At 32.9% G+C, this 72089-nt stretch overlaps 1 protein-coding gene and 3 long non-coding RNA genes across 4 annotated transcripts in view; all 4 read right to left on the reverse strand.

The window, feature by feature from the left end:
• LOC114393215 overlaps nt 1–2305 on the reverse strand; it is a 3278-nt gene extending 973 nt beyond the window's left edge. Inside the window, exons 1-2 of the long non-coding RNA XR_003662490.1 lie at nt 2187–2305; nt 2022–2089 (exon numbers count right to left, since the gene is read on the reverse strand). This is a non-coding gene — a long non-coding RNA (uncharacterized LOC114393215). The remainder of the gene's footprint in view (nt 1–2021; nt 2090–2186) is intronic.
• A 10487-nt stretch (nt 2306–12792) lies between these two features.
• Nucleotides 12793–32214, reverse strand: LOC114393169. The gene is made up of 3 exons (XR_003662476.1): nt 32106–32214; nt 31946–32007; nt 12793–13302 (listed from the first exon to the last, which is right to left on the reverse strand). It is a non-coding gene; the product is annotated as an uncharacterized LOC114393169 (long non-coding RNA).
• A 19151-nt stretch (nt 32215–51365) lies between these two features.
• On the reverse strand, nt 51366–52079 carry LOC114391534 (uncharacterized mitochondrial protein AtMg00810-like). Its single transcript, XM_028352531.1, has one exon. The coding sequence runs from the start codon at nt 52077–52079 to the stop codon at nt 51366–51368; it is 714 nt and encodes a 237-aa protein (XP_028208332.1).
• A 10030-nt stretch (nt 52080–62109) lies between these two features.
• On the reverse strand, nt 62110–66834 carry LOC114392077. The gene is made up of 2 exons (XR_003662244.1): nt 66718–66834; nt 62110–62886 (listed from the first exon to the last, which is right to left on the reverse strand). It is a non-coding gene; the product is annotated as an uncharacterized LOC114392077 (long non-coding RNA).
• Between the last annotated feature and the right edge of the window lie 5255 nt (nt 66835–72089).

Genomic DNA, 72089 nt, shown 5'->3' on the forward strand with positions numbered 1-72089 from the left:
CAACACCAACTAGGATCTTTTCGAATGACATTGACCAATACTATTTTTTAGCCAATGTCGACCTAAAAAATCCTAGCAGACATTGACAAAAAAATCTACCCAATATTAACTAAAAAATAGCTTGGTCAAGGCCGACCAATAGAACCTACCCGATGTCGGCCGAAAAAAATCATTGGTCAACGTTGGCCGAAAAATCCCTAGTCGAAGTTGGCTAAAAAATAGCCTTGACCAATGTTTGACAAACAACGTTACCCAATATCGACTATAAAATAGCCTTGGCTGATGTTGGCTAAAAAAACGCTCTGACTGATATCGACCGAAAAAACTCTAGTGAATGTCGACTGTAAGAACCTAGTCAATTTCGACTTAAAATAGTCATGTCTGATGTCGGTCAAAAATACCTAGTTGGTGTTAACAGAAAAAACCCTAGTCAACATCAACCAAAATACCTAGTTAATGTGGTTAAAAAATAGCTCTAGCTGATGTTAGCCAGAAAACCCTAGTTGATGTCAACAAAAAAATCCTAATCGATGTCGGCTAAGAAAATCTAGTTGACATCAGCCAAAATACTCTAGCTAACATCGGCCGAAAAAATAACCCTAGTCGATATTGGCTAGAAAAACTTAACTAACATCGACTGAAAAACCCTAACATGTGTTTACTCAAAAGTTAGCCATGATCGATGTCAATAGAAAAAAATCTAGCTAATGTCGACCAAAAAAATCATTGATCAACATCAACTGAAAAAACCTAGATGACAACGGCAAAAAAAAAATCCTTGGTTGACGTCGACAAAAAGTTTTCATGAATGACGTCAGTGAGAAAATAACCCTAACCAATATCATATAAAAAAAATCTTAGTCGATATCGGCAAAAAATGGTTTGGTTGATATCATACAAAAAAGATCTGACCGAAAAAACATTGGTTAACGTCAGTGAAAAACAACTTATGTCAATACCGGTCGTAAAAACTTTGGTCACCCGTAGTTGCGAGTATTGAACGAGAATGAGTCACGAGCAAGAACTTGAGTTAGAATGAGTCGCGAACAATTATATTAATTTATTTCCTATATTTCTCATATGCTCATAATTCTTTTATAACAATATCTAACATGTCAAATGAACTCAAACTCATGAAATTTTACAGAGATATATACTCCTCAACATGCAGATTGTATCACAAAAATTAAGCACATCAAAATTCAACATAAAATGTTTATTTTAAATTAAACGCAGTTTATAGGACATACTTTGAATGTGTTTTTGGAATTTTAAAAATTTTAAACCTGTGTGTTTTTATCAAAATTCACACAGAGCATGCTAAACATGTAAGATAATCACATATTGTTTTTCCAAATTTAATATTTGAAAAGAACACCTTGTTTATAAGTAAATGTCTTTGCTGTCCAAAAAACAGAGTTTCCACGAGAAAACAAATAAATAAAAAAACATTTAAAAACTTTGAGAAAATAACAAGGCACTCAAAAAGATCAAACTTGCGTCGTATAATTTTTTGAATTCCTAAATCTTAAGAAAATATTATTTCCATATTTATTTTCTCAACTGGACAGAATGTGTGGTTTTTCAGAAAATAAATATTTAAAAATATTTCCCAAGTTGGTTAGGGTTAAACGAAAATCATGTTTAGTCCCCTTCATTTATCAAACAATTTTATGGTTCCAGTTTTCAAAATTTGTGCTCCACAATTTTTATAGAGAGAAAAACAACGCACTATACAAATTCGACAATTCCATTAAAAGAATATAGTGCTCAAAACAATTAGTAAAAATTCCTAGTGACTGCAAAATCCTGAAACACTAGGGAGTTGTCTCACCAACCAGAAATCGTGAACAAAATTATTTATAAAAATACAAACCATGTGCAGCCCTAAGATAACAAATAAGTAATTTTCAAGATTTATAGCATTTTCAAGATACCCTTGACCCAAACAATTGCCCAACATCGCTAGAATAAGAACAAAACACCATGGCATAGATAAAAAGAGGAAAACCCCTCCATACCTAGGAGCTTCAAGTTCAAAAATAGAAGTCGAAGTGAGAAAGAGCACTTGGGTGGTCACAGACAAAACCTAGGAGCCAATGTTATAAAAAAAATAAAGGAGTGAGTTTCTTGAGCTTTGAAGATGAAGAGCAAAGGAAGAAGATGAGGATAATGAATTTACTTACCAAAAGTTAAGCAAGAATTGGCATCTAAGTTTCATCACTCCGAGACCCAACCTCTCCAACACACAAATGCAGTGAAAGAATTCAATTTCCCTCTCTTCCTCAAAACCAGCAGGGGTAAAAGGCACGAAGCTAGTCTCTAGATGTTGGTTTTATAATGCTGACCAAAACCCTAATTGTGTATAATTAATGGGTCTTTGGACCCATTTGGGTTGATTTCATATAGGTCTTTGGGCCCAAACTATAATCATTTCATTAGGTCTTTAAGCACATCATTTTAAAGTCATTACAAACTTATTTGTAACCTATTTGGGTCATTAAAAATATAAGTTTTCATTTTAGTCAAAAGTTCTACATATTTGTAACCTATTTGACCAAAATATTGAAAAAGATGATGAAACTCACAAATAAGAGAGGGTGAATTGGTTTTTAAATAAAAGCAAACTTAAAAATAGTGTTTTGAAAAACATTTGCTTCCAAGGATTGTATCACCAAGTTATGTTAAAACCAATTTCTAATCAATCACCCGTAAACAATATCCTTTTGTTAACGTTTTTTTTTTTTAAAAGAAATTTTCTTTAAAATTAGCAAATTGATCAAGAATACTATGTGAAGCTAGTAAAAAAGGAAAGCAAGTTAAAAACTCCTTTCAAAACAAAAACATTGTTTCTACTTCAAAACTCCTTGAACTACTTCACATTGATTTATTTGAACACATCCCTTCATATATTTTATTTTCTAATTCATATTCCAATTATTAAATATATTTATTTTAAAATATTTTACTACAGTGAAATAAATTTGATTTTAAAATAGTTTACTAAAAAATAGTAATATTTAGTATTCCATTACTTTTACATTTTTAAAATAAAAAACGATTGGACAACATCTCACCCCAACATACATTTAATCTACTATAACTATATATCTAATTTTGTTTGTGATATGTCATTATTTTCTCCTATTTCTTAACCCTTTTGTCACCATTTTAATTATTGTTTAGCCTTAATTGTCAAATTAATTATGCAATTTTATCATTTGGGCCTACTTGACTAATTTTGTGTTCTTAATTTAATTTTAGGAGAATTATAAGCAATTGGGCTTGAACTTGAAGAGAGCAGACAATTTTATTTTATCAAATCTTATCTTATCCAGATTTTATTTCATATAGATTCTATTTCATCCAATCTTATCTTATCTTGTCCAGATTTTATTTTATTTTGTTTATGGGCTTGGACTTAAAACAAATTTGTAAGCTTTGGGGCTGAGGACCTATACAACAGCACCCTGTTCACATACACTGCTCACTAAAAGCAAATTAGTTTAGAGAGAGTTTTTCGGAGAGGAAAATAATTGTAGAGTTTTGCAATTCCAGTTTTTACTGTTCACGTAGTAATAAAATTCGTTTTCTGCAATTCCGTTTCGGCTTCAATCTACAATTTCGTTTTCTAGTGATTTATGGAAGGCTAAGGCTCCAGTGTTGTTTTCTCTTGAGGATCAAGCACAACTCTCTTTGAGGTTTTGTTATTACTATTGAATTTTGATCAGTTTTTCCTCTTCACCAATTGCTCTGTATTTGTTTCTATTAATCCATGCATGTTTAGTGCTTGATTAATTGTCTTTGCGCTTAATTTATGTTCATGCTTAATGATCAGTTTCATTAATGATCAATTGGTGTATGTGTTACTTAATCACATAATGACAACCTTATGTTAATTTTCACTCAGTAATTTAATTTAGGGTTGGATTAAGTGGTTGAACTGATTAAGGATAAATTCTCGTAACCTAGGATAAGAGACTTGCTTGTGAATCAAGGGGAAACTACATGTTTTAATTATGTTATTTTCTAATTCAAATTTGCTTGTTGTTTAATTTACAAAAACAAACAACCCCCCCCCCGATTCGTTACTATTTTCTTACTATCTATTATGAACGTTTGGTTGGCCATTGCTTGATGGGAGATGACCTAGGATCACTTCCTAGATACTGCATTTTTAATGTTTATTTGATTCGGGTACGGCCTCGATCAGTTTGTTTTCTAAATATTGTCTATTTCTATTTCTTAGTTTAGAAGTTCTTTTGGTGCAATAATAGATTGATTGACCATGACTCCGTGAGTCGTGTAGTGTACTCTTATTACCCACATACAAACTATAGAAAATTTCGATACTGAAACTAAAAAAATATAGAGTTTTTATTGATTTGCATTTTCTTTTTATTTGATCATTAAAGTACATATTTGAAATTAAAAAAAATATGTAACCAGCAAGTTGAATTGAACTAAAATATTTAAATTACAAAAAATATATAAAATTACCAACAATAGAACAAAATATTTTAAATTTGAAACAATAAACAATTTTTTTAAATGCAAAGAATATCACATAAGTTTAATGTTGGCTTGAGCCTATACGGTAGGGGAAATATTTCTTTCAATGGCCTGGGATGCGACACATGGAACATTGCTTTGGTTGACCTGGTTCTTGGATATCCAATTCTATGCGTGTGCAAGAGGAGACAAGACCACCCTTAGAATTTCTTTTCTTTTTTGGGTCGAGGCAGATTATTGGCTCGTTACACAATGATCAATACGCTTTGTTGCGGAATTCTCCAAATAGTCCTTTGTATGCATTGGAGACACTTTCCAATGTATACTTGGGATGTATTTAGTTCTTGTACTCATGGTGACCATGCTTACAAGAAGCAACAACATGAGAAGAAGGCATGTGCTAATTTTTGAATTTGTTTTGAAATACAACCGGCCAAACCTCTCTTGGGTTTATTGTCTCTTGGACCAAGAACTATGTGTGGCATCGATCGAACTGAAGAACAATGTGAGCATTTGCCTTTCTCTGTGTGTCTTCAATGACCTTGTTTAGTACTTGCGCATACACTTGGTCAAATGTAAGGATTGTTGCGACTTGTCTCCCTCTTTTGTTGAACAATGCCTTACACCTTATATATGTTGATTTAACTAGCGCACTTATTGGAAGATTTCTTTATTTCTTTAGTACTGAATTAATTTACTCAACAAGATTGGTGGTCACGTATCCCCATCATTGACCACCATCTGATGCGAGAGTCCATTTTTCTTGTGGAATCACATTGAGCCAATTAATTGCTTATTGAACATAGACTTTGTCCTTGCATATGTTGAGTAGTTATATACATACAATTTTAATATTGTGAATAATACAAAATGAAGTGATATTTAATATGAAGAGAAAGAAATTTAGCACTCACCCATATTGATAATGAGTTTTTTGATGTCATTGTTCTTGAACCTCCTCATGTAATTTTGTGTCATGTGTCTAATGTAGAACACATTCACAAAATTTTGTGTCGTCCACCCACTATCACGTCTTGAGTAAGCACTTTTTACTGACTCGTGCCTGTCTGAATCAAACGTTGACCATGTTGTAGAGTGACATTCCTTTTTAAATTTGGGAGGAAGAAGAGCCATGTGTCAATTATTTCACCTTTGACAATGGCAAAGGCTATTGGAAGGATTTTATTGTTATCATCTTCTAAAACTGCCAGAAGGAGGGTCCCTTATACTTACCATACAATCATGTTCCATCGACCTGAATCATGGGCTTGCAATATTGAAACCCATTGATACACAGTCTAAAACTCCAAAAAAGACGATGGAATTTCACAAAACCCTCTACTGTTTGACCTCCTTGTGGCGGCATTGGCAATGTTTTCTTCTCCATGACCATACCATGAAAAAATTGATATATAGCTTGCAACAATCTTGGTAAATCGTGGAATGATCTTTCCCAGTTGTCATAGATATTTTCAATGACCTTTTTCTTTTCCAACCATGCTTTTCGATACATGGTAGTGTATCCTTCGGTGCTTTTGGATAGTGATATCAAGGCTGGCACTGAAGTTGATGAATCATTTTCAATCAACGTGTGGATGCTTTTATTGGTGAGCAGATACGGTAGCTTTGGATGATCTTATGAAATTGATGGATTTGAACATGTATGGGGTTCATAGAGCTTTCTTATTTCCCATTGCTTACTTACAAGGATGTATGCTACCCTGCATCTCTAAGCACAACTATCATCATCACAAATGACAATTAGCATCATTGGGTTTGATAGTTGTGTCTTGTAGTTAGCTCCTTTGCTCACGTGACACTATTTCGAAGTATGTTGTACTTCTTATTTTTTTTAGAAAATGCATCCCTTCAAAGAGAGTCTTCACCAGATGTTGGACTTCATCAAGATCCAAGTTATGATCATACGCATCCCTTCAAAATTATGCATGTGTGGTGGTGTGTAGTAGGGTGGTACGGTTATTATTGGACAAACATGCTTAGCTTCTTCCTCATCATCTTCTTGGCATTGATTGCATAGAACTTCATCTTCATCCTCACTAAAGGGACCAACTTCTTCATTAGGTAAGCTAGGCTCTGCTGTAAACTCAGGCCTGTTTGGTTGGGTTAGGGTACTCAAGTATGGGTGATGTTTATCCTTAGTAACACCAAATATTTGTGAGTCTAACAAATTGGTGGAAAATGGTGCGAAAAGAAGTTGAGTAAAAGAAGATGTTTTTGGTTCAAATAAATTTTTTATGGTTGTGTTGAAGCAAAAGCGTCTTGGGTTGCATCAGATGTATGTGAATGATGAAACCGAGGATAATATTGAGGTTCATGAGATATTTGTTAAAGTTTGTGGTGGGAGTTAGCTGGATGTTTGCATACAATTCAATGCAGGTAATAACTTCATGTTGGCGAACAACAAAAATCATACCTTTGATGTCTTCATCATAAACAATTTGTATTGCTATAAACTTGAGCATTTTGTGCCCTACTACTTGTGGGTATTGAAATGAAAGATAGCATACTTGGTCCAATGGTTGAAGTTGGAGCCTTTAGTGGATTTTTCTTTTCAAGGATTCAAGTGCATGGCCTTGCTTTCTTTGAAAGAACATCAGGTGGGGGAATTGAAAAAGATCCCATTCATCTGTTTTGATTATTTGACCATTGCAGTGCACTAACCAATTGATAGATGAGGAAGACATGTTGTGTAATAGAGAAAGAAATATGACAAAGGGTTTATGTTTACAAAGTTGGAAGAAAGTAACGGAGAAAAAAATGTTGTGTGGATGTGTAAAATGAAGGTGAATATGGCCTCTATATATAAGGGTTAGGGTTAAGGGTTTGCAACCTAGGGTTAGTGTTAGGGTTTCAAGCATTGACATACTGGCTGAAAGGAAAAGTCTCTCTAACGCACTTGCGTAAAGCAAAAGTGGCTCTGACACACTAGCTTAAAGCAAAAGTCTCTCTAATGCACTGGCGTAAAGCAAAAGTTGCTCTAATGCATTGACTTAAAACAAAAGTGTCTTTGAGGAACTAGCATAAAGCATTGGATTTCCTTACCCAAGGTTAAGGTTAAGGTTAAGGTTATGGTTTAGGATTTAGGGTTTAATTATTATATTAGGGTTAGGTTTTTCAGTTTATGGTTAAGGGTTCGAGGTCAAGAATTAGGGTTTATGACCTAAGGTTAGGGTTTGAAGCATTGGATTCCCTTAGGGGGAATCGATTTCTCACTTGCTACTCTAAAGTGTATCAATAGGGTAAATATTTTTTGGGTTGTAGTATTTGGATAAATATTTATCTATTTTTTTTGTTTTGTATGTAAAAAAAAAACTCACTTATTAGTAAGCTATTTGGGTCATTAAAAATCTAATTTTTCATTTTAGTCAAAAGTTCTACATATTTAATGTGTTGACCAAAATATTTCTCATTGACTTTGACCAAAGTCAGCGTTTCTCTGACTTTTTAAATTTTGAACTTCCCTCCACAAATTTTTAATGTCTCTATTTACTTAACTATTATTATATAAGACTTATTTTAATTATTTTTCATGTGTTTTTCATAATTTCTCAATTAATCACCAATTATGTTCAATTACTCAAAGCACATACTTTCGTTATTCAAAATGATAAATCCCAACTAATTCATAATTAAATCGCACAAGCATATACTTCTTGATTTGTCATTTTTAAGGCGTTGCAAATTAAGAGTCAAATAGAAATCCAAAGCTAAACAACCACAGAAAATAAGCTAGAATTCAAAAAATAGGAAAGAATCCATATTGTAACGGACAAAATAATCAAGTTGTTTTTCTGAGACACTACATTAGCTTATTGCAAAGAGTTGATGAACAATTGACCATTACACACAAACCCACTTATTAATAAACCAAATCCCTTGAAAAATATTTTTATTCCTCTGCAACCACCTATACACATAACACCATGGCTTGAAAGAGAAGCTGCACTAGAATCATGAGAGCATAAAGCACACCCACTGTTTCGTAAGATCACCCCTTGATGAGTCAAAGCCTGTCGAGTTGGAACCCATTTGTTTTGCAATTTCCAAGAGAAGACTAAAACTTTAGAAGGAACACTATCTTAAGATAAAAAAATATGAATACAAAGAAGCTGAAAAAAAAAATTAAGTTGTCCAATCTTTACCAAAGTAGTTGCATCCTCTAAAACAAGAGAAGATATTCCCTTAAAAATTAAAAATTATGTTGAAATCATACAACGAATATGTGTCCAAATCATAAATTTTTAGCACATATTAAAAACCACAAAAAACATAAATTCATTAGCAGAAAAAAAAACAAAATACCTATATTGTCCTATCAATAAAAGTCTAATTAACATGAAGCATAGGATTTGTGTATCCCTATGAAAATTCTTAAAAATATATAAATATAACCAAACACGGATTAAAATAGGATTATTTATAGAGAACATTAATCTATAATTAAAATGGAAATTTTAATGTGCACATTCAAATAACGTCATGCAAGAATTAAAGCCTAAGAAGAATTTAGTGTTGCAAATGTCTATCTATATATGTTCCTAGAACTATGGACCACATGATGGCAAGAAAAATCACAAGAGTGATGAGACAACTTGTTTATTGTAATTCTAAAATTCAAGTATACAAAAATATACAATATGATATTAAAGGCGGTTGGTTGGATGTCTAACCCTAATATCATGTTTGCTTGCCAATTTTGCTTAAAAAATTAAATGAAGTTGAGCATTTTTAAATTCGAATCGTCTCCATCAATATTAGATAAACATCTTAGATTAAATTAAATTGATAACAACTAAATATAGTTAATATTAAATTGAGAACAAGCAAAACGATAGGCATATAGTGATCTATAGAATCTGTCTATGAAGTTTTAGGAATCAACACTACCACATTTGAATTTAAATTTGGTAGAATCCACCCTGACTTGAAAAATTGTAGCCCTGACTGATAGACAGTATCTCCAACCACATCCCATTAATGCTGGATGAAACATCTGCTTAAACCAATGGGCCCGGGAACACCCTCGCTATTCATATTAAATACTACATATTTAACCTCTTACCAAGCTTGAAAAGGTACGATCTACAAGGTTATTAGGGATACAGGAGTTGCTGCACGCATAAATATTGGAAAAGAAATCCCACACCTCTGCTCAATCTGAGACTCTAGTATTTGATCCCCTTTATCTAACTAAGATTTTGTTTTAATAGGTCATTGCAATTTGTTATGTTTGTTTTGATACCTGTAAGTTGATTTCCAATGGTTGTATTTTAGTTGTTGCATAAGGAGGTCTATGCCTATATATATCTCTTTCCTCCTCTCTAGAAAAGAAAAGCAGAACAACAATTTGATTTCTTACTCCCTAAAATTTTCTCTTCCATCTCTTATAAAAACTTATTTTTGAGAGCAAGAGCATTGGTGTTCAGAAGGTTCGGGATCCTTTCGTTGCACACGACCAAAACCAACAGGTTGTTGTATCTTGGAAGAGTAGCACAATAAGATTTTTCTACCAGTGCAGTGGGGGCATTTTCTCTCTAAGGATAGTGTTTGCGTGTTTCAATCCAGACTAATTATTTCTCTTCCTAATTTATTTTTTCTTTGTGTTTATTGTAAGATATAGTGGATTGTTGATTCATGTTTTGCCAATTAAATTTATTTTGCTACTGTTATTTTGTTATTTAATTCAAGGCTTTACATTTTCTTTTTTATTTATTTATTTTATTTTAATTTAATTTTCTAAAAAATAATCGCCATTCTCAATTCTAGAGTTGAGTTCTCTTCATTCTCTAGTAACTTAAAATTTTCATTTTTACTCATGAAGGGAAACCTTTGAAAGCTGAACATCCTTCATTCTTCCTTCTATATTTCATGAGTTTCATTAGGAGGTAAGGGGGGGGGGGGGGGGGGTCTTTCCAACTCTTGAATCCTATTGCTTGTTGTTTAACTTCCTTGAACATGTTGTCTAGAAATTTTCGTTCTTGTTGCCCTGTTATGGATCTGTGTGATGAACTGTTTTTCTTTAGTTTTTCATGCCAAAATTAAGTTCTTTGAGTGTTAGAACATAGGATTAGCCTTAAATTTCACTTAAAACAAGTTTAAGGATCATTTGTAGAATGAAAACATGTCAAAAAATTCAACCGAGTGCTATAGTAGTATGAATTGTTTTTCTTAGAGTTTTGACCTCAAAATTGAGTTTATTAGGTATGAAAATGTAGGATAGCATATAAGATTTGTGAAAAACCGATGCACGGAGCACAAAGAGCACTGAGATTAAGTTAGGAACGAAACTTTGTAAAGCTGAGCGGTAGGATGATTCTCTGACAAACTTATTTTCTCTTGAAAATAAGAGTATTTTCTGATAAAATCCAAGAAAATGCATCAAACTCTTGATCTGGTAAAAAAAAACAATAAAATCAGGCTTGAAGCAAAAATCTAGTCGTTTAAATCACAAAATTTTCTTATTAGCAAAACTTGTAAATCAAGGAACAAATAAATAAATCAAACAGCCCCTGACATGCATGTTCCAGAAAACTTGAAAAATATTACTTGAAGAAAATGATGTAATGATAAGAACCTTGAAAATGACAAAAAGTTTCTCTGTCATTTCATCATTCTTGCAATTTAAAGCGATGTCATGTTTCTTGCGTAGAGACTCTAATGTCTTCCCTCTCATTCCATGAATTTCCATCTCCACTCCTCTATCTATTTTGAAGAAAAACTAATAACAAAATTAGTCTCTTAAAAATATAAAATTTTCTGAACTGAAATAAAATCTACCTTGCGTCCGGTTGCATCCATGCAATTGTTTCCCTATTTCATTATGATGATTGTGATGTCCTAATCAATTAGAGATGATTAAGAATGTTAATTCAACATCAATCAATGTAACTCACAAAAAAGAATCAATCGCTGTCAAATTTCACTCTTTTATCTATTATATAGTTGAACATTGTTATAACATCCAAGAATGGTTTATTGCTTGCAATGTGATGCAACAATATTTTACAATCTTCTAATTAAAAAAAAATCTGAAACTACAATTGAATCAAACATGAGAAAGGAACTCTTGTTTTAGCATATCATCATTGCAACACTATTTGGTGTGGCATGATATACTTTCCCATATGCATCCTCACCAACGTAAGTTGAGTCAAATTATTTGTCAAAGAATTCAGTTCAAACAACAATAGGTTGAAGCAATTAAGTTGTGTGTGTACCATTGTAACTAGTGTTCACTGTTAATGTATTAACATAATTAAAGCCAAACAAAAGTGAAGCAAAAATGCAAACGAAGTTAGGTGGTTACATGGCATAGAGAAAATAATAAAAACAAAATATCAATGACAACAAGTTCAAATTGTTGTTGTGTGAGAATTTGTTCAATTTGTAGACACAAAAGCATGAACCTTGTGTTTCAAATAATGACAATGATTTGTACAAAATTAAATGTAAGGAAGAATTATAAATATAAAATTTCAAAGAAGGAAAAAGAATGGAAATAGTGAATTACCAGTAAGATACTTTGTGTGAAGGGGTTCCTATAGTTGTGTCAAGATATGAAAAGGCTGAGAAGATTCAATTATAGAACAGGAGGCCTCATGTTGAGGTCCTCTACAATATAGTTGAACATTGTTTTAACATCCAAGAATGGTTTATTGCTTAGAATGTGATAAGACAATGTTTTACAATCTTCTACTTAAAAAAATCTAAAAATACAATTGAACCAAACATGGGAAAGAAATTCTTGTTCTAACTTATTACCATTGCACAACTATTTTTCAGTGTGGCATGATATACTTTTCGATATGCACCCTCACCAACGTCAGAGTTTGAGCCAAATTATCTGTCAAAGACTTCAGTTCGAACAACAATATGTTGAAGCTGTTAGGTTGTGTGCCTTGTCATAGATGATCATACAAATTATATATTGTTATAGATTTTGCTAACTAAATTTAAATTGAAAACCTTGTAAGTGAAAACTAGAATATAAATCTTGAAGCATGATTTGAAGAGAGCATGCAATTACTTTGTATTGCTTCAATTTTTCGTGTTGATATTTTTTTCCCATTTTATCATATTGTACTTGAAAAAAAGGGAGTTGCATTAGAAGTGACAGACAAATATATCCAAAGAAATGTGTACATGAAAACATGGTACTATGCACTTTATTTATTGTTATAGATATTATTTGTTGATAAAAAAAACTTTATCTGACAACCTTGACTGTTTTTTAAAGAAAAATCAATAGAGTCATGTCTCTCCATCAAAATAAGAACTATGTTCCCAAATAGGTTGATCCTCTACTACATGCACTGTATTACTGAAAAAGAATAAAACAGATTACAAAAGATTGAAGACATAAGAGGGCTACACCTCAAAGTTAAAAGTGACTGAATCTAAAACTAGGGAGACCGATCCTACCTGTATAGAAAGAACATCTAACAAAACACCAAACAAAATCCCACCATCTAAAGTCCTGAATAGTGAGACCATGATTGGCCAATCCATCAATGCAACTATTCCCTTCACAATAGATGTGTGATACAGTGAACCTCGTACAATGAGTAGGACGCATAGAGTTTCCCCATGTAGTTTGTAGCTTCCATGGAACAAGTTTTGGCAAATTAAATGCTGCAATTGAATTACAATGAGCCAGGTGAATCTCTCGCCGCTCCATCCGAATTACACTTTCTCTAACCGCAAAGAGGAGGGGACCACAGTATTGGCTTGGGCAGCAAGGGATTTGAAGGATGAACCGATACTTTAAACCTTTAAAGAACATTAAAATATGAGATTGAGCTATGCATTGTACCAGATGATAAATTTCCAGAAAAGGAGACAGTTGCTATGGCAGAATTATGAATATAATTCACTAAATACGGGCCTGTTTGGAATCACGAACAGTTACAACCTTTCCAAATAAACCACACAGCAAAGACAATTGCAGATATAAATACATTTCTAAGTTCAGAGCTCCCAGATTTATCACAACAAGAGATTAGGTTCGATGGGGAGGAAATGTCCAACTGACGACCCAACAAGAAGCTCAACCAATTCCGTATCTCCATGGCTCTAGAGCAATCAAAAAAAAAATGTTGCGGAGACTCAAAATATTATTTGAGTGTGTATGTGTGTTAAGATACTTCCATTCTTTTTTTAGTTGGCATACATTAGCAACCTACACAAAAAAATTTAGACATAAAACAATCATGTTTCTTTTTGTTACCTTTTACTAGGGACATCACAGTAATTTAGGATTTAACTTTTAAAAAAAATCTCCTCCCTCCTATTGCCCTTGTTTCTATTCCCCATCTTTACTAGCAATCGCTAGTGATCCCACCCAATTTTGCTTATATGGACACAATGTTTTCTAGTGATTGTGTAGGAAAGTTAGACTATATTTTTGCTTATAAGAAGTTGGACTATATGTTTGCTTCTGAAAGTATAGTGGTAGAGGCTATTGTTTTCAATTAGGATGGTTTAATAGGGGTTGGTGGACTACATGAAAGAGATGGAAGGAAGACTAAAGTGGAAGGAAAATAAGAAAATTGTGATGGGGATGTAGTCACTATTGCTTCCTATAGTAGAGGAGTAGAAGTTGTTGGTTTGGGTGTGGATGATTAGGTAGCTAGGGGTTGGTAGGAAAGATGGAAAAGATTGGGAGGAAAGTAAAAGATGAAGACTCTGATTGGAATGCTTTGACTATTAATTTTGAGAGTAAACTAGCAGAAGCTGTTGTGTTGAATGTGGGTGGTCAAATAAGTGTTGGTGGCGTATACAAAAGACTCAAGGATATAACTATTGACTACTATGTTTTACCCACCAAATCTTTACTGAACCATCAAAAGTAATAGTCAAAACATTCCCATCTCTGTCTTCATCTTTTCCTTCCTCGTCATTTTCCTTCCCATCGCTTCCATCTTTCCTGCCAACCCCTAGCTACCAAACCATGAAAACCCAAACAAAATGTTTATGCTACCCTACTATTAGAAACAATAACAACAACATCCCCATTACAATCTTCCTATTTTCCTTTCTCTTTACTCTTTCTTGCATCTCTCCTGTGTTATCCACCAACCCCTATCAAACCATCCTCACTCAAAATAAGAGCCTCTACGACTATACTTTCAGAATGAAACATACAGTCCAACACCTCAATAGCCTAAACTTAGTCCAACACCTCAATACAATCACTCGAATACACTGTGCCCATATAAGCATAATTGAGAGGGTAGTTTGTGAATGTGGTAGCGCTTCTTGTTAGTGAGGATGAATCGAAGAAGAAAATAGAATATGGAAAGAGAACTAGTGGGAAAGGAGAGAGGGATAATTTTTTATTTTTTAAAAATTTATATCCTACATTACTATTATATTTGTAGTAACTACAAGCATCACTGACTTTTTTGTCTTAGTTTTTTTTACTGTAGGTTGTCAGTGTATTCCAATTAAAAAATAATGGAATTTTGTTACCAAACACTATATATATGCACAAATAGAAAGAGAGAGGTTGCACCAACCTCTACACTAAGCACTAAGTCCATTACCTTCTCCGACTACCATCCACTAGAGAATGGATCTCCAATGCTGATGAATGTGACATTGGGTGGTGCTTCTTTAACAAGTGTGAGAAATCGAGTGTCCAACTTTGGTAAGAGTTACGACGATTACATTTTGGCATGGGTCGCAAAATTAAAACGGGTGGGATCTTTTATTGATCCACATGGGATCAATATTTTTTTTTTTTTTATAAAATATGTGATAATAGACTCCACTAGGAGGTTACCTTAACAAATCCTTGCCACTCAGTCCAAAATCAATAAATCTCAATGGTTCTTATGTGTTTTCCATGGTGGGAGAAATCATCTCTAGGTCTCTCACGATATCTTGAATCCCAAAAAAGCAGTCCATCATCATCTCAAAGCACTACACAACTCTATGAACTCCTTATTGGAGTACTGTTTAGGAAGGTTTTAGATATGCACCACCTTTTATGGCACACTGAACTTCTATGTCAATGAGAGACCAGTCCATCATCATTTATGAGGGCCATGAGAGATTGATTGAGCATAGTTTTTGAAAGGAAAAAAATTGTGTGGTGGATTCTTCGAAAAGTTTGAGTGTGATTTGTGATTCTAAAGTGTTTGTGAGGGGTATATTCAGAGATGTGTAAAAGAGCTAAATACAATTGATTGATAGTTACACGGTAAGCAATGATGTCTCTTGAGTTAATTTAATTTAATATATTATTTAAATTGATCGAACTTAGTCTTAACAGTAAAGAAAAATTGTACATGCTTATTCATTTATTTATTTTATCTTATTAATGGTTTTGGGAAATGATTTAATACATGATAAATAAAACTTTTAAGAATTAATTGAAAAGATATTTATTTCTATACATTGTCAATGTAAATTTTTTAATAAAAAGTCATAATAGCTAGATTAGTTTTTAATGACTTTATAGTTTTATGAAATAAAAGAAGTATTCTGGTCTCCTTGAGCATGCCATTTGATTCTCAATTTTTCTCACCAGAAGCATTCTGGAAAATGCAAAGTTGTTTGTAGCTTTTGTTATGCCAGAACTTCTTGATTAAATAATGCATCCGAGTGCCCCTTATTCACAATCTGTTGTTGGATACTGTCCACCTCATTGGTAGCTTAAACCACAAGCTGGTCGACATTCCCATGTGGAAGCAATGCCTTCCAAGGTTATTTTGATGATGCCAAAGAATCAAGAGTTAAGCAAAATTTCAAGCAAAGATTCAAGAATCAAGTTTCAAGATTCAAGAATCAAGTTTCAAGAATCATGAAGAATCAAGATCAAGATTCAAGACTCAAGATTCAAGAATCAAGAGAAGACTCAATCAAGATAAGTATTAAAAAGTTTTTTCAAAAACTGAGTAACACATGAATTTTTCACAAAACCTTTTACCAAAGAGTTTTTACTCTCTGGTAATCGATTACCAGATTATTGTAATCGATTACTAGTAGCAAAATGGTTTTCAAAAAGTTTTCAACTGAATTTACAACGTTCCAATTGATTTCAAAATGTTGTAATTGATTACAATGATTTGGTAATCGATTACCAATGTGTTTGAACATTGAAATTCAAATTCAAATGTGAAGAGTCACATCCTTTCACAAAAAAAGCTTTGTGTAATCGATTACACTGATTTGGTAATTGATTACCAGTGATAGTTTCTGAACAAAATCAAAAGATGTAACTCTTCCAATAGTTTTCAAGTTTTTCTAAAAGTTGTAACTTTTCCAAATGGTTTTTAAGTTTTTCTAAAGTTTATAACTCTTCTAATGGCTCTCTTGACCAGACATGAAGAGTCTATAAAAGAAACATTTTGATTTGCATTTCAATGATGATTCATTTCAATAATTCTTTTGACAACAACTTTTCCACTTTGATTTCTGAATCTCTTTGAACTTCTTCTTCTTCCTTTTGTCAAAAGCTTTCCAAAGTTTTCTGGTTTTCCAAACCTTGAAAACTATGCTATTCATTTTTTTCATTCCCTTCTCCCTTTGCCAAAAAGAATTCGCCAAGGACTAACCGCCTGAATTCTTTTTGTGTCTCTCTTCTCCCTTTTCCAAAAGAACAAAGGACTAACCGCCTGAATTCTTTTGTGTCTCCCTTCTCCCTTGTCAAAGAATTCAAAACGACACAGTCTGAGAATTCTTTTGATTCTTCCCTTCCCATATACAAAAGATTTCAAAGGACTAACCGCCTGAGAATTCTTTTGTATCCCCATTCACAAAGTTTCAAAGGTTTAATCGCCTGAGAACTTTGTCTTAACACATTGGAGGGTACATCCTTTGTGGTACAAGTAGAGGGTACATCTACTTGGGTTATTGACTGAGAATAAGAGAGGGTACATCTCTTGTGGATCAGTTCTAGTGGAGGGTACATCCACTAGGTTGTTCAAAGAGAATAAGGGAGGGTACATCTCTTGTGGATCTTTGCTTGTAAAGGAATTTTACAAGGTTGAAAAGAAATCTTAAGGACCACAGGTCGCTTGGGGACTGGATGTAGGCATGGGTTGTTGCTGAACCAGTATAAAAACTCTTATGTGTTTGTCTCCTTCTTCCCTACTCTTTTAATTTCCGCTGTGCACTTTAATTCTTGCTTTTACTTTTGGTTAAGTTTATTTTCTATTCTTTATTTTCTTAACAACATAGTAAAAGCCTTAGAAGAGTAAATCTTTAATTAGTATAGGTTTAGGAATAATTAATTCAACCCCCCTTCTTAATTATTCTGAGACCACTTCATCCGACATCCCAAACACATTTTTAAACTAGGTTTTTAATTTACACTTTAACATTTTAAGCTTTTGTTGCAAAACAACCATAGGACAACCAAGGACTTGACATGACCAAACTTCCTCAACCAATCTTCTACAATCCACATTTTCTTGAAGCAAAAATGAGAGGCATGTGACATAGAACAATACTTAAAATTTATCTAAAAAGGATTGTGATTCGACTGCGATTGTGTTATTATAGAGTAGGAAAGGGCATCCCAGAAAGAGAGGAAATCCTCATTACATATGTTCTTTTCTTAACAAACTTCAATACGAACTCTTCCCTGATGACAATTGGTCCAAGTAAACACACTTCCTTTTATAGGTAGAAGGGTTAACAAACAATTATTAGACCAAGTCTGAAAATCACTGTTAGAAATGTGTAGGGGAAGCTTGCCCCCTCTCTTCTCATGTGTTCCTAGCATGGCATTAATGTCACCAAGAAAGCACTGTGGCCCTAGGTGCCTTTGCTGGAGATCAGTTAATTCCACCCTGAGTTGGCTTCTGAGTTTGTAGGTGGTACAAGCATAAATAGCAGCAAAAAATAATGTATTGTTACTCTCTCTCTCTTCAGGTATATAAGTGTGTGTGTGTGTGTGTGTGTGTGTTTTAGTTACTTTTACTAGGTACAAAAATGTAACTTAGGATTTAATTTTTAAAAATATCTCTCATCTCTCCTCTTGCACTTGTTTCTATTCAAAGACTCTCGGTTCTGCTTCTTTGTATCCCCGCTGCCAACTCTCTTTTACCACATTTTCTAATGATCCCACCCAATTTTTATGTTACAAACACGGTATTTTCTAGTGATGGTGTAATAAAGTTGGACTATATATGTTTCTGCTTCTAAAAAGTTGGACTATATCTTTTCTTCTGAATGTATAGTGGTAGGGGCTATTGTTTTCGGTTAGGATGGTTCAATAGGGGATGGTGGACAACATGAGAGATATGGAAGGAAGAGTGAAGAGGAAGGAAAATAAGAATATTGTGATGGGGATGTAATCACTATTGCTTCTAATAGTAGAGGAGTAGAAATTGTTGGTTTAGGTGTGGATGGTTAGGTAGCTACACGTTGACAGGTAAAATGGCAAAGATGGGAAGGAAAGTAAAGAAGTAAAAGATGAAGACTTTGATGGGAATGCTTTGACTATTAATTATGAGAGTAAAGTAGCAGAAGTTGTTGTGTTGAGTGTGGGTTGTTCGGTAAGTCTTGGGGGAGAAGACAAAGCAATTAAGAAGATAACTATTGACTGGTCTATTTTACCCACCAAATCCCTATCGAACCATCGACTCAACATAACAACATTTGATACTCTACTCTCAAAAGTAATGGTCAAAACATTCCCATCGCCGTCTTTATCTTTTCCTTCCCACCTTTTCCATCTTTCCCGCCAACCCCTTGCTACCAAACCATGCAAACCCAAACAAACATTTCCTGCTACTTACTATTAGAAGTAATAGTGACAACATCCCCATCACATTCTTCCTATTTTCCTTCCTCTTCACACTTCCTTCCATCTCTCCTCTTTTGTCCACCAACCCCTATAGAACCATCCCCACTCAAAACAACAGCCTCTACCACTATACTTTCAAAAGCAAACATATAGTCCAAAACATCAATAGCCTAAACATAATCCAACTCCTCAATACAATCACTTGAATAAACCGTTCCCATATAAGCAAAATTGAGAGGGTTGCCGGCAAATGTGGTACTGCTTCTTGGTGGTGAGGATGAATACAAGAAGAAAAGAGAATATGGAAATAGAACTGGTGGGAAAGGAGAGACAAATAGTTTTCTATTCTTAAAAAAAACTGATATCCTTTATTACTATTATATTTGTAGTAACTAGTAAGAATTAACTAAAACAAAAAATTCCATTGAATTCTTTATCTAAATTTTTTTATTGTAGGTTGTCAATATATTCCAACTAAAAAATAATGAGAGTTTGTTAGCAAACACTATATATATACAGAGAGAGAGAGAGAGAGAGGTTGCTCCAACCTCTACGCTAAGCACTAAGTCCATCACCTTGTTTGACTACCATCAATTGGAGAATGGAGCATAAAAATCAATCACATCAAAATTCAACAAAAAACATATATTTTAAATTAAACAAAGTTGTTGGACACACTCTGATTTCACTATTTTCGAATTTTTAAAATTTTAAACCTACATTTGTTATTAAAATTTACACAACATGCTTAACATGTCAATATCACATATAGTTTTTCCAAAATTAATAAATTAGAAAAGAAGACCTTGTTTTCAATTAAATGCCTTTGCTGTCCAAAAATAGTGTTTCTCCAAGCTGGTTAGGGTTAACTGAAAATCACGTTTAGTTCCCTTGATTTATCAAACAATTTTATGGTCCCGGTTTTTAAAATTCGTGCTGCATGATTTTTATAGAAAGAAAAACAACAGACTCGACAGATTCAACAATTCCATTAAAAGAATATAGTGCTCAAAACAATTATTAAAAATTCCTAGTGAGTGCAAAGGCCTCGAAACACTTGGGAGTGGTCTCACCAACCAAAATTTGTGCACAAGAATATTTATAAAAATACAAACCATGTTGAGCCCTAATATAATAAATATGTATTTTTCAAGATTTATAGCATTTTGAAGACACCCATCGCTAGAATAAGAAGAAAACACCATGACATAGATAAAAAGAGGAAAATCCATCTATACCTAAGAGCTTCAAGTTAAAAAGCAGAGTTCGAAGTGAGAAAGAGCCCTTGGGTGATCACAAACAAAACCTAGGAGCCATTGTTATAAAAAAATTAAAGAAGTAAGTTTCTTGAGTTTTGAAGATGAAAAGCAAAGGAAGAAGATGACGACAATGAATTTACTTACCCAAAGTTAAGCAAGAATTGGCATCCAAGTTTCAAAACTCCAAGACCCAAGCTCTCCAACACACAAAGGCAGCAAACGAAATTTACTTTCCTTCTCCTCAAAACCAACAGCAGTAAGGGGCAAGAAGCTAGCCTTAGGTTTGTTTTATAATAGTGACCAAAACCCTAATTGCGTATGATTAATGGGCCTTTGAGCCCATTTGGGGTTATTTCCTGTAGGTCTAACCATTTTAATTTTCTTTAAATTTTTTGAATCATTTCATTAGGTGAAATTAATCACATCATTTTAAAGTTATTACAAACTTATTTGTAAGCTAGTTGGGTCATTAAAAATAGAAGTTTTCATTTTAGTCAAAAGTTCTACATATTTATCACAATATTATTAATGAGTTGACCAAAATATTTCCCATTCACTTTAACCAAAATGAGTGTATCTTTGACTTTTCAACTTTTGAACTTTCCTCCACAAATTTTTAATGTCTCTGCGTATTTAACAATTATTAAGAAAAACTTATTTAATTATTTTTCATGTTTCTCCTAATTTCTCAATTACTCACTAATTATGTTTAATGACTCAACATATATTTTCCTTATTTAAAATGAACAAATCCCAATTAATATAAAATAAAAAATTAGAATACAAAGAAGCTGCAAAAAAAGAACTAAAATTAAGTTGTCCAATCCTCAACAAACTAGTTGGTTTCTCTAAAACAAGAGAAAATATCCCCTCACAAATTAAAAATTGTGTTGAGATCATACATCGAGTTTGCGACTAAATCCTAAATTTTTTGTACATATTAAAAAAACAAAAACATAAATTTATTAGAAGAAAAATAAAAAATACCTATATTGCCCTATCCATAAAAGTCTTATTAATAGGAAGCACACACAAAATACCTATATGATTTGTGCATCCTTACAAATTCATTAAAATATATAAATATAACCAAGCACCCAGTAAAATATGACTATTTATAGAGAACATTAATTTATAATCAAAATTAAAATTTTAATGTGCACATTCAAATAACACCATGTAAGAATTAAAGCCTTAAAGAAATTTATTCCTGCAAATGTATATCTATATATGTTCCTAGAACCTATGGCCCAAATATTATTATGCAACTCATTTGTTGTAATTTTTAAATTCAAGTACAAAACAAATTAAATGATTCAGTTAGAAAGCCATATACACATGGACTTCAAAATTAGGGGAATCATCTTATATAGTGCTTTTATAGATGGTATTGTATTTATCATTTTATATAGTGTTTTATTTAGAGAAGAAAGAATTTATCCAAGGAAAAACCCTACTTTCAATATTGTACCAACATATCGTTGGCCTTAGTGGGACAACACTTGAATCTCATAAGCAAGGTTTCAAACTTGAATCTTGTTAATAAAAAAAAAAGCTGATGGAAAGGATAAATCCGACTAAAGACAGCAAACAAAGTTCTCTGATAGTGATTACTCATTAGCAAAAGTAGATTTATACTTCACACTAAAGACATTTTTTTTTTAATTTTTTTGTGACGATAATTGAATGCATCTAAATATTTAAGTTATACTAATGTTTTTTTTATTTATGAATTTAAATAGTCATTATACAATTCTTCTTCTTCATCTCCCAACAACCTATACACATATTGCCATCGCTTCAAAGAGAAGTTGCACAGAAACAGAGTTGATTCAAATCTTTAGAACTATGAGAGCATAAAAATATATAAATATAACCAAATACGCACTAAAATAGGACTATTTATAGGGAACATTAATTTATAACTAAAATGGAAATTTTAATGTGCACCTTCAAATAATGTCATGCAAGATTTAAAGCCTAAAAAGAATGTAGTGTTGCAAATGTGTATCTATATATGTTCGTAGAACCTATGGACCAAATTGTTGAACATGTGGCCTCAATAACTTAAGAGGGGGGTGAATTAAGTTGCAATATTTCCCACTAACAAACTTTTAACCCCCTTCTAAATGATAGGCTCAGAATGCAGAAGAAGAAGCAACAATCAATTTAATAGTGTTCTTTAAACATGAAAGACAAAATTGATTACAATAGCATAAATGAGATAAGGGAAGGGAGAAATGCAAACTCGATTTATACTGGTTCGGTCACTTCCCGTGCCTACGTCCAATGCTCAAGCAACCCACTTGAGATTTTCCTCTATCTTTGTAAAAATCCTTTTTACAACTTCTAAACACCCAAGGAATCCCTTTCCCTTGTGTTCAAGAAACTCGCAATTCAAGAGACAACCAATCTCTTGATTACAATTGACTTTCTGAGAAGAACAAAAAGATTTTTCTCCTTTAGAATGGATAATACAATTTGAAGTTCCTGGATGAACTCTCAATAGATTTGCAAATGTTTGCTCAAGAGTTGTTGAGAGAGCATTTGACAATGAAGTTCTCTTGGAATATCTCTCTCTTTCGTTTTGAAGTTAGACATACATATATATAGGTCATTCGTGCCTTTTCAAAATGGTTTGAAGAAATGTGTCTTTTCAAAAAACGTTTTCTAAAATTTTTCACTGGTAATCGGTTACAGGTTTTTGGTAATCGGTTAAACAATTATATTTTGAAAGGTCATGACTTTTGAATTTCAATTTCAAGAATTCCGTTACTGGTAATCGATTACAAACATCTGGTAATCGATTACTGGTTCAACATTCAAATTCAAAACCCTTTTTAATAACTATTTTTCAAAATTGTCTTCTGGTAATCGATTACACTATCTGGTAATCGATTACCAAAGCCTTGGATGTCTTGGAAACACTTTGTTTTGAGGCAAGGCTTGATCTTGAGTTAATCTTGAAGCAAGGCTTTGTTTGTTGAAGCAACCTTATATTAATCTTGAAACAATGCTTATCCTTTGAAGCAACCTTGTTTGATTCTTCTTTGGCATCATCAAAATCATGTATTCATACATTCACATTCTCCCCTTTTTTTAATGATGACAATCATTATCAAGTGATTTCTTTTTAGCATCATCAAAACATGCATGATTCACATTCTCTCCCTTTTTGATGATGACACTCATTATCAAGGAAATTCTTTTAGACATCATCAAAACCTGCATGATTTACATTGTCCCCCTTTTTGATGATGACAATCAACTGTAGGTTAATAGCAACAAAAAATATCTACGAGTATATAGTTTACTCCCCCTTGATTTTGCAATGGATTTCATAGATTACATATATAAACAGTTGTCTCATAAAGAATAGATAATTTCCCTTACTATCTTATCTTTTATCTATCTCTCCCCCTTTGTCAACATCAAAAACAAATCATGAGCACAGAGGAGAAAACCATTTAGTAATTTATAATGAATTAAAAGAGTAGAGAATGTCGTACCGTACAAGTATCATTTCATGGTCTAAAAGAAAATGTTACCACTTGTTGCAATGTATGAGAGTCAAGTGATACCAAAAGGTATTAAAACAAACTATTTTGCACCCACAAAAATACATATCAAGTATAAAACAATCAAAATATATAATAATAAAAAACAATCATCAAAAGTAATCAATAATTAACATAACCTTAAAACACAATAATCAAAATCAATCATCAAAGACAATCAACATAACTCTCAAACACAATCATCAAAATCAATCATAAAAAACAATCAACATAACTCTAAAACATAATTATCAAAATCAATCATCAAAGACAATCAACATAACTCTCAAACACAATCATCAAAATCAATCATCAAAGACAATCAACATAACTCTCAAACACAATCATCAAAACCAATTATCAAGTTAACAATCACAGACAAAAATAATAAAAAGTAATCAATCAAAGACAAGTGACCTTTTGGTATCATTTGACACCACTTGTTGGGCTTGTTGATCAAGTGACCTTCGTTTGTTGTTTCCATAGATCACATATTCACTATCTTTGGGAGAAATATGAATAAACTTTGATGCATCTCCCGCCATTTGTTTGGAGCAACTGCTATTAGTGTATCAACTTTACTTCAAAGAGTCCATCATTCATATAATCAGATTTTGATTTTGGTACCCAAATTTTCTTGGGTCCTTGTATGTTAGTTTTGAGTAAGGATCTTTTTGAAACTCATACCATTTTTCCAATGCTATTACCATTGTTTCTAATATAACATGCTGATGCACTATGATCTTTCTTTCTTTCTTACCATAATAAAAGCAGTAGAACTAGTATCAAGAGTAAATTTAGCAATAACAATTTTTAAATTTCAAATTTCAACTTCCAACTTCCAACTTCCAACTTCCAACTTCCACTTCCAACTTCCAACTTCCAATTTCAAATTTCAAATTTCAATTTTCAATTTCAAAATTTCCTTTTCTACACTTGAAATAGTTTTCTTAAAATATGAAACTAATTTGACAAGTTTAATATATTCTTTATGTTTCATTGAAAACATCTTGAAGTTCATCAAAAGAAATAGATAATTTATAGTTAGAAGACATTACCTCTTCTCCGCTTTCATAGTCTTTCGCCATGCTGGAAGAAAATCCGCTGCAACCATCGGTCCCAAGAACACCCTCACCATTCATTTCAAACACAAAAGATTTAACCTCCTCATTTAAAGGGATGTTGGTTAAAAAAGCATCGTCTTCACCTGTTACCAAGCTTGGAATGGTACGATATATCTACAAGGCTGTTAGGGATACAAGAGTTGTTGCCCGCAAAATATTTGGAAAGAAATCCTGCACCTCTGGTTCGAACTCCTCTTAAGACTCTAGTAATCAATTCCCTTTACGTAGCAAAGATAGACCCTTAGATACAAAATGATGGAGTGCTATTTTAGGAAAAAAAGAAGTATTCTGGTCTCCTTGAGCATGCCCTTAGATTCTCGATTTTTCTCGCCATAAGCATTCCTGAAAGTGCAAAACTATTTGCATCTCCTTTTGTGCTAGAACTTCTTGATTAAATAATGCATCCGAGTATCCTATATTCACAATCTATTGTTGGATACTGTCCACCTCATTGGTAGCTTAAAGCACAAGCTGGTGGACATTCCCAAACACATTTTTAATCCAGGTTCTTAATTTACACTTTAACATTTTCAGCTTTTGTTGCAAATCAGCTATAGGATAACCTAGGACATGACACGACCAAACTTCCTCAACAAATCCTACACAATCCACATTTTTAGGGTTCTCATGAGCCTTAGGGTAGATTTCGGGCCCATGAACTAAGTATGAGCCCACTTATCTTTGTACATATTAGATTAAGGTTTCATTATTTTTGAGCCTTGTATTTAGGGCTTCATAATGTAGGTTGGGCACCCTAGAAATGTAAGATTTTTCAGCCCTTGTATTTTAGGGCACCTAGACTAGTTTTTTGTATTAGGGGTAGTTTTGTAATTTCACATGCATTAAGTGAATATTTGATGTGTGTGTTGTGAAACAAATTTAATTGAATTGGGAGAAACCCAATCCAATTAAATTTTAGAGGGGAAGGTGAGCATTTGCTTGTTACACCCCATTGCCACATCATATAGTCACACTTTGTGCATGTCCTTCATGTTTTACATGCCTTATGACACCTAAGCACACTTAGTGGAGAATCTTGGACTGGATTAGTAGGCTGAACCATAACTAAAATTCACTAATCCTAATTAGTAAAATTTTGGCTCCACAAATTCAATTTCAAATTCAAGTGAAATTTGAATAGAAATTCAAATTTCTCTCCAATTTTGTGTGACACTTAAGCTATAAATAGCGACCATGTGTGTGCATTTTTTAACTTTAATCATTTGAGAATTACACTTCAAAGTTCAAACCTCATTTGAGGAATAAAATTTTGTGCTCCTTCTCTCCCTCTCCCTCCACTCATCTTCTTATACCTTCAAGCTCTTATCCATGGCATGGTGGTGAGCTTCTTCTTGACTCATCTTCTCCTTGAAGTGACGTCTCCAATCATCATTCTTCCATCTCCATTCTACTTCCATTAATCTTCAAGAAGCAAAAGACTCCATTGATGAAGAAGATCCAAGGCCTACTAGCTCCATAAGGAGCTACGTCATGTGGTATTAAGAGCATCTTCATCTAGGTGATGTTCTTTTGCTTCCTCTATCCTTTTGTTCAGTCAACTCACTTTAATTCCTTGTTCTTCATGTTATTCTCTATGTATATCCTCCATTGTCTTGTGGTTTGGTGTTTTTTAGAGTAGATTCAAAAAAATAAACTTATTAAATATTAGATCTATACTTGTTCTTGCATTCCTATGGTTCAAATTTTATAGATCTACTCTTGAATCATGTTTTTGTGTTAATTTTAGGTTCTATCATTTTGTAGTCATAATCTTCTTGTGCTGAACCTTTAGATCTAAATTTTCTTTCAAAATATTGATTAGAAAAAAAAACACAAAAAGCTAAGTGTAAATCACTTAATCCATATTGTCTTAGAGTCATGTTTAGTCATAATAATTGTCACATTATGTTATAAGTTTGTGTTGAATTTTGATTGTGTTAATTGAATTCTAGATACATTTGTTCACGTATTCTTGTCATTCTTAGCCTATCTTTTGAATTTTGAGTCTAATTCGCGCATGTTATTTAGTTCATAACATGTTCTAAATCAATTCCTAGAAGTAGTCTTGTTGTTGGACTTTGTTTTGTTTTCTAAGTTTCCTATATGATGCCTATGAAGAAATTGAGTTGTGGTGCTGAGTTATGGCTGGATTTGTGAATCAAAATAATTCTTAAGCTCTCTTGAATTGTGTTATTCAAGACATTTGAGCCTTGTATTTAGGACTCCATAATGTAGGTTGGGTACCCTAGAAATGTAGGATTTTTCAGCTCTTGTATTTTAGGTCACCTAGACTAGTTTTTGTATTAGCGGCAGTTTTGTAATTTCACATGCATTAATTGAATATTTGATGTGTGTGTTTGGAAAGAAATTTAATTGAATTGGGAGAAGCCAAATCCAATTAAATTTTAGAGAAGGAGGTGAGCATTTTATTGCTACACCGCATTGTCACATCATATAGTCACACTTTGTGCATGTCCTTCATGTTTTAGATGTCTCATGACACCTAAGCACACTTAGTGGAGAATCTTGGACTTGATCTTGGATTAGTGGGCTGAACCATAACTAAAATTCACTAATGATAATCAGTAAAATTTTGGCTCCACAAATTCAATTTCAAATTCAAGTGAAATTTGAATAGAAATTCAAATTTCTCTCCAATTTTGTGTGACACTTAAGGTATAAATAGCGACCATGTGTGTGCATTTTTTAACTTTAATCATTTGAGAATTATACTTCAAAGTTCAGACCTCATTTGAGGCATAAAATTTTGTGCTCTTTCTCTCCCTCTCCCTCCACTCATCTTCTTATACCTTCAAGCTCTTATCCATGGCATAGTGGTGAGCTTCTTCTTGACTCATCTTCTCCTTGAAGTGGCGTCTCCAATCAACATTCTTCTTACTAGGGACACGATAGTAATTTATAATTTAACTTTTAAAAATATCTCTCCTCTCTCCTCTTGCACTTGTTTCTATTCCCAGATTCTTCGTTCGGATTCTCTTCATTCTCGCTGCCAACTCGTTATTTCCACATTTGCTAGTAATCCCACTCAATTTTTCTGATACGGGCACAGTGTTTTCTAGATGGTGCAAGGAAGTTGGACTATGTTTCTAGTTCTAAGAAGTTGGACTATATGTTTGCTTCTGAATATATAGTGGTAATGGCTATTGTTTTCAGTTAGGATAGTTCAATATGGGTTGGTGGACAACATGGTTGATATGGAAGGAAGAGTGAAGAGGAAGGAAAAATAAGAAGGTTATGATGGGGATGTAGTCACCATTGCTTCTAATAGTAGAGGAGTAAAAGTTGTTGGTTTGGGTGGGGATGATTTAGTAGCTAGGGGTTGGCAGCAAAGATGGCAAAGATGGGAACGAAAGTGAAGAGGTAGTAAAAGACGAAGATTGTGATGTGAATGCTTTGGCTATCGATTCTGAGAGTAAACTAGCAGAAGTTATTATGTTGGTTGTGGGTTGTTCGGTAAGTGATGGTGGGCAAGCCAAAATGCATAAGAAGATCACTATTGACTGCTTTGTTTTACCCACAAAATCCCTACCAAACCATTAGACTCAACATAGAAGCATATGATACTTTACTCTCAAAAGTAATAGTCAAAACATTACTACCACAGTCTACATCTTTTCCTTCCTCTTCATTTTGCTTTCCAACTCTTCCATCTTTCATGCCAACAACTAGCTACCAAACAATGCAAACCCAAACAAACAGCTTTTGCTACTCTACTAATAGAAGCAATAGTGACAACACCCCATCCCAATCTTCCTATTTTCCTTCCTCTTCACTCTTCCTTCCATCTCTCCCATGTTGTCGAACAACCCCTATAGAACCATCCTCATTCAAAACAAAAGCCTCTACCATTGTACTTTCAGAAGCAAACATATGGTCTTAAACCTTAATAGCCTAAACATAATCCAACTCCTCAATACAATCACTTGAATACACTGTGCTTGTCTAAGAAAAATTGAGAGGGTTGTCGATGAATGTGATAGTGTTTCCTGGTGGAAAGGAAGAATAAAAGAAAAGAGAATATGGAAAGAGAACTAGTGGGAAAGGAGAGAGAAATAATTTTTTATTTTTAAAAAATTAATATCCTATATTATTATTATATTTGTAATAACTAGTAAGAATTAACTAAAACAAAATATTTCGCTAAATTTTTTATCTTAAGTTTTTTTATTGTTGGTTATCAATATATTCCAACTAAAAAAATGAAAGTATATATATATATATATATATATATATATATATATATATATATATATATATATATATATATATATATATATATATATATATATACACACGCACTGAGAGAGAGAGAGGGAGGTTGCTCTAACTTCTATGCTAAGTACTAATTCCATCACCTTCTTGGACTATCATCCATTGGAGAATGACGGTCCATTGCTTATGAATGTGACATCGGGTAACACTTGTTTAAAAAGTGTGAGCAATTGAGTGTCATGACTTTCGTAAGAGTTATGATCATTACATTTGGACATGGGTCAAAAAATTCCAACAGGTTGTATCTTTTATTGATCCACATGGGATCAATATTTTTTATAAAATATATGATAATAAACTTCCCTAGAAGGTCACCTAAACAAACTCTGACCACTCAGTTTAAAATCAATAAATCTCAATGGTTCTTATCAATTTTTCATGGTGGGAGACATCATCTCTGGGTCTTTCACAATATCTAGAGTCCCAAATGTAAATATCTTCCTTAACTTTTTAATATATAGATATACAAAAAATCCTAATATTTTTTCAAAATTGTTTGAAAGAAGTAGATATCCACATTAGTCTCACTCAAATAATTAAGCATGATGACAAAAATAAAAATAAAAAGCAGAAACAAACATACACATATACGAAAAAAAGTGAACCAACTTTCAAAGTCAACAAAACCTTGGTTTTTATTGGGGTCAACACAACACATGAGGTTGACGATTGACTTTGGCAAAGGGACTACCCAACTCTATCTGTGAACTCATCGGAGCACTGCTTAGGAAGGTTTGGGATATGCACCACCTTTGACGACACACTTGACTTCTTTCTCAATGAAGACATTATGTCATTATTTATGAGGGCCATGAAAGATTGATTGAGCATAGTGTTTGAAAGGAAACAAAAATGTGAGGAGGATTCACAAAAAAGTTTGAGTGTGATTACTAATTCTAAAGTGTTGTTTATAGAAAAATAAAGCACTTAGAATGATAAACTCGACTAAAGGTAGTCAAGTAAGTTCTCCGATAGTGATTAGTCATTAGCAAAAGGAGATTTATATACTTCATACCAAAGACATTGCAATACATTTATTTCTTCATTTTTTGTATTATTGTGTCACGATAATTGAATGCAATTAAATATTTAAGTTATATTACTATTTTATTGTTTATGAATTCAAATAGTATTATTACAATTACTATTATTATTCTTAATATTATTATTAACAATTCTAAATAATCATAGATTCTTGCCTTCAATGCAACAAATCATCACCCAATCACATGCACAAGCAAATTCCAGCACTCGTTGCCCGAGAATCACATTTCTCTTGGCCTTCAATTAAGATAAGCAATAATATAATCCCAAACACAAATACACAATCATCCAATAATCAAAGCGAACTACAGAGGTTCCCCTTTTAAGGTAGAACACTGAATCACAAGTCCAAACAAGCAAAATAAAACTCACAAAGCAATTATATTAATTGTCTTTAAAAAACAATTATATTAATTCATTTCTTATATTACTCATATGCTCATAATTATTTTATAACATTATCTAACATGTCAAATGAACTCAAACTCATGAAATTTTACAGAGATATATACTCCTCAACATGCAGATTGTATCACAAAAATTAAGCACATCAAAATTCAAAATAAAATGTTTATTTTAAATTAAACGCAGTTTATAGGACATACTTTAAATGTGGTTTTGGAATTTTAAAAATTTTAAACCTGTGTTTTTTTTATCAAAATTCACACAGAGCATGCTAAACATGTAAGATAATCACATATTGTTTTTCCAAATTTAATATTTGAAAAGAACACCTTGTTTATAAGTAAATGTCTTTGCTGTCCAAAAAACAGAGTTTCCACGAGAAAACAAATAAATACAAAAAACATTTAAAAACTTTGAGAAAATAACAAGGCACTCAAAAAGATCAAACTTGCGTCGTATAATTTTTTGAATTCCTAAATCTTAAGAAAATATTATTTCCATATTTATTTTCTCAACTGGACAGAATGTGTGGTTTTTCAGAAAATAAATATTTAAAAATATTTCCCAAGTTGGTTAGGGTTAAACGAAAATCATGTTTAGTCCCCTTCATTTATCAAACAATTTTATGGTTCCAGTTTTCAAAATTTGTGCTCCACAATTTTTATAGAGAGAAAAACAACGCACTATACAAATTCGACAATTCCATTAAAAGAATATAGTGCTCAAAACAATTAGTAAAAATTCCTAGTGACTGCAAAATCCTGAAACACTAGGGAGTTGTCTCACCAACCAGAAATCGTGAACAAAATTATTTATAAAAATACAAACCATGTGCAGCCCTAAGATAACAAGTAGGTAATTTTCAAGATTTATAGCATTTTCAAGATACCCGTGACCCAAACAATTCCCAAACATTGCTAGAATAAGAACAAAACACCATGGCATAGATAAAAAGAGGAAAACCCCCCATACCTAGGTGCTTCAAAAACAGAAGTCGAAGTGAGAAAGAGCACTTGGGTGGTCACAAACAAAACCTAGGAGCCATTGTTATAAATAAAAATAAAGGAGTGAGTTTCTTGAGCTTTGACGATGAAGAGCAAAGGAAGAAGATGAGGATAATGAATTTACTTACCCAATGTTAAACAAGAATTGGCATCAAAGTTTCATAACTCCGAGACCCAACCTCTCCAACACACAAATGCAGTGAAAGAATTCAATTTCCCTCTCTTCCTCAAAACCAGGAGTAGTAAAAGGCACGAAACTAGTCTCTAGATGTTGGTTTTATAATGCTGGCCAAAACCCTAATTGTGTATGATTAATGGGTCTTTGGACCCATTTGGGTTGATTTCATATAGGTCTTTGGGCCCAAACTATAATCATTTAATTAGGTCTTTAATCACATCATTTTAAAGTCATTACAAACTTATTTGTAACCAATTTGGGTTATTAAAAATATAAGTTTTCATTTTAGTCAAAAGTTCTACATATTTACCACAATATTGTTAATAAGTTGACCAAAATATTGAAAAATATGATGAAATTCACAAACCAAGAGGGGGTGAATTGGTTTTTAAATAAAAGCAAACTTAAAAATAGAGTTTGGAAAAGCATTCGCATTCAAAGATCGTATCACCATGTTAAAATCAATTTCTAATCAATCACTCATACACAATATCCTTTTGTTAAAGTTCTTTTAAAAAAGAAGTTTTCTTTAAACTAAGCAAATTGATCAAGAATACTATTAGAGGGAGATAAGATCAAGAGAAAAAGTACACCAATTATTATACTAGTTCACTCTCTATTTCTAGAGAAGCTACTCCAATTATCTAATTCTTTCAAGAAATCACAATCAATCGATTGAAAATGTGAGTCACACAAACTTATTCTAAGCACTTCTTCTTATCTCTTAAAAGTGAGAACACAAGGTGATTATTTATAGAGAAAACTGTTAGAACCACCTGTAATCAATTAAATTGCCAATGTAATTGATTATCTCAAAGAAGTAATAGATTAGATTATCATTTTAATTGGTTAAAGTGTTTTTTCCAAACCTAGAAAGCTTTCAAAAACAATGTAATTGATTAGATTCTTGATTTAATTGATTAAAGTGTCTTGATTTCTCCTTGGAACACTTTCAAGAACAAAGTAATTGATTACGATCACCTAGTAATCAATTAAAGCAGAGACTCATGAAAAGTTAGACATGTTTTCCAACTCAACTATGTAATCGATTATAAATAACTAGTAATTGATTAAACCAAATGAGGATCTCTCTGCAAGGTCCAAATTACTTGTGTAATCGATTGCCAATAGCTTGATAGTCGATTAAAACAGAGAGTTTTATGCATTGAAGAAATTTCTAACTTTAGAAACAATCTTCTTACCTCTACATGAATAAATGTTTCTTGGTTGTGGCATCGTAGTGTTGTACACATTAACATGCATCATCTTAATCATCTAGTACGAAAAGACTTAGTAATTGGTATTCCAAAACTCAAGTTTGAGAAGAATAAACTATGTGAAGCTAGTAAAAATGGGAAGTAAGTTAAAAACTCCTTTCAAAGCAAAAACATTGTTTCTACTTCAAAACCCCTTAAACTACTTCACATTGATTTATTTGAACACATCCGTTCATATATTTTATTTTCTAATTCATATTCCAATTATTAAAATAGTTTAGTAAAAAATAGCAATATTTAGTATTCCATTACTTTTACATTTTTAAAATAAAAAATGATTGGACAACATCTCACCCTAACATACATTTCATCTACTATAACTATATATCCAATTTTGTTTGTTTTCTAAATATTGTTTGTTTCTATTTCTTAGTTTAAAAGTTCTTTTGGTGCAATAATAGATTGATTGACCATCACTCTGTGAGTCGTCTAGTGTAGTCTTATTACCCGCATACAAACTATAGAAAATTTCAATACTGAAACTAAAAAAATATAGAGTTTTTATTGATTTGTATTTTCTTTTTATTTGATTATTAAATTACATATTTGAAATTAAAAAAAATGTAACCAACAAGTTGAATTGAACTAAAATATTTAAATTACAAAATATATATAAAATTACCAATAATAGAACAAAATATTTTAAATTTGAAATAATAAACAATTTTTTAAATGCAAAGAATATCACATAAATTTAATGTTGGCTTAAGCCTATAAGGTAGGGGAAATATTTCTTTCAATGGCCTAGGATGCGATACATGGAACATTGCTTTGGCTGACCCGGTTCTTGGATATCCAATTCGATGCGTGTGCGAAAGGAGACAAGACGACCCTTAGAATTTTTTTTCTTTCACACGATGACCAATATGCTTTGTTGCGGAATTCTCCAAATAGTCCTTTGTATGCATTGGAGACACTTTCCAATGTATACTTGGGATGTATTTAGTTCCTGTACTCATGGTGACCATGCTTACAAGAAGCAAAAACATGAGAAGAAGGCATGTGCAAATTTTAGAAATTTTTGGAATTTTTTTGAAACACAACGAGCCGAACCTCTCTTGGGTTTATTGCCTCTTGGACCAAGAACTATGTATCACATCAATCGAACTCAAGAACGATATGAGCATTTTCCTTTCTTTGTGTGTCTCGAATGTAAGCATTGTTGTGACTTGGCTCCCACTTTTGTTGAACAATGCCTTACACCTTATATATGTTGATTTTACTAGCGCACTTATTGGAAGATTTCTTTATTTCTTTAGCACTGAATTAATTGGCTTAGCAAGATTGGTGGTCACGTGTCCCTATCATCGACCGCCATCTGATGCAAGAGTCCATTTTTCTTGTGGAATCACATTGAGCCAATTAATTGCTTATTGAACATAGACTTTATCCTTGCATATGTTGAGTAGTTATATACATACAATTTCAATATTGTGAATAATACAAAATGAAGTGATATTCAATATGAAGAGAAAGAAGTTTGGTACTCATCCATATTGATAATGAGTTTTTTGATGTCATTGTTCTTGAACCTCCTCATGTAATTTTGTGTCATGTGTCGAATGCATAACACATTCACAAAATTTTGTGACATCCACCCACTATCACATCTTGAGTAAGCACTATTTACTGACTCGTGCCTGTCTGAATCAAACTAGACCATGATGTAGAGTGACGTTCCTTTTTAAATTTGGAAGGAAGAAGAGCCATGCGTCAACTGTTTCACCTTTGACAATGGTGAAGGCTATTGGAAGGATTTTATTGTTGTCATCTTCTGAAACTGCTAGAAGGAGGGTCCCTTATACTTTACATACAATCATGTTCCAGTGACCTGAATCATGGGTTTGCAATATTAAAACCCATCGATACATAGTCTGAAACTCCAAAAAGGACGATGGAATTCCACAAAACCCTCTACTGGTTGACCTCCTTGTGGCGGCATTGGCAATGTTTCCTTCTCCACGACCATACCATGAAAAAATTGAAATATTGCTTGCAACAATCATGGTAAATCGTGGAACGATCTTTCCCAGTTGTCATAGATATTTTCAATGACCTTTTTCTTTTCCAACCATGCTTTTCGATACATAGTAGTGTATCCTTTAGTGCTTTTGGATAGTGATATCAAGGCTAGCACTGAAGTTGATGGATCATTTTCAATCAACGTGTGGATGCTTTTACTAGTGAGCAGATACTGTAGCTTTGGATGATCTTGTGAAATTGATGGATTTGAACATGTATGGGTTTCATAGAGCTTTCTTATTTCCCACTGCTTACTTACAAGGATGTATGCTACCCTGCACCTCCAAGCACAACTATCATCATCACAAATGATAATTAGCGTCATTAGGTTTGATAGTTATGTCTTGTAGTTAGCTCCTTTGATCATACGATACTATTGCGAAGCATGTTGTACTTCTTATTTTGTTAGAAAATGCATCCCTTCAAAGAGAGTCCTCACCAGATATTGGACTTCATCGAAATCCAAGTTATGATCATACACATCCCTTCAAAATTATGCATGTGTGGTGGTGTGTAGTAGGGTGGTACGGTTATTATTGGATAAACATGCTTAGCTTTTTCCTCATCATCTTCTTGGGGTTGATTGCGTAGAACTTCGTCTTCATCCTCACTAAAGGGACCAACTTCTTCGTTAGGTAAGCCAGGCTATGCTGTAAAGTCAGGCCAGTTTGGTTGGGTTGATGTCGTAGGCTCTACTGTAAGGGTACTCAAGTATAGGTGATGTTGATCCTTAGTAACACCAAATATTTGTGAGTCTAACAAATTGGTGGAAAATGGTTCGGAAAGAAGTTGAGTAAAAGAATATGTGTTTGGTTCAAATAAATTTTGTTATGGTTGTGTTAAAACAAAAGCGTCTTGGGTTGCATCGGATGTATGTGAATGATGGAACTGAGGATAATACTGAGGTTCATGAGATATTTGTTAAAGTTTGTGGTGGGTGTTAGTGTTAACTCGTTGGCAAGTGCACCAAATTTGTCACAAGTAGTAAAGTACTCAGAAGTCCTAGTGTTAAATCCACAGGGACTTTGTTTGTACTTAGATTAATGCAAACCCAATTTATAATCAAGAGATAAGAATTTTAAAATAACGAATAAAGAAAGATAGAAGATAAGGTAAAGATTTAAAAGAAAAGATAAAAGATTTAAAGATAGAAATAGAAGATAGAAAAAGATAAGATAAGAAAAGTGAAAGATAAGAAAGATAAAAGATTAAAATAAAAAAAAGATAAATTCAAGATATGATAATGTTGGGACCTGACCTGCCTTGTTTGCCTAGGATGTATGATTTCATGATTTTTCTTTATCAATTCAATTGAATGTATCCTACCCACATCTATTCATTTACTTGCCCCTGATACCTCACAATGACAAGCCTATTTTATTTATCTATCTCCCAAATGCCTTTGAAAAGATTCAACAAATAAAATGCATGAAGTCTGAATTCTAGATGTTTGCAAAAATGCATGGGCATAAAATTATCATTCTATGTCTAGCAATGATTTTCTCATGATATCTTTTCTTTTTGTTTTATTAGAAGTTATCCCCTGTCGAGCTTCTACCCCCTAAAACTAATGCATGCATATTTTCTTTAAATCTTATTTAGAAGTTATCCTCTATCGAGCACCTAACCCCTAAAACAATGTAAAGATGAATAATGCATGAAAGATAAACAGAAAAGATAATAGGATAGAAAACACATGGTATTGCATTGATAAATAGTGAGAATACATCATACATCACTTTAGCTTTTAGGCCTATCAGGCCCTAACTAGGGATTTAGCCTCTCATGGCCATTGAGGGCTTTACACTGGATGGGGTATAAGAACTGATGGAAGAAAAAAAGGATGAAAGAAGAAAATAAAAAGAAGGATTTCCCCAATTTGAGATACTCAGGCTTAAGATGTATTCATTAGAGAGCTCTGAGTCTCCAGGGTTGTGTTTTCCCTTGGTCTGGCTCTCTATTTATAGCTACTGAAGCGCGTCCTTCCTTGCTCAGTGTAGACTGGATCACACGCTTAGCGAGCTCCTCTCGCTTAGTGCGTTCTGTTTCTGTTACACTCACTTAGTGTTTGTTGCTCACTTAGCACGGGTGCTGAGTCTTGCACAAAACGCCTTCGCTTAGCGCCTGTGTCTTCAGTCGCACTCAACGTGAGTTGTGTGCTGAGCGAGGCATCTGGGCTGGGTCTTGTTGCTGATTTCTTCTTTTCTTCATTATTCCTCCACTTTTTGCTTTTAGTGCCTCCAGTTTTTATATCTATAGTCAGGATTTGAAAAAACATCAATTCTTAACAATTAAGCACAAATAACTGCTAAATAATTATTTTTAAAGACAATTTTGCTTTATTTTCTATCATCAATAGTACAATTATTTAGCGGTTATCAGTTGGCTGGATGTTTGCATCCAATTCAATGCAGGTAATAACTTCATATTGGCGAACAACAAAAATCATACCTTTGATGTCTTCGTTATCAACAATTTGTATTGCTATAAACTTGAGCATTTTGTACCCCACTACTTGTGGGTATCAAAATGAAAGATAGCATACTTGGTCCAATTGTTGAAGTTGGAGCCTTTGGTGGATTTTTCTTTTCAAGGATTCAAGTGCATGGCCTTGCTTTCTTTGAAAGAACATCAGGTGGGGGAATTGAAACAGATCCCCTTCATCTGTTTTGATTATTTGACCATTGTAGTGCACTAACCAATTGATAGATGAGGATGACATGTTGTGTAATAGAGAAAGAAATATGACAAAGGGTTTATGTTTGCAAAGTTGGAAGGAAGTAACAAAGAAAAAAAATGTTGTGTGGATGTGTAAAGTGAAGGTGAATATGGCCTCTATATATAAGGGTTAGGATTAAGGGTTTGCAACCTAGGGTTAGTGTTAGGGATTCACTACTACAAAAAGTAGATTTAACATCGGCGGCTTAACATTGGTTGTTAACAAAACCGATGTTAACGTAAACATGGTGGCATAATTGTAAATACTGTGTATCCGTTAACATCGGTTTTGTGAAAATCTGATGTTAACGAAGTGACATTACCATCGGTTATTGGAAAACCAATGTTAACATTAATTAGTTAACATCGGTTTTCCAAGAACCGATGTTAACATAAGTTTGTTAACATCGGTTTTTTTCGGAAAATCAATGTTAATGTTAACATCAGTTTGTTAACATCGGTTTTTTTTTTTTAAAAAAATGATGTTGAACTTAGATTTTGAAAAATATTGTGAGCCGTATCTTGCTCGCGCTCTCTTTTTCTCCATCTAAGGTCTCTGTTCTCTATCTACCTTGAAGCTCTTTGTTCTCCATCTACCTTGAAGCTCTCTGTTCTCCATCTGAGCATCATTTCGTCTAAGCTTGAGCATGGTTTCCGTCTCACTCAAGCATCGTCACAACTCTCTACTTCTTCTCCTTCGCCACCTTACCTAGGTATGTTTCGTCTAATCCTGTATAAATATTTGATTGCATTCATCTATTGCACACTTAGTGAAGTAGACATGGCTAGGCTATCTCATATTTAACGCAATATCCCTTACCCTTACTGTGTTCTTGTATAAGAGGTGCACCCCGTAGGGCATTGGATAGTTGATCGTGCGGGTGCGATTAGGCTAAGATCTAGTAGGGACCTCCAATGTGTTTAAATCCACTTCTATGAGCAGCAAACTGTATGAGAATTCCATATTTTTGTGCATGAGACTTGGATTTGTGAATAACTGTATGAGCAAAAAACTGCATACTTAATGTTAATATGCCCTAATACATTCTTCTCTAAAAAGAATATCACAAGCATATGCATTTTATTTTTATCCATAGGAATTGAAGACGACACCAGAAAGTTGACAACACTCGCTATCCATAGGAATCAGTGATACTCTTTCTGAGTCACCAGAAGTTTACAATCAGAGTGTTTTCTCTAGGTATGGCTATTAAATCTTTAAACCATGGCTACTCATATCCAATGCCCTGATTTTGATGGAGAAGTATGCTTTGACGGAGTGAGTTTGGGTTTTACCAATTTGCAGAAGTGAGGGTGGGCTTGGATATGTATCTGCATGCCCCTAAACCTACTTTGAAGTCACACTTGTATATGGAAGCATATTTAGGGAGAAATGAGATTTTAAGAAAAGCGAATCTTAACCAAATTTTGTGAATGAATGATTTAGATTGAAACTAATGAAAACAATCTTTGTAATTTTATTATTTATTTGAACCCTTTTTTCTTGCAATGCTTTAATTACTGCTATTGCCAAATTTTCAGAAGGCTTTGCAGCCTCTATCTCCTTTTGAGCTGCAAGTAATATACTTTCCAAGGTACTTACTCCAGCCTCTATTTCCTTTTGATAATTTCTCTGAGGTACAGTAAACATGTCTTGCTACTCTCAATTGTATCTTTATTTAGTAAAAATTATAGACTCTGTTAATGAGGGTTAACTTCAACTAGTAGGATCAAATTTTATCTACTTAAGCCCAGTTTGAATAATCTTTTTAACAAGAATTTATAAGATAAGAAAATAAAGAGGTTAAATGAATTAAACATCTCCCATTAATTTTTTAGAAGCTCCCTAATCTAATTTGTCCAGAAGTTAGGTGCATAAGTTGATTTTCACTTAAGGGAGAAATTTCATTCATTTTACCTCCTATTGTTTTTCTCCTATAAGTGTTTGTTGAGAAATTTATCTAAATGAGGCCCATTGGTATGTCATTTGTAACTTTAAGTACCATTTCAAATGGCTTATGCTATGTCATAAACTTGGAATGCAACAATTTTTCCTCCCCATAAATTTTCATGTACCTAAGTCCCAAAAAAGAAAAAAAATGTTGGCTCTGGTGTAAGCCAAAACTGCCAAGTTGTCTGTGTAATCATTGTTCTTGATCAATTTCTATCAAATTAATGCCGCAATACTTCATTGAAAGTTTTAAATAAGCACATGCTAGCTGGAAGTTGATAGTTGGTTTGATATTAACCTTTTGAGCTGCAAGTAATCTACTTTCCAGCTTTCTTAATAGCTACATCTCTATCAGTCACTAAGGAAATAGGTTCTTTGCGCAATGCTTATAGCTCCTCTTTCACACCTATTAAATCTGAAACAACTGTTGTATATCTTGTAGAAGCAAGCTTCATGATGAATCAAGATTGATTCAAAGAGTTTTGATGATAACAAAAGCTTCATGATGAATCAAGAGTGATTCAAAGAATTTTTTATGATAACAAAGGTGATGACAAAAAGCTCAAAAGTCAAGAACACTTCATGATAACAAAGATGATCTCAAGAATCATAGAATGAGTTCAAGATTGAATCAAGAACACTTCAAGGTTCAAAAGGAAATTTGATTTCAAGAATCAAGAATCAAGTTTCAAGATTCAAGTTCCAAGAATCAAGATCAAGATTCAAGACTCAAGATTCAAGAATCAAGAGAAGACTCAATCAAGATAAGTATTAAAAAGTTTTTTCAAAAACTGAGTAGCACATGAATTTTTCTCAAAACCTTTTACCAAAGAGTTTTTACTTTCTGGTAATCGATTACCAGATTATTGTAATCGATTACCAGTAGCAAAATGGTTTTCAAAAAGCTTTCAACTGAATTTACAACGTTCCAATTGATTTCAAAATGTTGTAATCGATTACAATGTTTTGGTAATCGATTACCAGTGTGTTTGAACGTTGAAATTCAAATTCAAATGTGAAGAGTCACATCCTTTCACAAAAAAGCTTTGTGTAATCGATTACACTGATTTGGTAATCGATTACCAGTGATAGTTTCTGAACAAATCAAAAGATGTAACTCTTCAAATAGTTTTTGACTTTTTCAAATTGGTTTTAAGTTTTTCTAAAGGTCATAACTCTTCTAATGGTTCTCTTGACCAGACATGAAGAGTCTATAAAAGCAAGACTTTATTTTGCATTTCAAAAATCTTTTCCAATTCATTCTTTACAGAAGCAAATTTTCCACATTGATTTCAGAGTTTCTTTGTCAAAAGCTTTCTAAACCTTGAAAACTTGTGCTACTCATCCTTTTCATTCCCTTCTCCCTTTGTCAAAAAGAATTCGCCAAGGACTAACCGCCTGAATTCTTTTTGTGTCTCTCTTCTCCCTTTTCCAAAAGAACAAAGGACTAACCGCCTGAATTCTTTTGTGTTTCCTTTCTCCCTTGTCAAAGAATTCAAAACAACACAGTCTGAGAATTCTTTTGATTCTTCCCTTTCCCATATACAAAAGATTTCAAAGGACTAGCCGCTTGAGAATTCTTTTGTATCCCCATTCACAAAGTTTCAAAGGTTTAACCGCCTAAGAACTTTGTCTTAACACATTGGAGGATACATCCTTTGTGGTACAAGTAGAGGGTACATCTACTTGGGTTTGACTGAGAACAAGAGAGGGTACATTTCTTGTGGATCAGTTCTAATGGAGGGTACATCCACTAGGTTGTTCAAAGAGAACAAGGGAGGGTACATCCCTTGTGGATCTTTGCTTGTAAAAGGATTTTTACAAGGTTGAAAGAAATCTCAAGGACCGCAGGTCGCTTGGGGATTGGATGTAGGCACGGGTTGTTGCCGAACCAGTATAAAAACTCTTGTGTGTTTGTCTCCTTCTTTCCTACTCTTTTAATTTCCGTTGTGCATTTTATTTTCCGCTTTTACTTTTGGTTAAGTTTCTCTTCTACTCCTTATTCACTTAACAACATAGTAAAAGCCTTTAGAAGAGTAATTTTTAATTGGTAAAGGTTTAAGAATAATTAATTCAACCCCCCCTTCTTAATTATTCTGAGGCCACTCGATCCTACAAGTGGTATCAGAGTAGGTTTCTTGTAGAAAGTCTAACCACTTCAAGATTAATAGCCTCTTTAGATTCTTTGTTTTTCAAAAGTATTTTTAGGAATAGGTTATTCCAAGATCATGATGAAGATCAAGTCAACTTGTGTCTCATGACAAAATCTCATGAGAACAATAAAGAAGATTCTGTAAGGAAGAAGTGGTTCATCGACAGTGGATGTTCCAAGTATATGACAGGAGATGTATCCAAGTTTACAACCATTTCCCCCAAGTAAAGTGGACATGTTACATACGACGACAACAATATCAGTAAAATCTCAAAAGAGGTAACATCTAAGCCATCTCTATGAATTAAGGTATGATTAGTATTTTCAGTTAAGTTTTTTTTTTGGATAATAGAAAATAATTGTTGAAATTGTTTGATTGTGTTTACAATGTTTAATTAACTATATTTAGTTTTAATTTTGAATATATATGATAAATTGAATTTTGTTTAAATTGATTAATGCTTGAATTGCTTATGTTTTGTTTGTTTTGACATGATAGAATAATTGAATTAAATAAATAATTACCATGATATGTGTTGATGATTGTCATTTGATACTTAAAATTTAGTTTAAAAGAATTTCAATATACATGATTGATTTTTGTCTTTGGTAATTGTGTCCAACTTTTTAGAAGTTTGAAAATTAAAATTTGGAAGTTATTAGAAGTTTGAAAATTAAAATTTGGAAGTTATTGGAAGTTGAAAGTTGAAAATAGAAGTTAGAAGTTAAAAATGGAAGTTACTAGAAGTTGAAAGTTGAAAATGGAAGTTGAAAGTTGGAAGTGGAAGTTATTGGAAGTTGGAAGTTGAAATTTGAAATTTGAAATTTAAAATTTGGAATTTGGAATTTGAATTGAAATTTAAAAAATTTGAAATTTGAAATTTTTTTAGAAAGTATTGTGCATAGTTAGTTGATTGTTAATTAAATTTAATTAATTTGAAATGTTTAATGATTGATTGTGCTTGAAAGTTATTATGATTTTTTATATTAAAAGTTATGTTGATTATTTTGATAATATATAATTTTAAAATGATTATGCATGATTTTTTATGTGATATGTGATTAGTCATTTATGAATGGTTATGTATGGTTTTATATCTCTTGTATGATTCTTGCATAATTTTTAATATGACATGTGAATTACTTGCTTAAGGTTCATTCATAAAGTTTTTCAAAATCCATTATGTTATATTTATTTATTTTTATATAAGAATTTTCATATATAAAGTATCTTTTTGATTCTGAAAAATGTGTTATCAAGCATGAGCATGATAAAGATATTGAACATGTAGGTTTCAGAGAAAATAATGATTACATGATTGATTGAGTTCTTTGAACTTTCTAAGTTTTTAAATTATCTTTAACAAATATGAATTTTTAATGATGCCTGTGATCTATATATCCTTCAATCCTTGTATAATTCTTGTTTGATATGTTTGAATTACTTGATTGATTGTTCAAAATTATTTTTATGCTTTTCAAAATTATTATATTTTATTTCAAATAAAATTATTTTAATATGGCGAAACCTTCTATGTTAATAAAAAAACTCATCTTGGTAAGTGTTGATAGTCAATTAGCACTTAGTCTTAGGAAAAAGGTGACTGTGTTTTAAAATTTGTAGATACTAAAAACCAACCTGTAGACATCTTCACAAAACCACAGAGTCTTAGACAACTGATTTATGTTTTGATGACTTATGACTTATTTGTTGTTTATGCACATATGCTTCTATTATAATGTGAGGATAATTTATTATCTTGTTTAATTATTATATTTTGTTTTTAATCCTTGTATTTGACTATGTTTTTATGACATTTGAGCACTTATTATTTCTTTTTAATATTTGCTTAGTATGACTGAACAATTATGAATTATGCTATATGACTATGGTTTTTCTATATTTGATCTATTCATAGTTCTTGCTTCATGGTTCTTGCTTCATGATTTGGTTTATATTTTTCCATGAATGTTGTGTGGATGCTTAGTTGTATTTGTATGATTCAAACTTGTTACGCACTATGGCTTTTTGTTGATGCCAAAGGGGGAGAGAAATAGGGATTAAATCAAGAACTCACATGAGTAATCAACTTAATTTTAAGAGAAGCATAAATTCAAAAACAAAGGGGGAGAATGAAAATTTATGTGAGTGATCGACTAAGAAAAAATGTGTGTGTGTGTGTGTGTGTTTCTTGATTTCAAAAGTTGTCATCATCAAAAAGGGGGAGATTGTAGAAGCAAGCTTCATGATGAATCAAGATTGATTCAAAGAGTTTTGATGATAACAAAAGCTTCATGATGAATCAAGAGTGATTCAAAGAAGTTTTGATGATAACAAAGGTGATGACAAAAAGATCAAAAGTCAAGAACACTTCAAGATAACAAAGATGATCTCAAGAATCATAGAATGAGTTCAAGATTGAATCAAGAACACTTCAAGGTTCAAAAGGAAATTTGATTTCAAGAATCAAGAATCAAGTTTCAAGATTCAAGTTCCAAGAATCAAGATTAAGATTCAAGACTCAAGATTCAAGAATCAAGAGAAGACTCAATCAAGATAAGTATTAAAAAGTTTTTTCAAAAACTGAGTAGCACATGAATTTTTCTCAAAACCTTTTACCAAAGAGTTTTTACTCTCTGGTAATCGATTACCAGATTATTGTAATCGATTACCAGTAGCAAAATGGTTTTCAAAAAGCTTTCAACTGAATTTACAACATTCCAATTGATTTCAAAATGTTGTAATCGATTACAATGTTTTGGTAATCGATTACCAGTGTGTTTGAACGTTGAAATTCAAATTCAAATGTGAAGAATCACATCCTTTCACAAAAAAGCTTTGTGTAATCGATTACACTGATTTGGTAATCGATTACCAGTGATAGTTTCTGAACAAATCAAAAGATGTAACTCTTCAAATAGTTTTTGACATTTTCAAATTGGTTTTAAGTTTTTCTAAAGGCTTCTAATGGTTCTCTTGACCAAACATGAAGAGTCTATAAAAGCAAGACTTTGTTTTGCATTTCAAAAATCTTTTCCAATTCATTCTTTACAGAAGCAAATTTTCCACATTGATTTCTGAGTCTCTTTGAACTTCTTCTTCTTCTTCTTCCTTTGTCAAAAGCTTTCTAAAGTTTTCTGGTTTTCTAAACCTTGAAAACTTATGCTATTCATCCTTTTCATTCCCTTCTCCCTTTGCCAAAAAGAATTCGCCAAGGACTAACCACCTGAATTCTTTTTGTGTCTCTCTGCTCCCTTTTCCAAAAGAACAAAGGACTAACTGCCTGAATTCTTTTGTGTTCCCTTCTCCCTTGTCAAAGAATTCAAAACAACACAGTCTGAGAATTATTTTGATTCTTCCCTTTCCCCTATACAAAAGATTTCAAAGAACTAACCGCCTGAGAATTCTTTTGTATTCCCATTCACAAAGTTTCAAAGGTTTAACCGCCTAAGAACTTTGTCTTAACACATTGAAGGGTACATCCTTTGTGGTACAAGTAGAGGGTACATCTACTTGGGTTTGACTGAGAACAAGAGAGGGTACATCTCTTGTGGATCAGTTCTAGTGGATGGTACATCTACTAGGTTGTTCAAAGAGAACAAGGGAGGGTACATCCCTTGTGGATCTTTGCTTGTAAAAGGATTTTTACAAGGTTGAAAGAAATCTCAAGGACCGCAGGTCGCTTGGGGACTGGATGTAGGCACGGGTTGTTGCCGAACCAGTATAAAAACTCTTGTGTGTTTGTCTCCTTCTTCCCTACTCTTTTAATTTCCGATGTGCATTTTATTTTCCGCTTTTACTTTTGGTTAAGTTTCTCTTCTACTCCTTATTCACTTAACAACATAGTAAAAGCCTTTAGAAGAGTAATTTTTAATTGGTAAAGGTTTAAGAATAATTAATTCAATCCCCCCTTCTTAATAATTTTGAGGCCACTCGATCCTACATATCTGGCTTTGGCTACCTCAAGTTGTGCCTTGGCTGCAACACTTGATTCGTATGCAGCTTCGCTAATACTTTATGTTATCATACTTGTTAATTAAGATATAGTTAGTTTATCTCTAATAAATTATTATCCATTTTATACTTATAACCAAATGCTTCCTTTTTAAGGCACCTAATCTCCTTGCAAACACAAACACCATTAGCCCTGCAGCTCTCAATCCTGGGAAAGGTGTAAAGGAGTTGAACTTATTCAGCTTTGCTGTGTGATATTGATTTCCCTTATCATCCTCAAGGACAGTGGAATCCTCTTTATTGACGCAGAATGAACTTCAGAACCACCTCTCTCAATTAAGGTGATAAAAAAACTACCAAGGGGGAAGTTGACTTTGGTAAAAAACGATTTATCCAAAGACCTTCCACATTACCACTTCTATGACACATTTCCTTACTCTCATACATTGCACAAGACTCAACATTCTCATTATCATTTCTATTTTGTCTAGTTGAAGGTGAATGTAATGATAGTAATGCCATTCCTTCTTTCTCCCTAGTTAGCTCCAAGTTGTAACAATTTTCATTCTCCGTTGAGTTATTTTTCCAGTGTTGATGACTGTTGAGAGAATTTATAGGTCTTATCTGTGGTTGTCTGGGGGGACATGCATCAAATCTCCCTTCAGATATTTCAAGCTTATTTGATTGCAAATACTGTCTGTAAAGGCTATTGTTCTTTGCATAGAAGGTTATTGGAGTGGCATCAATTCCATGTACCTTGGTACCTGGCTCAAAATCTTTAGAAGCCTCTCCGATTTGAGACATTCTTGTTCCAACATTCTTAAATTTTGCTTCTACCATAGACTGAAAATTTGATCTGAACCCTGCATTTTTTAGCTCTAAATATTCATTCTTGTTGCACTTGAGAAGTTTCTGATCTGGCTGTTGAAGATGATGATTAGGATTTTCAAGGTTAAGAGCCAAAGACTTGTCCTCATCTTGAGTTGATTGTGAGCATCCTTTGATCATGTTTGAAATAAAGTTCATGAATGAGCTATCCAGTTTAACATAGGATTTAGAACATGTTTCTTGAGTTTGCTTTTTGAATTTTTTACTCCCAATTATCACTTGTTGCAACTTGCTTCTCTTCCTACTTGCCAAAAACAACCCAGAACTGTGGAAGCTTTCAACACTTAAATGGCACTCTTCCATTTTAGTTTCAATTTTTTATCTTCTTTATAACCAAATGCTTCCTTTTTAGTTTCAAATACTTATAACCAAATGCTCCGAAAAAGCACTACACCACAAGCAATATCAATCAAGCTATTCCATCCTAACTCCCTCCAAATTCAACAACAAACATTGATAAATGTAAACATGTTATGATATCATACATATATTACTAAACCGAATACACATCAGAAAAGTATAACAGTAACAACTAGAATAGAACAATTGCTCAGGCTTGCAATTGGCCCTTTTCTCCTCGACCTGTTTCTCTATGTTGTTAAAGAAACTTCCTAGTTACTGAAGAGGGGTATGTGAATTTACATGCTGTAAACATGGGTAGAGACAAGCCTCTCCAACAACATAAGGGAGAGCATTGGGCATTGTCGTTTCCTTTTTTATGTTCTTTTTCTTAAAGAATAAACATCTTTGATGTTAGAGGACAAGAGAATAACTGTCTAGATCTAAATCTGAAATAGATTCAATTTGTGTTATCAAATTTGCATCTTGATTCTTTAGTTGAGTCATGAACAACTAAAAATGAAAGTCTTACCATTTCTCCTTTGCTTGTAGCTTGCATAATTTCTGATGATATATTGGCAGTTTGCGGCTTAAAAACTATAGGTCCAGATTTGCAAATTGATTTTGCAGCAACTTGATTGAGTTTTCCAGGTAGGGTTTGGCATCATCTTTTCTTCCTTTTGCTGAGATTCTTCCTTTGCTTCTTTTTCCTAGATTTCTTCCTTCATTTTGTTCAATTAACAAAAACTTGTGCTTCTACTTATGCACGATGGCTCGATCTCATACTTATCCATCATCAGTGCAAAATAATCCCTTGCTTTTTCTACTGCTCCTATACTTATGCTATCATCATCTGTGTTGATAATCTGTGTTGTCCCCCCATTGTTAATTTCAGCCCTAACTTAATTCCAGTTCCTAATATTTACCTATCATTGTTGTTGAAAATTTAGGACTACATTGCTTAAGGATTTGAGATACTCCAGAACTTGAATTTGAATGAGTGGAGATAATTGTCGCACTCAGCACACATTAGCTTTTTATTAACACATATATATAGTACAGAGAAAGAGAGAGAGAGAGAGAGAGAGGGAAAAGCTGCCTTTGGATAAGGATTAGATACTTAGCTTCCCACACACTCAACATGACAACACATAAAGTTGTATACACACTCAACCTCACACACACACAGACACTCAAAATAGCCTTTTACCTACACATTTATGTACACAATACAATTGTCTACAATATATATTTAACAATTGTTGATAATCTGCGTTGTTTCTTGCAGGAAGTAGCTGCAGAGGTGGTTCAAAAGTTGCAACCACGTGAAGCACCAGCTGTGTTTATTGAGGTGAAATCTGAAGACCAAGGTATTTATCCCATTTTGTTTTGGATTGCTTAGCCTAAAACCTTGTTAGTTGTTACTATAAATTGAATTCACTAAAAATGAAATAAAAACTATATGAGAAGTAAGGATTTCCTTGAAGTTTATCTTTGGTGGTACTCCTAGGCTTAAGATGTCATAGTCTATGTAAGAGATTTGGAGTACTGTTTAGGAAGGTTTTAGATATGCACCACCTTTTATGGCACACTGAACTTCTATGTCAATGAGACCAGTCCATCATCATTTATGAAGGCCATGAGAGATTGATTGAGCATAGTTTTTGAAAGGAAAAAAAATTGTGTGGCGGATTCTTCGAAAAGTTTGAGTGTGATTTGTGATTCTAAAGTGTTTGTGAGGGGTATATTCAGAGATGTGTAAGAGAGCTAAACACAAGTGATTGATAGTTACCCAGTAAGCAATGACGTCTCTAGAGTTAATTTAATTTAATATATTATTTAAATTGATCGAATTCAGTCTTAACGGTAAAGAAAAATTGTACATGCTTATTCATTTATTTATTTTATCTGATTATTGGTTTTGGAAAATTATTTAATACATGATAAATAAAAATTTTAAGAATTAATTGAAAAGATATTTATTTCTATACATTGTCAATGTAATTTTTTAATATAAAGTCATAATAGCTAGATTAGTTTTTAATGACTTTATTGTTTTATTTTTATAATTTTTTTCTGTATCAAAAAATATTTATACTCATAAAAAAGTCATGGGTACCTATAATACTGTAACAAAGCATTATTCATCTGGTTTATCTAATTAATATTTGCACCTTCCAATTTTGTTACTCCATATTTTTAAAAGAAAAGTCATATTCTAACATCATAAGTTTTATATTTTCTAGATGGTATTATGTTTATCATTTTATATAGACAAGAAAGAAGTGTTCCATTTGTGTAGCAACTTCCAAGAGAAGACTAAAACTTTATAAGGAACACTATCTTAAGATAAAATAAAAAATTAGAATACAAAGAAGCTGAAAAAAAAATACTAAAATTAAGTTGTCCAATCTTTACTAAAGTAGTTGCATCCTAAAAAATAAGAGAATATTTTCCCTTAAAAATTAAAAATTGTGTTGAAATCATACAACCATTATGTGACCAAATCATAAATTTTTAGCACATATTTAAAAACACAAAAAACATAAATTCATTAGAAGAAAAAGAAATAACAAAATACCTATATTTCCCTATCAATAAAAGTATAATTGCCATGAAGCATAGGATTTCTGTATCCCTATACAAATTCATAAAAAATATATAAATATAACCAAACACGGACTAGAATATGATTATTTATAGAGAATATTTATCAATAATTAAAATGGAAATTTTAATGTGCACATTCAAATAACGTCATGCAAGAATTAAAGCCTAAAAACAATTTAGTGCTGCAAATGTCTATCTATATATGTTCCTAGAACCTATGGACCAAATGATGGAAAATTTTTAATGTGCTGCAAATTTATTGTAATTCTAAAATTCAAGTATAAAACAAATACAATATGATTCCCCTAGAAAACATTCCTATTCATGCAATTATGCGGAAAAAAGACAATTAATTAAAATTTCACACAGTATGCACACTTTAGAAAGCCATATGCATATGGACTTTGAGATTAGTAGAATTATTGATGTTTCGTTTCTTCCTACTACTAACTAGAGCTTTATCTTTATTTGGTAAAACTGAGATTCAGTTAGAAAAACTAGAAGTTGTTCATGCAACCATAGATAGATAATACAGTCACAAATTAAAGGCAGTTGTTGGGATGTCTAACCCTAATATCATGTTTGCTTGCCAATTTTGCTTAAAAAATTAAATGAAGTTAAGCATTTTTTAAATTTTAATTGTCTCCATTGATATTAAATAAACATATTAGATTAAATAAAATTGAGAATAACTAAATATAGTTAGTATTAAATTGATTGAGAATAAGAGAATAAGAGAAGATAAAAGAATTGATTGAGAAAATAGAGGGAACTTAGAATTCTAAATTAAAACTTTCTGCACTCTCATCATCTCATTCATGATCACTAATATTTTTATACACTGCACATGTAGCTATAACAACCTTCATAGTTGTCAAACTAACTAACTCCTAACTCCTAACTAACTAACTGAATTACAGCATACATCAACATCCCTCCTTAATTTTGATTTGTCAAGGATGTCACTCCTAACTTGTCTCTCAATTCCTTGAACTTGATAGATTTCAATGGCTTAGTTAGTATGTCTGCAACTTGATCTTCAGACCTACAAAACTCCAATTCAAGCTTCTCCTTACTCACTTGATCACGCAAGAAATGAAACTTGGTTTCAATATGTTTACTCCTGTCATGTGCCACAGGATGCTTAGCTAAATCAATTGCTGATTTGTTATCCATCAACAACCTTATAGGACTGCAATTTCTCAAGTTTAGTTCTTCCATTAAAGCTTCCAGCCATAGAGCTTGACAGGCTGCCATAGCAGCAACAATATATTCTGCTTCACATGTTGACAAAGCAACTACACTCTGCTCTTTGAGCACCAAGAGATTGGTGATGTTCCAAATTTGAAAACATACCCAGTAGTGCTTTTCCTATCATCCTTATCACCACACCAATCTGAATCACTATAACCAAACACTTCTCCTTCTATATTCTTCTGACTGTAAGGATATAAAATGTCAAGATCCAATGTTCCTTTCACATACCTCAAAATCCTCTTTGCTGCCAAGAAGTGAGGTGTCTTTGGTTTCTCCATAAACCTACTTATCAACCCAACACAATAGGCAATATCAGGTCTGGTGTTACGTAGGTACCTCAATGAGCCTATAATTTGCTTGTACAAAGTAGGATCAACTTCTTTCTCATCCCCATCTATTTGCAACTTAATTCTAGTTTCTGTTGGTGTGATAACAGAATTGCACTCCATCATATTGAACCTTTTCAGAATGTCTTCTACATACTTCTTTTGATGCATGAAAATCTCTTTACTGGTAGAAACAAATTCAATACCCAGGAAGTATGATAGTTCACCAAGATCAGACATCTCAAATTCATCTATTATTCTTCCTTTGAACACTCTTGTATCTTCTTTACTACTGCCAGTCACTAGCAAATCATCTACATAGAGACATATTATCAAAAACTCACTAGAATATGTGTTTCTGACATAAACTCCATGCTCAGTAGTGCACTTGGTGAAATTCTGTTGGACTAGGAAGCTATCAATTTTCATATTCTAGGCTCTAGGAGCCTGCTTGAGGCAATATAGTGCCTTATTCAACTTGTAAACTTTATCCTCTTGTCCTGCAACTACATAACCAGGTGGTTGAGTTATGTAGAATTTTTCTTCAAGTGGCCCATTCAAAAATGCTGACTTCACATCCAGTTGATATAGAGACCAGTTTCTATTGCAAGCAGTTGCCACAATGAGCCTAACAGTTTCAAGTCTTGAAACTGGAGCAAAATCCTCATTGCAATCCAAGCCATGTTTTTGCAAAAATCCCCTTGCTACTAATCTTGCCTTATACTTGGACTCATCTCCGTTAGGCTTTACTTTAGTCTTATAGACCTATTTCACATCAATTGGTCTTTTTCCTTGAGGCAAATGGACTAACTCCCAAGTCTGATTCTTCTCAATTGATCTCAATTCTTCTTCCATAGCTGCTCTCCAACGTGAACTTTGTGAGGCTTCATCATGAATCATTGGTTCTGATTCAGCAAGTAGAACAAAGTGCACAAAATCCCCTTCGCAGTGATTGCTGTATCAGGATACAATTCATATTCTCTGAGTGTTTGTGGTACTTGTCTCTCTCTTTGTGACCTTCTGAGTTACTCTCCACATGGTGGTACATCCTCTTCACTTTGTTTGTTTTCAAGGTTCACAATCACCTTTCTTTCACCATTGTCAACAACATTTATTTCCCAATTTCAGCCCTTTGTTTCATCTATCAAGACATCTCTGCTAATCACAACCTTCCTCTTCCTCATTCTAGGATCATACAACTTGTAGGCACCAGTTGGATGATATCCAATGAGTATCATTGGTTCAGCCTTGTCATCAAGTTTCTTTTTGTTCTGCTCAGGCACATGCCTAAAACACAGTGAACCAAATATTCTGAAAGGACTCACACTAGGCTTCTTTTCTGACCATGCTTCTTCAGGTGTGTATCCCTGCAATCTCTTAGTGGGACACTTGTTCAGAATATACATAGCAGTAGAAGTTGCTTCTCCCCAAAAGTAATGAGGTATTCCCTTCCCTTTCATCATGCTCCTGGCTATGTTCAGAATGGTTATGTTTCTTCTCTCAGCAACACCATTATGCTGAGGTGTATAGGGAGATGTCACTTCATGAATTATCCCATCTTCATCATAAAATACTTGAAATTCATGTGAGTTATACTCACCACCTCCATTTGTTCTAAGCCCTTTGATTACCTTATCACTTTGTTTTTCACTCAATAACTTAAACTTCTTAAAAATGTTAAACACTTCACTTTTTTGCATAATGAGATAGATCCACATTTTTCTAGTAAATTCATCAATGAATGACACAAAGTAACTGTTACCTCCTAGGGATTTCACTTTAAAAGGACCACACACATCATAATAGATCACTTCAAGCTTTCTATTGGATCTGATTGGAATTTCTGACTTGAAAGAATTCCTTGGTTGCTTTGACACACAACACTCAACACATAATTGTTTTGGTATCTCAATTTGGGAAAGACCATGAACCATTTTCTTACTTTTCAATTCACTTAAACTCCAGAAATTTAGATGACCAAACCTATGATGCCACATCCAGCTTTCATCACATATAGAAGCAGCCAAGCATTGAAATTCTGCAATCTGAATTCCAATCTTGAATGTTCTATTTCTTGACAAAGAGGCCTTTAGGATCAACCTCCTCTTGCTGTCAAATATCGTCATTTGACTGTCCTCCATCTGCATTGAGTAGCCCTTTTCTAGCAACTGTCCCAAGCTCAACAAATTATTCTTCATATTGGGAACATATAGCACATCATTGATAAATGAGTGTTGTCCATCCTTCCTCTGAATCATCACCTTTCCAATGCCTTCTACAGTTACAGAGTTGTTATCTGCAAACTTGATCTTGCTCTTCACCTTATCATCAATATTTACAAACCACTCTCTATGTCCAGTCATGTGATTGGAACAACCTGTGTCAAGATACCACAGATTAACATTGTATTCTTCTGAGTTTGTTGTTGCCATTAGTAACACTTTATCAGAGTCAGAATCATCATCTTGTGCCAATTGAGCCTCATCTGCATTTCTTGGAACCCTTTTATTTCTGCATTCATCTGCAAAATGTTCCCATTTCTGACAGTTATAACACTGAATTCCTTTCTTGTTGTATTTCTTTTTTCCCACTTTGTGATTCCCTCCATTTTTCTTGTCAGTTTCTTCATTCTGGTTATGATTTCCAGAACTGCTAGAGCCCTTACCTGACCCCTTCCACTTATTGTTCTTCCACTTTCCCTTTCCCTTCTTATTCTTGCCACCATCATAGTTGTTCCCTTTGGTTGTTTGGGCTTGCATAGCTTGCTCAGCTGATCTTTGTGAATTTCTTTCATTGAGCCTCATCTCTTAAGCTTCAAGAATTCCTTGCAGTTCTTCAATCTTCATTTCTTCAAGATTCTAGCCTTGCTCAACTGCCACCACAATATGATCGAATCTTGGTGTCAAGGTTCTTAATACCTTGTCAATGATCCCCAAGTCTGATTGCTTGTCACCATAAGCATTCATTTGATTTGTAATTGCCAAGATTCAAGAAAAGAACTCACCACTGCTTTCTTGATCACTCATTTGTAGAAGTTCATACTGCCTTCTCAAGGTCTGCAACTTCACCTTCTTGAGTTTGCTATCTCCTGCATAGGATTTCTCTAGAGTATCCCATGCCTTCTTTGCAGTATCAGCAGATCTAATTTTCTGAAAATTATCTGCATCTACACACTGATGAATAATGAACAATGCCTTTGCATATCTTTTCATCAAATCACAGTGAGCCATCTTCTGTGCATCAGTTGGGTTCCTGTCAAGTTCTTGAACCCCTTCTTGCACCACTTATGTGCATCAGTTGGGTTCCTGTCAAGTTCTTGAACCCTTTCTTGCACCACTTCTGTCACATCTTGAAATCGAAAGATTACCTTCATCTGAGCACACCAATCATCATAGTTCTTGCCTTTGAGAACAAGCATAGATGCTGGAAAATTTCCATTCGAGGAAGCCATCTCAATTTCGTTATCCAAGGATCTTGAACCTCTGCTCTGAATACCAGTTTGTTGGAACAAAGAAGCTCTTCACACACACTCACACAATGCACTCACTCACTCTATGTTAGAGAATAAGAGAAGATGAAAGAATTGATTGAGAAAATAGAGGGAACTTAGAATTCTGAATTAAAACTTTTTGCACTCTCATCATCTCATTCATGATCACTAATATTTTTATATACTACACATGTAGCTATAATAACCTTCATAGCTGTCAAACTAACTAACTCCTAACTCCTAACTAACTAACTGAATTACAACATACATCAACAAGAACAAGCTAAATGATAGGCCTATAGTTATCTATAGAATCTGCCTCTGAAGTTTTAGGAATCAACCCTAACATATTAGAATTTAAATTTTGTAGAATCCACCCTAACTTCAAACATTGCAGCACTGACTGATAGGCAGTATCTCCAACCACATCCTAGTAGTGCTAGAAGGAACATCTGATTAAACCATTGGGCACAGCAACACCCTCGCTGTTCATATGAAACTCTACAAATTTAACCTCCTCCTTTAAAGGGATGTTGGTTTAAAAAGCATTGTCTCAACCTCTTACCAAGCTTTGAATGGTCCGATCTACAAGGTTGTTAGGGATACAAGAGTTGTTGCACGCATAAATATTGGAAAAGAAATCCCATACCTCTGCTTCGATCTGAGACTCTAGCATTCGATCCCCTTTACATAGCGAAGATAGTCCTTTAGATACAAGACGATGGAGTGTTATTCTAAGAAAAAAAAGAAGTATTATGGTCTCCTTGAGCATGCCAATTGATTCTCAATTTTTCTCGCCAGAAGCATTCCTAAAAATGCAAAGCTATTTGCAGCTCCTGTTGTGTCAGAACTTCTTGATTAAATAATGCATCCGAGTGCCCCACATTCACAATATGTTGTTGGATAATGTCCACCTCATTGGTAGCTTAAACCACAAGCTGGTGGGCATTTCCATACACATTTTTAATCCAGGTTTTTAATTTACACTTTAACATTTTAAGCTTTTGTTGCAAAACAACCATAGGACAACCTAGGACTTGACATGACCAAACTTTTTCTGTAACATCCCATTTTTTGTGAATTAAATTAAGGTTTTTCATTTAAAATTAATAGAGTTTTAGAAAAATGATTAGGTTTTTATAATTAAATAAATATAGAGAAATAACTTTATTAATTAAAATAATGGTTTGAGAGAAAATAAATATGATATTTTATTTATTCATTTGATAGGAAAGAAAATATAGTTTCTTTTTATAAAATAAAAAATAAATAAATAAAATAAATAATTGGTTGTGAGTATCCTAACTATAAATAAAGACATGTTAGGTTAGTTTTGAGACTGACGATAGCTTCTAAGGCTTTTCTTCCTCTCAATTTTGTTTTTCCTTTTTCCCTCTCAAAATCCTCTCTTTTTCCCGCATATACTCAAACCTATCTCGGTAAAATGACGACCCTAAACTCATTCACCGTTGGATCATCGTGAAATTTAAGCAACACGTTCGCAACTCAATTCTGAGCATTCTCACTGTTGGAAATTATGAAAACATGTTGGATCTGAGAGAAATATATTTTGCATCGTAGCTTTTTTTTTTCCGCAGAAACCCAAAACTGTCTCAGAAAAATTGCGATCCTAGACTCGTTAACCGTTGGATTATAGTGAAATTTTGATAAGTAGTTCATGATTATTTTCCTCTCATTTTCACCGTTGGTATTTACAAACTAATATCTATGGATGGAGAAATAATCATCGCACATAGACAGTGGAATGAAGGCTCCAATCTCTTCTCCTTTTCTCTAACGTTTGGGAACCCTATCAGAACAATCAGAGGAAAAACATGAGGAATATTAGGAAATAGCTGGAGATGCCACTATTGTTGTCACAATACACACGTGAGCCTGCTTAGAGGTAAGGGATGAGTTATTCACAATTGAGGAATGGTGAGAACATGTGTAGGGATCCTTAGAGTATCAATTGCAATGGGTTTTTGGGGTGTTTCTGCAAATTTTGATTCTATCTTTACAATTATAATTGTGAATTATATATGTTTGACGAACCAATTGATGTTCTGATGAGGAATTACTGTGAAATTGATGTGTTTTTGTGTTGAGTGTGAATCCTTAAAAAATTGAGTTCTTTTTATTAATGTGAATTATACTCTAAATAATATTCTTTAATGACTTGTTTTATATAAATTATTATCTTTTTCTAATTTTTCCATGATGATGATCAACATGTTATGTGTATTTATATATTGTAATACTAAAATAATAAATTAAAGAAAGTTATAAGGTTAATGCCTAGTACTAATTTCTTTTGATGTAATCTTAAATTAATTGTTATATATATATATATATATATATATATATATATATATATATATATGTTTTGTGTAATACAAATATTATTATTGTGTGATGTGTATATGAGTTATGAGGCGTGATAAATTATTATAATGAGATTATAATATTGTTATGGATATTGAGTAGTGCAAAGTGGTTGATTGTGACATAATGAGATGTGGTTGATTGCGAGATACATATAAACATGAGATGGTTGATTGTGACATAATGAGATGTGAAATTGTGAACATGAGTTTTAGTTGTGAATAAGTGTGTGATTAACACTTGATGTGACATTACTTGTGTTGTGAGCTGTGAATTATATAATAACCCGACCAGTGTTTATCTTGAGAAAAATGTTCATGCATAGTGTTAAAGGGAAAGTGTAGGTTTCCTATTTAGGAACCAGTGTTAAATTGTAGCGCAATGTGTTAAACGTATTTGAAACACTAGTGTGAGGTCGAGGGTATTGTATAATTCATGTGCAGTGTCTATAAATTAAATATGTGATGAATTGTGGAATAATATGTTACTTTGAGATTATAATATTGTTATTGAGATTGAGTATAAGTGTCAAGTTAAGAATGTGTTAATTTGTGAGATACATGTAACATGAGATGGTTGATTGTGACATAATGAGATATGAAATTGTGAACAAGAGTTTTAGTTGTGAATAAGTGTGTGATTAACACTTGATGTGACTTACTTGTGATGTGAGCTGTGAATTGTACGATAATCCGACCAGTGTTATCTTGAGAAAATTGTTGATGTGCAGTGTTAAAGGAAAAATGTAGGTTTCCTATTTAGGAACCAGTGTTAAATTGTAGCGCACAAAAGTTTCCTATTTAAATGGGATACATTAGCAACTTACAAAAAAAAAAAACAATCATGTTTGTTTTAGTTACTTTTACTAGGTACACAAAAGTAACATAGGATTTAATTTTTAAAAATATCTCTCATCTCTCCTCTTGAACTTGTTTTTATTCCCAGACTCTCTATTCTGCTTCTCTTTATCCCCGCTGCCAACTCGCTATTACCATATTTTCTAATGATCCCACCCAATTTTTCTGATATGGACACAGTATTTTCTAGTGATGGTGTAGTGAAGTTGGAATATATATGTTTCTGCTTCTAAGAAGTTGGACTATATCTTTTCTTCTGAATGTATAGTGGTAGGGGCTATTGTTTTCGGTTAGGATGGTTCAATAGGGTTGGTGGACAACATGAGAGACATGGAAGGAAGAGTGAAGAGGAAGAAAATTAAGAAGATTGTGATGGGGATGTAGTCACTATTGCTTTTAATAGTAAAGGAGTAGAAATTGTTGGTTTAGGTGTGGATGGTTAGTTAGCTACAGGTTGGCAGGAAAAATGGCAAAGATGGGAAGGAAAGTAAAGAAGAAGTAAAAGATGAAGACTTTGATGGGAATACTTTGACTATTAATTATGAGAGTAAAGTAGAAGAAGTTGTTGTGTTGAGTGTGGGTTGTTCGGTAAGTCTTGGTCGATTAGACAAAGCAATTAAGAAGATAACTATTGACCGATCTATTTTACCCACCAAATCCCTACCGAACCATCGACTCAACATAACAGTATTTGATACTCTACTCTCAAAAGTAATGGTCAAAACATTCCCATCGTCGTCTTTATCTTTTCCTTCCCACCTCTTCCATCTTTCCTGCCAACCCCTTGCTACCAAACCATGCAATCCTAAACAAACACTTCTTGTTACTCTACTATTAGAAGTAATAGTGACAACATCCCCATCACAATCTTCCTATTTTCTTTCGTCTTCACTCTTCCTTCTGTCTCTCTTGTGTTGTCCACCAACCCCTATAGAACCATCCCCACTCAAAACAACAACCTCTACCATTGTACTTTTGAAAGCAAAAATATAGTCCAAAACCTCAATAGCCTAAACATAATCCAACTCCTCAATACAATCACTTGAATACACCATGCCCATATAAGCAAAATTGAGAGGGTTGCCGGTGAATGAGGTACTGCTTCTTGGTGGTGAGGATGAATACAAGAAGAGAAGAGAATATGGAAATAGAACTGGTGGGAAAAGAGAGACAAATAGTTTTTTATTCTTAAAAAAAATTGATATCCTATATTACTATTATATTTGTAGTAACTAGTAAGAATTAAATAAAACAAAAAATTCCACTGAATTCTTTGTCTAAATTTTATTATTGTAGGTTGTAAATATATTCCAACTAAAAAATAATGAGAGTTTGTTAGTAAACACTAAATATATACATAGAAAAAGAGGTTGCTCCAACCTCTACGCTAAGCACTAAGTCCATCACCTTCTTTGACTATCATCCATTGGAGAATGGAGCATAAAAATTAATCACATCAAAATTCAACAAAAAATATTTATTTTAAATTAAACACAGTTGTTGGACACACTCTGATTTCACTATTTTCGAATTTTTAAAATTTTAAACCTACATTTGTTATTAAAATTTATACAACATGCTCAACATGTCAATATCAGATATAGTTTTTCCAAAATTAATAAATTAGAAAAGAAGACCTTGTTTTCAATTAAATGTCTTTGCTGTCCCAAAACAGTGTTTCCACTAGAAAAAACAAATAAATACAAAACAACATTTAAAAACTTTAGGAAAATTACAAGGCACTCAAAAAGATCAAACTTGCATGATATATTTTTTTGATTTCCTAATTCTTAAGAAAATAATTTTTCTGTATTTATTTTCTCAACTGGACAAAATATGGTTTTTCAGAAAATAAATATTTAAAAATATTTCCCAAGCTGGTTAGGGTTAACTGAAAATCACATTTAGATCTATTGATTTATCAAACAATTTTATGGTCCCAGTTTTTAAAACTCGTGCTACACGATTTTTATAGAAAGAAAAACAACGGACTTGACAGTTTCAACAATTCCATTAAAAGAATATAGTGCTCAAAACAATGATTAAAAATTCCTAGTGAGTGCAAAGGCCCCGAAACACTTGGGAGTGGTCTCATCAACCAAAATTTGTGCACAAGAATATTTATAAAAATACAAACCATGTTGAGCCCTAAGATAATGAATAGGTATTTTTCAAGATTTATAGCATTTTCAAGATACCCATCGCTAGAATAAGAAGAAAACACCACGACATAGATAAAAAGAGGAAAATCCATCTATACCTAGCAGCTTCAAGTTAAAAAAACAGAGTTCGAAGTGAGAAAGAGCCCCTGGGTGATCACAAACAAAACCTAGGAGTCATTGTTATAAAAAAAATAAATTAAAGAAGTAGTTTCAAAACTCCAAGACCCATGCTCTCCAACACACAAAGGCAGCAAACGAAATTTACTTTCCCTCTCCTCAAAACCAACAGCAGTAAGGGGCAAGAAGCTAGCCTCAGGTTTGTTTTATAATAGTGACCAAAACCCTAATTGTGTATGATTAATGGGCCTTTAGGCCCATTTGGGTTGATTTCATGTGGGTCTAACTGTTTTAATTATCTTTAAATTTTTTGAATCATTTCGTTAGGTGTTTAATCACATCATTTTAAAGTTATTACAAACTTATTTGTAAGCTATTTGAGTCATTAAAAATATAAGTTTTCATTTTAGTCAAAAGTTCTACATATTTACCACAATGTTATTAATGAGTTTACCAAAATATTTCCCATTCACTTTAACCAAAATATTTCATGTTTTTCCTAATTTCTCAATTACTCACTAATTTTGTTTAATGACTCGGCATATATTTTCCTTATTCAAAATGAATAAATCACAATTAATATAAAATAAAAAAATTAGAATACAAAGAAGCTGCAAAAAAAACTAAAATTAGGTTGTCCAATCTTCAACAAATTAGTTGCTTTCTCTAAAACAAGAGAAAATATCCCCTCACAAATTAAAAATTAGAATACAAAGAAGCTGCAAAAAAAACTAAAATTAGGTTGTCCAATCTTCAACAAATTAGTTGCTTTCTCTATACACATATTGCCATCGCTTCAAAGAGAAGTTGCATGGAAACAGAGTTGATTCAAATCTTTAGAACTATGAAAGCATAAAAATATATAAACATAACTAAATACGCACTAAAATAGGAGTATTTATAGAGAACATTAATTTATAATTAAAATGGAAATTTTAATGTGCACCTTCAAATAATGTCATGCAAGATTTAAAGCCTAAAAAGAATGTAGTGCTGCAAATGTGTATCTATATATGTTCGTAGAACCTATGAACCAAATCATGGCAAGAAAAATCACAAGAGTTATTAGACAACTTGTTTATTGTAATTCTAAAATTGAAGTATAAAGCAAATACAAGATGACTCCCCTAGAAAAATTCCTATTCATGAGATTATGAGAATAAACAATTAATTACAATTTCACGCAGTATTCACATTTTAGAAAGCCAAATGCATATGGACTTCGAGATGAGGAGAATTACTGATGTTTCATTTCTTATTTGTTCTTCCTACTAGCAAGAGCATTATCTTTGTTTGGTAAATCATAGATTCAGTTAGAAAAACTAGAAATTGTTCATGACCTTAGATAGATAATACAGTTACAAATTAAATGCAGTTGTTGGGATGTCTAACCCTAATGTCATGTTTACTTGCCAATTTTGCTTAAAAAAATTAAATGAAGTGGATCATTTTTTAAATTTTAATTGTCTCCATAGATATTAGATAAACATCATAGATTAAACTAAATTGAGAACAACTAAATATAGTTAGTATTAAATTAAGAACAACTAAATTGAGAACAAGCTAAGCAATGGGCCTATAGTTATCTATAGAATCTGCATCTAGATTTATAGGAAACAGCACCGCCGTGTTAGAATTTAAATTTGGTAGAATCCACCTAGACTTGAACAATTGCAGCACTAACTGATAGACAGTATCTCCAACTGCATCCTAGTAGTGCTGGAAGAAAATCCGTTGCAACCATCGGTCCCGGGAACACCCTCACCATTCATGTCAAACACTAAAGATTTAACCTCCTCATTTAAAGGGATGTTGGATAAAAAAGCATCATCTTCACCTGATACCAAGCTTGGAATGGTACGATATATCTACAAAGCTGTTAGGGATACAAGAGTCGCTGCCCGCATAAATATTGGGAAAGAAATCCCACACCTCTGCTTCGAACTCCTCTTGAGACTCTAGTAATCAATTCCCTTTACGTAGCTAAGATAGACCCTTAGATACAAAATGATGGAGTGCTATTTTATGAAAAAAGAAGTATTCTGCTCTCCTTGAGCATGCCCTTAGATTCTTGACTTTTCTCGCCATAAGCATTCCTGAAAACGCAAAACTGTTTGCAGCTCCTTTTGTGCCAGAACTTCTTGATTAAATAATGCATCCGAGTATCCCACATTCACAATCTGTTGTTGGATACTGTCCACCTCATTGGTAGCTTAAAGCACAAGCTGGTGGACATTCCCAAACACATTTTTAATCCAGGTTTTTAATTAACACTTTTACATTTTCAGCTTTTGTTGCAAAACAACTATAGGACAACCTAGGACATGACACGACCAAACTTCCTCAACAAATCTTACACAATCCACATTTTAATGAAGAAAAAATGAGAGGCATGTAACATTGAACAATGCTGAAAATTCGTCAATAAAGGATGGTGATCCGACTACGTTTGTGACATAGTAAAGCATGAAATGTATAGGGGAAGCTTGCCCCCTCTCTTCTCGTGCTCTCCCAGTATGGCATTATTGTCACCAAGAAAACACTACGGCCCTGGGTACCTTTGCTGGAGATCAGTTAATTGCACCCAGAGTTGGATTCTCAGAATGTAGGTGGTACAAGCATAAATTGCAGCAAAAAACAATGTACCGTTACTCTCTCTCTCTCTCTCTCTCTTATATATATATATATATATATATATATATATGTGTGTGTTAATATAATTTTACTCTTTTTAGTTGGGATACATTAGCAACTTACAAAAAAAACAATCATGTTTTTTAGTTACCTTTTACTAGGGACACCACAGTAATTTATGATTTAACTTTTAAAATATATCTCCTCTCTCCTCTTGCACTTGTTTCTATTCCCAGATTCTTTGTTCTGCTTCTCTTCATTCTCGCTACCAACTCGTTATTACCATATTTGCTAGTGATCCCACTCAATTTTTCTGATACGGACACGGTGTTTTCTAGATGGTGCAGGGAAGTTGGACTAGGTTTCTACTTCTAAGAAGTTGGACTATATGTTTGCTTCTGAATGTATAGTGGTAATGACTATTGTTTTCGGTTAGGATGGTTCAACATGGGTTGGTGGACAACATGGTTGATGTGGAAGGAAGAGTGAAGAGAAAGGAAAAATAAGAAGGTTGTGGCGGGAATGTAGTCACCATTGCTTCTAATAGTAGAGGAGTAGAAGTTGTTGGTTTGGGTGGGAATGATTTGGTAGCTAGGGGTTGACAGCAAAGATGAAAAGGAAAGTGAAGAGGTAGCAAAAGATGAAGACTGTGATGAGAATGCTTTGACTATACATAGAAGTTACTCTACTAATAGAAGCAATAGTGACAAAATCCCGTCACAATCTTCCTATTTTTCTTTCTCTTCACTCTTCCTTCCATCTCTTCCGTGTTGTTGAACAACCCCTATAGAACCATCCTCATTCAAAACAATAGCACTACCACTGTACTTTCAGAAACAAACATATGGTCTTAAACCTTAATAGCCTAAACATAATCCAACTCCTCAATACAATCACTTGAATACACGGTGCTTGTATAAGCAAAATTGAGAGAGTTGTTGATCAATGTGATAGTGTTTCCTGATGGAGAGGATGAATAAAAGAAAAGAAAATATGGAAAGAGAACTGGTGGAAAAGGAGAGAGAAATAATTTTTTATTTTTAAAAAATTAATATACTATATTACTATTATATTTGTAATAACTAGTAAGAATTAACTAAAACAAAATATTTCACTAAATTTTTTGTCTAAGCTTTTTTATTGTTGGTTATCAATTTATTCCAACTAAAAAAATAAAAGTTTGTTACCAAACACTACATATATACATATACATACGCAGTGAGAAAGAGAGAGGTTGCTCTAACTTCTACGCTAAGCACTAATTCCATCACCTTCTTGGACTACCATCCATTGGAGAATAGCGCTCCACTGCTTATGTGACATCGGGTAACACTTGTTTAAAAAGTGTGAGCAATTGAGTGTCATGACTTTCGTAAGAGTTATGATCATTACATTTGGGCATGGGTCAAAAAATTCCAACAGGTGGGATCTTTTATTGATCCACATGGGATCAATATTTTTTATAAAATATATGATAATAAACTTCCCTAGAAGGTCACCTAAACGAACCTTGGCCACTCAGTTTAAAATCAATAAATCTCAATGGTTTTTATTAGTTTTTCAAGGTGGGAGACATCATCTCTTGGTCTCTCACAATATCCAAAGTCCTAGATGTAAATATCTTTCTTAACTTTTTAATATATAGATATACAAAAAAATCCTAATATTTTAACAAAATTGTTTGTAAGAAGTAGATATCCACATTAGTCTCACCCAAATAATTGAGCATGATGACAAAAATAAAAAACAGAAACAAACATACACATATACGAAAAAAAAGTGAACCAGCTTTCAAACTCAACAAAACCTTGGTTTTTATTGGGGCCAACACAGCACATGAGGTTGACGATGGACTTTGGCAAAGGGACTATCCAACTCTATCTATGAACTCCTCATCGGAGCAGTACTGCTTAGGAAGGTTTGGGATATGCACCACGTTTGACAAAACACTTGACTTCTTTCTCAATGAAGACAGTTTGTCATTATTTATGAGGGCCATGAAAGATTGATTCAGCATAGTGTTTGAAAGGAAACAAAAATGTGAGGCGGATTCATCAAAAAGTTTGAGTGTGATTACTGATTCTAAAGTGTTGTTAACAGAAAAATAAAGCATTTGGAATGATAAACTCGACTAAAGGTAATCAAGTAAGTTATCCGATAATGAAAAAGAAGATTTATTTACTTCATACCAAAGATATTACAATACATTTTTTTTTCATTTTTTGTATTATTTTGTATCACGATAATTGAATGCATCTAAATATTTAAGTTATATTACTATTATATTGATTATGAATTCAAATAGTATTATTACAATTACTATTACTATTCTTAATATTATTATTAACAATTCTAAATAATCATAGATTCTTGCATCCAATGCAACAAATCATCACCCAATCACATGCACAATCAAATTCCGGCACTCGTTGCCCGAGAATCACATTTCTCTTAGCCTCTAATTAAGATAAGCAATAATATAATCCCAAACACAATCATCCAATAATCAAAGCGAACTACAGAGGTTCCCCTTTTAAGGTAGAACACTGAATCACAAGTCCAAACAAGCAAAATAAAACTCACAAAGCAATTATATTAATTGTCTTTAAAAAACATTTATATTAATTCATTTCCTATATTACTCATATGCTCATAATTCTTTTATAACATTATCTAACATGTCAAATGAACTCAAACTCATGAAAATTTACAGAGATATATACTCCTCAACATGCAGACTGTATCACAAAAATTATGCACACCAAAATTCAACATAAAACGTTTATTTTAAATTAAACGCAGTTTATAGGACATACTTTGAATGTGGTTTTGGAATTTTAAAAATTTTAAACTTGTGTTTTTTTTTTTATCAAAGTTCACACAGAGCATGCTAAACATGTAAGATAGTCACATATTATTTTTCCAAATTTAATATTTGAAAAGAACACCTTGTTTATAAGTAAATGTCTTTGCTGTCCAAAAAACAGAGTTTCCACGAGAAAACAAATAAATACAAAAAACATTTAAAAACTTTGAGAAAATAACAAGGCACTAAAAAAGATCAAACATGCATAGTATAATTTTTTGAATTCCTAAATATTAAGAAAATATTATTTCCATATTTATTTTCTCAACTGGACAGAATGTGTGGTTTTTCAGAAAATAAATATTTAAAAATATTTCCCAAGCTGATTAGGGTTAAACGAAATCATGTTTAGTTCCCTTCATTTATTAAACAATTTTATGGTTCCAGTTTTCAAAATTTGTGCTCCACAATTTTTATAGAGAGAAAAACAACGCGCTAGACAAATACGACAATTCCATTAAAAGAATATAGTGCTCAAAAAAAATAAATGAGTGAGTTTCTTGAGCTTTGAAGGTGAAGAGCAAAGGAAGAAGATGAGGATAATGAATTTACTTACCCAAAGTTAAGCAAGAATTGACATCTAAGTTTCATAACTCCGAGACCCAACCTCTCCAGCACACAAATGCCGTGAAAGAATTCAATTTCCCTCTCTTCCTCAAAACCAGCAGTAGTAAAAGGCACGAAGCTAGTCTCTAGATGTTGGTTTTATAATGCTGGCCAAAACCCTAATTGTGTATGATTAATGGGTCTTTGGGCCCATTTGAGTTGATTTCATATAGGTCTTTGGGCCCAAACTATAATAATTTCATTAGGTCTTTAATCACATTATTTTTAAGTCATTACAAACTTATTTGTAACCAATTTGGGTCATTAAAAATATAAGTTTTCATTTTAGTTAAAAGTTCTACATATTTACCACAATGTTGTTAATAAGTTGACCAAAATATTGAAAAAGATAATGAAACTCACAAACTAAGAGGGGATGAATTGACTTTTAAATAAAAGCAAACTTAAAAATAAAGTTTTGAAAAAACATTCGCTTCCAAAGATTGTATCACCAACTTATGTTAAAACCAATTTCTAATCAATCACCCATACACAATATCTTTTTGTTAAAGTTCTTTTCAAAAAGAAATTTTCTTTAAACTCAGCAAATTGATCAAGAATACTATGAGAGGGAAATAAGATCAAGAGAAAAAGTACACCAATTATTATACTAGTTCACTGTCTATTTCTAGAGAAGTTATTCCATTTATCTAATTCTTTCAAGAAATCACAATCAATCGATTGAAAATGTGAGTCGCACAAACTTATTCTAAACACTTCTTCTTATCTCTTAAAAGTGGGAACATAAGGTGATTATTTATAGAGGAAACAGATAGAACCACCAATAATTGATTAAATTTCCAATGTAATTGATTATCTCGAAGAAGTGATCGATTAGATTATCATTTTAATTGGTTAAAGTGTTTTTCCCAAACCTAGAAAGCTTTCAAAAACAATGTAACATATTACATTCTTGATTTAATTGATTAAAGTGTCTTGATCCCTCCTTGGAACACTTTCAAGAATAAAGTAATCGATTACAATCACATAGTAATCAATTAAAGCAGAGACTCATGAAAAGCCAGACATGGTCTCCAACTCAACTATGTAATCGATTACAAATAACTAGTAATTGATTAAACCGAATGAGGATCTCTCTGCAAGGTCCAAATTACTTGTGTAATCGATTGCGAATAGCCTGGTAGTCGATTAAAACAAAGAGTTTAATGCATTGAAGAAGTTAACTTTAGATACAATCTTCTTATCTCTACATGAATAAATGTTTCTTGGTTGTGGCATCGTAGTGTTACCCATATTAACATGCATCATCTTAATCATCTAGTTAGGAAAGACTTAGTAATTGGTATTCCAAAACTCAAGTTTGAGAAGAATAAACTATGTGAAGCTAGTCAAAATGGAAAGCAAGTTAAAAACTCTTTTCAAAGCAAAAACATTGTTTCTACTTCAAAACCCTTTGAACTACTTCACATTGATTTATTTGGTCGCTTAAGAACTATGAGTTTAGGGGGAAATTACTATGGCTTGATAATAGTAGATGATTACTCAAGGTTCACTTGGAATTTATTTTTGAAAACCAAAAATGAAGCTTTTGATGCTTTTTGCAAACTTTCCAAGGTGATTCAAAATGAAAAAGGTCTCAACATTGTTTCAATTAGAAGTGATCATGGAGGTGAATTTCAAAATGATTCTTTTGAAATCTTTTGCGAAGAAAATAGAATTCACGATAATTTTTCTACCCCAAGAACACCTTAATAGAATGGTGTTGTGGAGAGGAAAAATAAATCCCTTGAAAAGGTGCAAGAATCCTTCTAAGTGAAACAAGGTTACCTAAGTACTTTTGGGTTGATGTGGTACATACTATTTCTTACACCTTGAATAGAGAACTTATTAGACCTATTCTGAAGAAAACTCCTTATGAACTATACAAAGGAAGGAAACCAAACATTTCTCACCTAAGATTTGTTGGTTGCAAGTGTTTCATTTTAAACAACGGTAAAGACTCTCTTGGCAAATCTGATGCTAAGGCTGATGAGAATATCTTTCTTGGTTATTCATAGCATAGTAAGGGATATAAGGTATTTAATAAAAGAACTCAATATGTTGAAGAATCTATACATGTGATTTGTGCATGAAAAGCTATATCAGTTTAAGAGAAATTAAGTGTGGAACTTAGTTCTTAAACCAACCTTTCACAAGTCAATTGGAACCAAATGGGTGTTTCAAAACAAACTTGATGAATCTGACATCATAGTAAGGAATAAAGCAAGATTGTTTGTAAAAGGTTACAACCAAGAAGAAGGAATTGACTATGACGAAACCTACAGTCCAGTTGCAAGGTTAGAAGCTATAAGATTGCTGCTTGCATTTGCATGTATCATGGATTTCAATCTTTTCAGATGGATGTAAAAAATGCCATCCTCAATGGACGCATTGAAGAAGAAGTTTATGATGGATCATTTTCAATCAATGTGTGGATGCTTTTACTGATGAGCAGATACGGTAGCTTTGGATGATTTGAATTTGAACATGTATGGGGTTCATAGAGCTTTCTTATTTCCCACTGCTTACATACAAGGATGTATGCTACCCTGCACCTCCAAGCATAATTATCATCATCACAAATGACAATTAGCATCATTGGGTTTGATAGTTGTGTCTTGTAGTTAGCTCCTTTGTTCACATGATACTACTGCAAAGCATGTTGTACTTCTTATTTTGTTAGAAAATGCATCCCTTCAAAGAGGGTTCTAACCAGATGTTGGACTTCATCGAGATCCAAGTTATGATCATATGCATCCCTTCAAAATTATGCATGTTTGGTGGTGTGTAGTAGGGTGGTACGATTATTATTGGATAAACATGCTTAGCTTCTTCCTCATCATCTTCTTAGGGTTGATTGCGTAGAACTTCATCTTCATCCTCACTAAAGGGACCAACTTCTTTGTTAGGTAAGCCGGGATCTATTGTAAACTCAGGCCAGTTTGGTTGGGTTGATGTCGTAAGCTCTACTGTAAGGGTACTCAAGTATGGGTGATGTCGATCCTTAGTAACACCAAATATTTGTGAGTAACAAATTGGTGGAAAATGGTGCGGAAAGAAGTTGAGTAAAACAAGATGTGTTTGGTTCAAATAAATTTTGTTATGGTTGTGTTAAAACAAAAGCGTCTTGGGTTGCATCGGATGTATGTGAATGATGGAATTGAGGATAATACTGAGGTTCATGAGATATTTGTTGAAGTTTGTGGTGTGAGTTAGCTGAATGTTTGCATACGATTCAATGCAGGTCATAACTTCATGTTGGCGATCAACAAAAATCTTACCTTTGATGTCTTCGTCATCAACAACTTGTATTGCTATAAACTTGAGCATTTTGTGCCCCACTACTTGTGGGTATCGAAATGAAAGATAGCATACTTGGTCCAATGGTTGAAGTTGGAGCCTTTGGTGGATTTTTCTTTTCAAGGATTCAAGTGCATGGCCTTGCTTTCTTTGAAAGAACATCAGGTGGGGGAATTGAAACATAACCATTGTAGTCCACTAACCAATTGATAGATGAGGAAGACATGTTATGTAATAGAGAAAGAAATATGACAAAGGGTTTATGTTTGCAAAGTTGGAAGAAAGTAATAGAGAAAAAAAATGTTGTGTGGATGTGTAAAATGAAGGTGAATATGACCTTTATATAGAAGGGTTAGGGTTAAGGGTTTGCAACCTAGGGTTAGTGTTAGGGTTTCGAGCATTGGCATACTGGCTTAAAGCAAAAGTCTCTCTAATGCACTTGCGTAAAGCAAATGTGGCTCTGACGCACTGGCTTAAAGCAAAAGTCTCTCTAATGCACTGGCGTAAAGCAAAAGTTGCTCTAACGCATTGACTTAAAGCAAAAGTGTCTTTAAGGAACTAGCATAAAACATTGGATTCCCTTACCCAAGGTTAATGTTAAGGTTATGATTTAGGATTTAGGTTTTAATTATTATATTAGGGTTAGGCTTTTCAGTTTATGGTTAAGGATCTAGGGTCAAGAATTAGGGTGTATGGCCTAAGGTTAGGGTTTGAAGCATTGGATTTCCTTGGGGGGAACCGATTTCTCACTTGCTACTGTAAAGTGTATCAATGGGGTAAATATTTTTTTGGGTTGTATTATTTATATATATATATATATATATATATATATATATATATATATATATATATATATATATATATATTTCTGTTTTTTATGTAAGAAAATTCACTTATTAGTAAGCTATTTGGGTCATTAAAAATCTAATTTTTCATTTTAGTCAAAAGTTTTACATATTTACCAGAATGTCATTAATGTGTTGACCAAAATATTTCTCATTGACTTTGACCAAAGTCAGCGTTTCTCTAACTTTTTAAATTTTCAACTTCCCTGCATAAATTTTTAATGTCTCTATTCTGAGGCATTGCATTATACAGAGTTGATGAACAACTGACCATTACACACAAACCCACTTATTAATAAACCAAATCCCTTGAAAAATAATTTTATTCCTCTGCAACCACAACCACCAAAGCACACTGCGTATAGTGTTGTCTCACTTGAAAATGTTGCAGAACACTAAACCCCAACCACCTATACACATAACACCATGGCTTGAAAGAGAAGTTGCACTGAAAAAATAGATGATTCAAATATTTAGAACCATGAGAGCATAAAACACACCCACTGTTTCGTAGGATCACTCCTTGATGAATCAAAGCATGTCGAGTTGGAACCCATTTGTTTTGCAACTTCCAAGAGAAGTCTAAAACTTTAGAAGGAACACTATTTTAAGATAAAATAAAAAATATGAATACAAAGAAGCTGAAAAAAAAATATACTAAAATTAAGTTGTCCAATCTTTACCAAAGTAGTTGCATCCTCTAAAATAAGAGAAAATATTCCCTTAAAAATAAAAAATTGTGTTGAAAACATACAACGATTATGTGACCAAATCATAAATTTTTAGCACATATTAAAAACCACAAAAAACATAAATTCATTAGCAAAAAAAAAAACAAAATACCTATATTGTCCCATCAATAAAAGTCTAATTAACATGAAGCATAGGATTTGTGTATCCCTATGCAAATTTTTAAAAATATATAAATTTAACCAAACACGGATTAAAATAGGATTATTTATAGAGAACTTTAATCTATAATTAAAATGGAAATTTTAATGTGCACATTCAAATAATGTCATGCAAGAATTAAAGCCTAAAAATAATTAGTGCTGCAAATGTCTATCTATATATGTTCCTAGAAACTATCACTACTAGAATTTATAGATTTAACATCGCATGATTAACATCGGTTTTTCAAAAAATCGATGTTAAGAAGAACATGGTGGCATTTTTG

This window comes from Glycine soja, chromosome 17 (genome assembly GCF_004193775.1).
Source record: "Glycine soja cultivar W05 chromosome 17, ASM419377v2, whole genome shotgun sequence".
NCBI classification, from domain to species: Eukaryota; Viridiplantae; Streptophyta; class Magnoliopsida; order Fabales; family Fabaceae; genus Glycine; species Glycine soja.

Excerpts from the sequence above, each read along its gene's own strand:
- LOC114391534 (XM_028352531.1), bottom strand. The coding sequence starts at position 52,079 with ATGAAAATTGATAGCTTCCTAGTCCAACAGAATTTCACCAAGTGCACT.